Here is a 71,756-nt window from a genome sequence, read left to right on the forward strand (position 1 = left end):
AATCATTGAATAGTGTTTGGAAGATTCTTCTAAAGAAACACCTGGGGAAATTAAAAATATATTTTGGGGGGAGTGGGCTTGGCATTCAGCAGTTTAGTTTTTTTAAAGAGCGACTTTATTTTCAGTCATGTATATGAATTGTGGGAATTGAAGTATGTGCATGTAATTGCAGGGGCAGTCAGAGGGACTAGAAATCCCTGGAGCTAGAATTAGAGACAGTTGTGAGCCACTGACATGGTGCCAGTAACATGCTTGGTTCTTCTTTCAGAGCAGTACATGCTCTTAACCACTGAGCCATCCCTCCAGCACAGGCATATAAAGTTGAGAAAGCAGTTATTCCCCTATCCAAGTCAGAATTCTCCATAGAAGATTGATAGAGAGGTCAGTCTCTGCAAGTGTCTATATCTACTTTGGAAGGGGTCAGAATTCTCCATAGAAGATTGATAGAGAGGTCAGTCTCTGTAAGTGTCTATATCTACTTTGGAAGGGGCCTAAGATTTCTACTTTAGCATCTCACCATGTGTAAAATGTGACAGACCTGGACAATATATTATAATTAATTTACGATTCCCTCCTTGGCTTGGTATCTACATCAGAAACCACAGGTGCTTTCCCATTAAGCACTACATCTCCCCAGTGTATTTTTACAATATACAACACACACTAACACTGAACAGCTTTATACATCATAAATCTTAATGAGAAAGAAACAAAACCTGTGGAGAGACAATGAAAATAGAAAAAAACTACTAAACTGAATCAACCTGTATACTTAAGAGATGTGTTGACCTCAGAATTGAAACCAGAATATGTGGTAGTTGGGGAAGGGGTTCCACTATTATTTTTACAGGAGAGGAGAGAGACCTCTTAAGAAGGTGAAATGATACTTCATCAATAGATATGACAATTCTACATGTCAAAAGGAAAACTCACCAAATAAGGATCAGGGCAGAGTTCTGTTATTGTCTTTACGGGAAACTGGAAATATCCATCTTCAAGAAGTCAAAAGACCTTGAACATCTAGACGTCTAAAGAAGAATGGAAAACTCTCTGGAAACAAATTACCAAGCCAAGAAATATCTGGCCTAACTCTACAAATATTCTCTATAGGGTAAATTCTCAGTACCTAAAAATTAAATCTCTTTACTTCTCAAAAAAAGTGTAGTCTTCATTCAATTAAAAAGCAAAGGTGGCCTTGGAGTTGGAGTGTGGTTCTCTTCTTCTCTAAATCCAAGCATGCTGTTAAAAGAAAATTCTAGAGACTCTATCTCATTTGAGAAGAACCATCTGATATAAACAGAAGAAACTCAAAATCTAAAGACAATTGTTGTCACAAATCTCTTTCCCCTCATACTTATTTTTGACTCTTTAGAACCTGTCTTTAGATATATACAATCCTAAAATTTAAACTTTCCATTTTGATATTAATACTGTTTAAATTTTCCAAAGTGAACAAAAAATTTCCTTACAGTAATCTCTGAAGTCTTCAAAAGGATGATGGGGCTCCACACCAATGATTCTACTTGGTTCGTAATAATGCTATCTAGCCAATAAACAGTACTCAAGGACCGGTTTTAGGCTACAAACTGCTCAGGATGATTCCAAGGTGGCTAGCTGAAGTGGTCCATCTTCTTACACCACTCTAGCCAGGATTTCTGATGAGCTTTATGCAGTATAGAAACTGAGTACAAATGTTATAGCTAGTCCTCATGAGGCTTAACCGTTGTTTTAGCCTTTTATAGGATCCCATAGAAATATTGTCACCACCCCCCAGATTGGTGGAATTAATTCTAAGAACAACACCCACCTCTACCATCAGGTGTGGTGAATGTTTTTTTTGGTTTTTCTCAGGGTTATAGATAATTGTCATCTGTAAGGGGTTGGTTATAAGTTGTTAAAGGATTGGGGGCAGAGTAATAAAGATTAGACTGAGGAATCTCATTTGGAATAGAAAAGGGGATAGATAAGATAAGATAATAAAGTAAGTTATTATATCTACTTATAAACTAAGTAATCAACAATCAGTTTTAGGTAATTTTCATTGGTATGGATTCTTGTATATTGGTACAAATGTAAAATTATTTTTCATTCCCTATTTAAGATAATTTGTATATTGATATAAATTCAAAAATACTTTTTGTCATATTGTATATATTTTCCTACTTCTATTTAAAATATTTTTACATATTAATGCAACTGTAAAATTATTTTTGTCACACTGTATATATGTTTCTACTCCTCTTTAGAATATTTTGTATAATGATGCAAATTAAGGTTATTTTGTCATGGTTCACTATACATTTCTACCTCTGGTGAAAATATTTTTGTATATTGCAACAATTCCAAGGTCATTGTGCTTGCACTATGCATCTGTTTACAGGTTGTTTATTTTTATAACATTAAGCTTTAGTCTTTAAGCATATAGGTTATTGAGAATTACAGGTTAATATGCACCCATGTTTGTCAAGCTTATAGTCATGTTAATTCTGTTTTCTAGATGCACAGAGATGTATTCTACAAAGATGAGTAATCTTCAAACACTTAAAAGACCTACAGAATATGATATGGGATGTCCTTCTGTATATGTGTTGTTTTTATTGGTTAATAAATAAAGTTGTTCTGGCCAATGGCTTAGCAGAGCAAAGTCAGGCAGGAAATCTGAGCAGAGATAAACAGAGAGAGAAGGTATAGTCAATAAGATGCCATATAGCAGCCGAAGGAGGCAGATGCCACATAGCTGCCCAAGAAGCAAGATGTAACAAACCACGAGCCTTGGGGTAAAATATAATATAAATGAGTTAATTTATGAAAAGAGCTAGCTAGGAATATGCCTAAGTCATTGGTCAAATAGTGTTGTATTAATATAGTTTCTGTGTGATTATTCAAGTCAGGGCAGCCGGGAAATGTACAAGCAGGGTCTGCCAACTAGAATATGACATTTAAATATTTTAATAACTTAGAGTTCTGTTGACATGAGGCACAACTGCTCCTGGCAGCACCGAACCACTCCTGAGAGGCTGATGGGCACTGAAGACATTTCATATAGAGTTTGTTTTCTTCTTGGCAAAACTAGTCTATTGGGAAAAAATTGTCCTTGCTTTGCATGTTGTACAATCAGGACAAGCAAGACACGAGGAATAGCTTCAGCTGAACCTTGCCAAGACAGGGTAAAACAGTCCTTCAAATATTCCTGCTTCTAAAAATGGTCTATCAGATATTCTAGGCATATAACAAAAGTTGGGTGTCCCAACATTGCGGAGAAACATTGGGTAACTATCCAGGCAGCCAGCTGTTTCTATCATAACTTGTATTTTTCAGAAATCACTTGCTTCCATGTCCTGCTTACTCAGGTAATATTACTTTGCTTCTCAGGTTTTTGATGGGGTTGAAGACTAGAGAGTTACAGTTAGATCCTCTAAAATCTTAGCTAAGGGCATATTAAGTACAAGACTTAGACGCTTCAGGAAAGGACATCTAATGGAGTAATCTCTGTAATTTGCCAAATATCTATGGTAGGAACATCTAGAATTTGTTTCTTGTTTGATGTTGTTCTTGTTGGTTGTAACTTCATTTTTGTTTATTCTATTAACTTTTATTTCTTCTGGACAATACTTGATAACTGTTCTTACTGTGTGTGATTTTATGTTAAGATTTGAGGCTTCTTAATTAGCTCAAAGGGGGGATACTGTGAGAATTCAATCTGTTTAGCCAATGGTATTTGGGGTGACTAGCCTTATGGGCATGGTCCTCACTCGGTATGTGAGTAGATAAGAAGTGAGTTTGAGGGGCCGTGTACTCTCTCACGGACATGAAAGGCTCCTGACGCCACAGTTACGTCACGTGGTCCAGAGTTTTCACCGTATTCCCCTGGTGGACAAAAAAGCAAGCAACACTTCATTCTGTATTCATCAGTGTGTTGTTCCCATTTTTTCCTTTTATAAATAAGTCTTGATCCTAGACATCCATAGTTTTGTTTTGTTTTGTTTTGTTTTTTGTTTTTGTTTTTGTTTTTTTTGCTTTACACCTCAATCACTTAGGGCTAGAATCGGGTGAATCAGCATTGCCTCCTCCTGGCCAGTGCGGTGCAGCGCAGTATGTCTCTTCTGAAACTCTTTAAGGCCTTTCAATCTAACCCAAGGGATGCTAGCTGGTAGACCGCAATGGTCATTGCATTTCTCTGTATGCATGATTAGAATACACTGTCAAACAGTTAATAAACCTTTTGTGTGTCCTGAGATCAGATGCCTATTTTTATAATCAACTGATGACATTTAAATCCATCAAAAAGTTAATGAAGCAACTAAACAAGTATGCTTTACTGAAATGTAATTCCTAAGCCTAAGTAAGGCAATTCTCTTTTGAGTACACTACAGTCCTACAGAGGATGCCACTGGTTCTGTTCCAGCTGTTACTGATAAATATGAAACACCGAAGTCATCGTTAAGATGATCTCAAGTAGCTGACGTCTGTAGCAAACAATAAAATGAGATTTGTATAAAGAGCATATACATCATTATTTTCCATCAGTTCGGTGAGGCTTAAATTAGCCTCAGAAAATGGGAATCATTTTCTGTTCGTGTCATTGACTAGAAATGACTTTTTACTTTTTAATATATTTTACAAAAACTTCTTGGTATTTTTAAAAATTCAATTTGACATTTGTGTGAGTGGCGTATGTTCGTGTGAGTGTGTGTATCCATATATGTGCACTCAACCATACATGTACATGTGGAGGGTGCAGGGAGGTGGTCAAGGTATGGTGCCTTCCTCTGTCACTCTCCACCTTATTTTTCAATGTAAGGTCTCTCATTGATCCTAATAACCATTGATAGGAAGAAGACTGCACAGTGATCCCACCTCACCATGCTTGGCTTTAGTGGGTGTGGCAAACCTAAGCAAGGTCCTCACACATGCACAGCAAGTGCTTTACCGTCCCTCCATCCTTCAATATTTAACTTTAAGAGGTAATGGCCCTACAGTGATCGCATCTGCCTGCAACCCACCCCTCAGAGACCAAAACCAGGCAGATCTCTGTGAGTTACAGGTCAGTCTGGTCTACGTACTGAGTTCCAGGACAGTCAAGGTGACATAGTGAGGCACAGACTCAAGTAAATGAATAAATAAGTAAGATTGCGGATGTAGTTCAGTTGGTAGAGTTTAGAAAGCACTGAATCACCAAATATCACCTGTGTTGTTTGTTATTTCCCAGCACTGGGGAGCTAGAGATGAAGCAAACAAAAATTTACGCTCATCCACTGTTCCATTGCAATTCAAGAACAGTGTGGCTGAATAATAGCATGTTGAAAACTAGCAAACATGGTAGTGAATATGAAAGACTGGTGTGTTGGTGAGAAAGGGAAAGATGGGAGAAGGAACAATGAGGGATCTACGTGGAGCAGGGAGGCTCAACCAAAGCTTCCCCTCTGTTACATGTACACCTTCCCACACTGTGAATGTGCAGCGTTTATGACTAGCAAGCAGCATAGAGAAGCAGTTTCAGTTTCGCATTCCCGGCAATGACAGGAAATGCAGCTCTCCTTGTTATTTTGTCAAAAAAAAATTAATGAAGTGTCCTGCATTACTAACACTGTTAGAAAAATTCTCACTTTTCTCTCAGAACTGTGAGCAGACAGTGCCCCAGGACCTGACCCAACCTGAGGGAAAACACCAACACCAACAACAACAAAACCAACCTAAATTACAACCCTGGAAGGAGCTCCAGTGGCTCAGATGATGACATTGACCATAGCAGGTGATTTCATTCCTGTTGACTGATCTCTGCCACTTGTGAGCAGGTGCTACAGATCAACAGTACTCAGCCAGCAGAATTGCTTAGGATGAACTGGAGCTCCTGAAAGCAGTTGCCATAGGTGAACTGTGTATTATTTCTCAAAGGACTCAGAGAAATAGAAATTGCTTTGTTTGGGCACTTTACACCCTCTCAATCTCCATGCACAGGGGCTGTTTAATGTATACCCAATGTCCGTAAACTGTAGACTGGCTCACAAAATCAAGAAGGAGGTTCTGAGCCGGGGAAACACGGGGTTTCACAGCTGTAATCTCAGCAGTCAGGACACTAAGGTGGGAAAATCACCAGGAGATCAAGATCGGTCTGGATTACATAGACCTATGGGGATACCGGACCTACACTGTATACAAAGGAAGACACTTAACTCAAAATACTTTTAAAAGACACCATCACTTGAATGAAGAGGCAATTTACAATACTGAAAAAAACTATCAGCTATGTAGTAGACAGGGGATAAGTATCTAGAATCTGTAGAGAAATATTGAACTTCAAGAAAAGTAGAAACCCAATCTAAAAATGGAGCATAAGCTAAACAGAGTTCTCAAAGATGACCTGCAAATGTCTGAGAAATATTTTTTTGTAATTTTCAACATTCTTGTATGTCAGGAAAATACAAGCCAAAACTACTTTGAGATTTCACCTCAGCCCAGTCAGAGTGACTGGAAACACAAGTACAAATGGCAACTAATGCCATTGCGGAAGGTGGGGAAGGAGAACACTCAGTCCCCATTGGTGGGAGGGCAAACTGGAGGAGTTCCTACGGTACTGTGTATGGAAGCTCCACACAAAGAGAAAATAGCTTCGCTACATGATCCAGCTGTGCCACTCCTGCCAATATTCCCAAATGACTTCATCTCCTTCTGTTTACCTACTTGCTTATCCATCATCTACACTCTGTTCACAGGAACCAAGAAATGGAAACAGTCTAGATGTTCATCAGCTGATGGATGCATGCTGAACACGTGCAACTTTACAGATTGAAAGACTTTTCATCTGTTGACAATTTAGAAACTATGAAATTCCTGAGTAAATGGATGGTGCTGGAAACAACCATTCTGGGTGAGGCATCAGAGGCCCAGAGATACAAACATCATTTGATCCCTCTCCTGGGTAGCTCTTAGCTTCTACTCTTCAGATGTGTGTTTCATTTGGAACACCCACAGAGTTTCGAAATCACTATCGTGTCATGGAGTGGGAACTGACATCTGCACAAGAACTCAGACAATGTGTTGTGTTGTGTTGTGCGACTTTAGTTCAGGCTGCATTTGTAGAGTCGGGGATCAGGAAATGTATCTTTCAAGGGCTGTTTTCCAGCATCGTCAGTAAGACACTTCTCCATGTTTCTGTTCTTTTCCAAGCCTCGTTTCACGCTGTTATTTTAGGAATGTCCAGCCTTTTCTGCCAAGTAAAGAAGAGTTGATAGAATACAAAACAACTTTTGGTTTACTTCATTTCCTCTTCTTGGAAATGCGGGTGATTCCTACACTTGATAGCAAATAGATCCATGATCCTCCATGATTGGCCAAAGCACACTGAAAGGAGAGAGGCAGAACCTAGAAGAATCTGTATGTCTTGAAGACAAAGCACGGGTGGGTTTCATGTCAAGAGACTGCAGCACAGTGGACAGTGGCTCCTGCAGCTGAGCTACAGTGAGCGCACACACTGGACTCAGGGTTCTCTGGTAAGTGGACAGGGGCATTCAGATCTAACTTCTAACCCTCACCATCTCTCTTCTCTAAAGAGATGACAGGGAACGGGACATTTAGGAGCATACCCTGAGAGTAGGGATCCTCTGTTTGGAAACTGGGATGCGTTGGTGGGAGGTGAACAGGACTGCATCATGGATGGGCTTAGCCAGTTCTTCAAGTCAAGGTACTTCTTAGGGAAATGACCTGGATACTGATTTTGGTAAAATGTTCTAAATTGTTTTGGCTTATTTCTCTCTCTAACATGGATGGAAATGTCTGCTTCAAGTGATGGAATATCTCTGTAGTGTGAATGAGGTCGGTGTATCTCACCCTCATCTTGCTTCCTCGTTCAGGGTATGCTATTTAGTTCCTTACACCCCGATGCTCTTGCCCACTGAACCAGCCCTCTGGATAATGTTTTATATGAATGCAACGTTTCATTTTTCCATGAATTTTTTTACATATTTATATATTTATGTGACTGCATATTAGGCACATAGGTGGAGGTGAGAGGACAACCTGCCAAAATGAGTTCTCTCCTTACCGTGTGGTTCCCAGAGATTGAACTAGGTTTGTCTAGGTTTGGCTGCCGTCTCAGTGGCCCATTTTATTTTCCTTTGGTAAGTACCTACCTGTTGGGGCCAAGAAGTACAGGTCCATTTCCCACCTTATCTGAGGGTCAGAGCATTTGGGGAATAATAAGCATTTATCATTATCAGTCAGGGGGGTGGCTACCCGGCCTCTATTTGAAATTAAGATAGCTCAGCGCCATCCTGACAGGTGGTCAGGACTGCCAATGTACTTCTGTTCCTTCCACTGTAACTTATGAGATCACTGGGGAGGGGGTGTTTTCTGCCTACATGACCAGTGTCGGTGAGTCAACCCTGACTTGAGTCTTCCTGCTACCTAGGCAACAGAATGCTAATGATGGGAAGTCTCAGGCTGTCATGTTAATGAAGCCTTTGTTACCTTCTCCCCCAGTTTACCTTAAGTATAAAAACTGTGGAAAAATAAATGCAGGTGATTTCAGGATCTGAAAAATCCCTGAAACTCATTCCCAATAGTCTTATGGTTCCTTTCTCTATTTTCCCACTCCATTACCTTGATAAGAAGTGTTTTTGTTGAGGCCAGTCCTCGGGTCCTCAACATCAGGAATACTGGGTAAAGTGGAATTTATGTTGTTGAAGACTGGCAAACTGTTTCTCAACGGGAGCATTCCCAGCAGCATGAGACAAGGTTATACTTGCTAAGCATCTTAAATTAGATTTGAAATCCTTCTCCACCTACTGGGTATGTGAAGTTTTCATTAGAATTCCCCCAGTAGTGACTGTATAGTCAAGTGATTATTTGACATCGGTGTTTCTTTTTGCTAATGTGTCTATTTAAGTTTTAGCCCTGTTTAGAAAATCGAGTTCCTTGTTTTCTTACTATTGAGTTTTAGGAAATCTTTATATGTTGTGCATAAGGTCTGATTCTTAATTTGCAATTTTCCTCCAAATCAATAGTATGTCTTTTTCATTTATCAACTTTCTTTCAAAGAAAAATTTGATATTTCTATTAACTTACTTTTTTCTGCAAGATATTCTGATTGCCTTCCCTATGTCTTCGTGTGAATGACAGCTTTGAATGGTGTTCTGGAAGTTTTGATTATTATGCCCCTACGGAGAACACTAATTTCTTTTTGGCCTAGTTGTGTTTTGTTTCTTTGTTCGTTTGTTTGTTTGTTTGTTTGTTTTGATTTGGGGTTTTGGGTTTTTTCAAGACAGGGTTTCTCTGTAGCTTTGGAGCCTGTCCTGAAACTCACTCTGTAGACCAGGCAGACCTCAGACTCACAGAAATCCGCCTGCCTCTGCCTTCCAAGTGCCGGAATTAAAGGTGTGTGCCACCACCGCCCAGCTATTTATTTTTTATTTTTTATTTTCTGTCTGATGTCTGCTATTTGGTTCCAACAGAACCGCAATATCCCAAGCTTCACCAGTACTAGTTGAAGCTGTTTTGAACTTGCTCCATCTAGTGGACAGCTTTATACTAGTGCGGCCGGCCGCCTATGCCACACTTTTCAAAGCTTTTGGTTTGTACATCCTGTTTATGCAAAAAACCAGACTATCTTAACTTGGGGCTGAGTCCCTCTGGCCTTGGATAACGTTCTGGAATTGTTTCTTTCAACCCCCTTTTCATGACTGATTCCCAAACACCTTCTTTTGCCCGGTGCCCCTTTCCTGGTTCTGGAAATAGAAACAAAGGCTTAAGCATCTGGACTTACTGGGGACTGAAGACACAGAGGGGAAAAACTGGGGACTTGCTCCTACTTGGACACAGTTCTCAGGTCAGAGACAAATGCTGCTTGCTCCCTCAGCTTAGGTGCCTGGCGCTGTTTTTTGGAGCAAAATAAAGGGCTTCTGTTGGAACACTGCCAGCTGCAAAAAAAGCAGGAAGTGCCTCTACTTTAAACAGAGCAAGAAGCTTTTCTTCTTACTCTTCCCCTTGTGCCAAAGAGAGGCAAGGAAAGAGAAAAATTTGAGAAACAAAGTTAATTAAATAAAGGAACAAGGGAGAGAGTAGAGAAGGCATAGAGGGGAAGAGAGAATAGCAAGAGATTAAAAGAAAATTAAAAAGTTTTCTAACCATAGAAAAACTCATAACCAAATCAGTTACTATAAGTAGAATAAAAATAAAAATAAAAATAAACTCTTTATTTAAAAAAATTTATTTATCATTGTTATTTATTTAGGAAAATAAGCTGTTTATTTGAATAGTGGAGTAAAGGCCAAGAGATGGATCTTTCACCCTGTAGGACTGACTGGACTCCATGTCTGTTTATAGTTCCACATTCTGCTTTTTTGTTTGTTTCTTAGCATATATTTTAATTGATTTATTTCTTTAGAATTTCACAGCATGTACCCAAATCCTATTCATTTCCCAGTACTTTCATGTCTGCCCTCCACCTTGTAACACTAGCCAATCCACTATCAACATGGGAAAACCTAAGGGTAGGGTTCATGTGTGTTAATATGTCAGAACCTGACAATCCCCAACCTCAGCTCTCTACCTTTCTTCCTGATCTTCAACTCCACATGCAAAGTTGAAAACATATATGCACAAATACACACACATACACACACACTCATGAATGCACACATGCACACATGCAACACCCAAGCATGCACAAGCGCAGACACAAATGATTAAATAGTTGTATTATTGTTCTTTCCTCCTAATCATTCTAATGAAAACTCAGGAAGTGGAGGGAATCTATGATCAAGTGCATAAAGTACTTGCCATGCATGTATGAGGACAAGAGCTCAATTTTCAGAACCCACATAAATGCTGAGTGGGTGTCCAGCCACCTTGAACTCCCATGCTCAGAAGACAGAGAGAGAGAACAGAATCATAGAGCTAGCTGCCTACCTAGAGTGTGTACATCTGCAATCTCCATGTTCAATCAAGAGACCCTGCCTTGATGAAAAAAGTAGAAATTGAGGATCAGGCCCAACATAAGCCTGACATGCCCACACATGTGTGAACATGCACACTAAACAGAGAGACACATCTTAAATATAAAATAAAATAAAATGCAGGAAGTAAATGAAAATAGTATCTTAGATAGTGCAAACCTCAAAAGAGTCATGAAGCTCTCCTACAGGGTATAAAAGCAAAAATTGTTCTCCAGGACTGGGGATGTCAGGCCAGCGAAGATACCTGCAAATGATGCAGGGGCCTCCAGGGCTGTGACTCTGGTGAATCATTGCCACTCTAAGATGGGCTTTGCAATGACACAGCTGCCTGTGAGTGATCACACTGTGTTTGATAAATGTGCATGCACTTGTGAGGAAGAGAATATGATACAGACAGAGTCATAGATTAAAATAAATAAATTTAAGGGTAGTAAACTGAGGTACTTAAAAGATAAAGAGAGTAAAAAATTTATATTGGGTCATGTAATGATGGAAAATACACAGAGTCTAGATTATGTATATTATTGTGTTTTCTTTGAATTTTCGACTGTTAATGAGCTAACTGAAGAGAGACATTTAATTGTGGGATCTGCTAAGCTAAACCCATATAAAGGTATCTTAACTTCAAAATTCAGGTCTAAGGATATGTTGTTTTGAAAAAGAGGATCTTTTGTTTCCAAGGAAGATGAGAAGATGTGGATTTGTTCTATGTTAATATGGTTTGATCAAAAAAGACCTCCTGAAACAGCTTCAAGGCAACTGGCTGAGATTAAACAACCTCACTGACTACTGCAGCCATGATTTAACCATAATTCTTAATTTTCTCAAGGTCCCCATAAGACCACTGCACTCAACAATCAGCAGGGAGTAGTATAGAAAACTATACCAAAATTCCCAAATACTGTGTATAAATGTTTGTTTTCATTTAAAAGGGGTTGCTTATAAACAGCTGATGGTCACAGTCAATATCTTTCTAAAGAAAGATATGATGTAGAATATGAATAGGATATGATATAGAAATGATAATTTACATTGATATAAATTTCCATTTATTGCTACAAATTTAAGATAATTTCTTATATTGTATATTTCTTTCTATTCTTGTTTGAGGTATTATGTTTGTGTAACTCATTTAAAATAAAAGTATAATTAAAAATGCAAATTAATAGTCATCTATGTAGTCAAACTGTAGTCATATTATACTACCAAAGAATGAAAGTAATCATGAATCATACCAGTCTGTGAACTCTATGAACTACAATGACTGGACAGATAAGACATGCTCTCCAGTGTATTAGTGGCAAGAAAGTCATCCATGTAACTAATTGCTTCCTGATTAGATTCAATAGCGTCTCCACTAAATGAAACCCACACATGGACAAGAACTTAAGGCGAGACAGATTATTGACTCTAGGTAAACATAACTATTGTTATCCTGTTAAATGGGTATAATATTAAGCCATATCCTCTTGATTTATCATTATACCCATAGATTGAGGCATCTCCCAACCTTTATTATGGTTTTTCATATTTGCAGTAGATGAAAACCTATAGAGACCCACAACTGGCCAAAATGCAGAGAATAGGACACTTAACAATATCCAGCCCTGAATGGAATATATATAATTCTAGTTCCAAAGCGCAGGAATGGTTGTTGAAGAGGAGATTAAAGGACTATAACAGCCAGAGTCAGTAGAGTAGACAGCTACAGCGAAACTGTGTCTTCTGGACACAACAAGGCAGCTGGATGTATAAGCTCACAATGGTTGTGACAACATGTGTAAAACCTGTCACGCCCAAACCAGGCCAAATCCATACATTGACAGAAGAGTTGAGAATAAGAATTAAGGATCATGAATCCACAATTGTGAGGAAATAGGTTGTGTCGTGGGTGAGCCTTAACTTGGCATCTGCACACAACCCCAGACAATGTGCTGTGTGACTTCAGTTCAGGCTGTATTTGTGGAGTCAGGGATCCCAAAAGTTATCTTTCAAGGGCTGTGTTCCAGCCTGGTTAGTCAGCTGCTTCTCCGTGACCGCCCTCCATTTCCAAGCCCCACATTCTACACCTGTACTATTTTAGGACTGTCCAGACTCTTCTGCCAAGAAACAAAGGTTTAATGGGATGAAACACAACTGGTCACTTTAGTTTCACTTCCCTTTTCTTGGAAATGCAGCAGGTCTGAAAGCTACTGACCCGTGCTCCTCCGTGATTGGCCAGCACACACCGAGAAGGAGGGGCAGGGCCCTGGAGAGAGTGTGAGTCCTGCTGAACTGTCAGAAACCTGCTGCTTTCCACAGAGGAAGGAGGGGTTGGTTCATGGGAAGAGACTGCAGCACAGTGGACAGTGGCTCCTGCAGCTGAGCTACAGTGAGCGCACACACTGGACTCGGGGTTCTCTGGTAAGTGGACAGGGGCATTCAGATCTAACTTCTAACCCTCATGACCTCTCTTCTCTAAAGAGATGATAGGTAACAAGACATTTAGGAACATACCCTGAGAGTAGGGATCTTCTTAGAAACTGGGATGTTTTGGTGGGAGGTGAACAGGATTGCATCATGCATAGGCTTAGCCAGTTCTTCAAGTTGAGCTAGACCTAAAGGAAATGATATGGGTATTGATTTTGGTAAAAAGTTTAACATTGTTTGGCTTGTTTCTTATTCCTTTCTCTAACATGGCTGTTGCAGCTGATGGAATATCTACAGTGGACCTGAGGTTGCTGTCTGTCATTCTCATCTTCCTTCCTAGTTCAGGGTATAGTACTTAGTTCCTTACACGCTGAGGCCTCTGGCCTGTGGAGAATAGGTCTCTCTGCTCGCCCACTTCTGCCATAGCTGGCTGCAGAGATCTGTGCCTAGCAAATCTTGTTCACTGGGTGTCTTTTTATTGTAGAGAAGGAATGTTAAGGATCTTCACTCCATCTCTGAGAATTTGAGCTGTGTCAGGGTGCGGTGACAGCTGTCATTTAGGCAGGCTTCCCTTTGTAATGCCTGCTGTGTCACAGCCTTCTCGTTCCCTGTGGTCATATTCATGGAAAGACCTTGCAGACAACTGTCACACTGGAGTCTGCGTCACAGATCCAGGAGCTAGAGCTGAAAGAATAAGATGGGGAAAACCTGAAAGATGAGAACAGCCTGTGTGCTTCAGGGACTTTCTGTCTGTGCCCTGTGGGTGACTGTCCCCTTGAACAGGAAATCAGGCTATACTGTTTATTTAATCAGATTTTGCTTCCCTTTCAGGACATTCTCTTTACCCACCCCTTCCTGTCCTGTGCCTGCAGTCAGATTGAACAAAGTTCTACAGCTCTGCTTTCTTGCACAGCTGTCCCCATTTGTCCTGTAGATTGGACAGAGTGTCCTGTGCAGCGAGTCTGCATATGTTTGTGCTCATACACAGTAGGATTCTACTCTCTTGTATTAGACTGTCTTTAAGTTCTCCCAGAGCTCTCGGTACCCACTCTCTATGAATGTACTAGGTCTTCAATAACCTACTGGCCAGGGAAAACTACAGAATAGACACAAATGTTTACAATAGACATCTAGTGTTTCCCTCATAGTCCTCATTCATTGCCTGATGATAAACCACCTTTGCTGTGTGTTGGTCATGGAGAAGTGAACAAGGCAAAAGCACATTCTGATACCTGGGGCTCATTATACTGTGGGAGGCTGACAGCAAGTGAACCCAGATGAATGCACATCATCTGCCAGCAAGTGCTGGGTAGAGCTGGAAAGATAAAGGATGATGGGTGATAGAGGCAGGTACGATGTTATATCTCAATGGGGATGGCAATGCTAAAGCGTGCCTAATTGATGCACAACCTAGATGAGGGTGACTAAGTTAATAGACCTGTGGTTCTGGAGGGGAGACCAACAAGGAAAGGAAACAGTCATTCAGTACAAAGTCCTGAGATGAGAAAATAACAGCCAAGATACATGGCTGTTATTCAGACATGAAAAACCCCAGAAGCGTAATAAAAAGTTCAATTTATGTTGTATGTAGCATGTGCACTCTTTACCAAATTAACTTGCCCTGAGGGAAAGTAGTATCCTAATGGTACATCTCAGAATTGACGGGACATGATATGACTTCAGTGTCAATGGGACAACGCTGGCTGATCATCCATGCTGTTGCAAGAACAATCACAGGGAATACAGTAATGTCAATGACATTATCAAAGTTGGGATTGAGGAGGTCTTGAAGAAGATAACATAGGAGGGATGATCAGCTGTGAGTGGATTTGGAAATAGAACTTACATCTGCAAACTGATTTGATATGGATGAGACAGGAAAAGGCTCCAGGGTGAGAGTGGAGATTTGCTGCTTTCTTAACTGATAGTAACAGCCATTCTGCTGCCATGGGAGGTCTTGTAGACAGGTTTGTGGATAATACAGGACAGAAATATGGTATCTGAGCTAAAAAACAAAATACCCAGCAATCAAACTCAGTTCTTTAGCCCAGTATTTACCCCCTGAGTCATCTTGCAGAACTTGATATTCATTTTTTTGAGACAGGGTCTCAATTAACCCAGGCTAGCCCTTAACTCACAGTTTACCAAGGATGACCTAGAAGTACTGATACTCTTACCTCTACTTCCTGAGTACCAGAATTACAGAGATCCACAAGAACCTGCATTTGATGAGGTGCTGGGGATTGAACCCAAAGCCCTGTTCATTCTAGGACAGCAATTGACCTATAACTGCGGGGCACAGTTAGAGTGCTTTCAGAACATGAAAGGTTTAAAAAATATATTAAATCTATATGACTGAGGACCCTGTAATAGTGTATTGAAGAAATGGATGTTAACGTGGACTTTAAGGATAAGAAGTTTTATATTATTATAAGTTTATATTCCTAATGGAGGTGAGATAGCTCCAAGACTTTAAAAAGACAGAAGGAAAGTAAATCTAGAAAAATTAAGAAATATTTCAGCCAAATACAATAGTTGGACTTAATGAAATCTTCTGGAAAAATCAAGAAAAACAGAAACATTTATGTGATCATTAGAGATTTAGCACTGGTTAAACAATAATATCAAATATCACTCATTATTATTTATTTTTCAGTGTGCAAAATAGATGTCTGTTAAGTTTCCATTCATTTGAAGGCACACACTGTAGGAAGTATGCACAGGTGAATACGATATTTTGGATTTGTTATACAATACTGCAGTCAGGTCACATACAGCGCAATTGCTCATGTTTTTATACTTGTTGATGCTGGCTAAAGGACTCATCTGGAATTTTATATGATTTTGCCTTGCTTTACTTCAGTTATAATATTTTTGTAATTAAGGGTTGAATTGGGAGCTGGCAGAAATTTATTCTAGATTCCTTTTATTGCTTTTATAAACACCATGAACAAAAACATTTTGAAAAGCATATGACTTTGGGGGCTAACACATTCTGATCCCAGTCCATCACTCAGGGAAATCAGGGCAGAAACTCTGGAGGAGCAGAGGCAGGAACAATAGGAGAATGTTGTTTGCTGACTTGCTCCCCATAGTTTGATAATGCTTTCTTAATTTACCCAAGACTGCCAGTCCAAGGATGGTACCACCCACAGTGAACTGGCACTTCCCACATCAACATTGAATCAACAAAGTCAAATCTGATGGGAAAAATTCCTCAAATGAAGTTTTCTTCTCCAATAGGACTATAGCTTATATCTACTTGATCAAAAAAAATAGCACACTAGTCAATAACAGAATGTAACTAAGTTGGCAGCACAGTGAAGCAAAACAGTACTAAGAATGAAGGCATCTGAACCAAGATTAATAAAAGCTCAAGGTCAGAAATTGGGGTTCAACCTGAAGATCTGAAAAGCAAAACAACCAGCTCCTGGCTCTTACCTTGACCTCAGTCTGAAATGGCAATCCTGTCTCCTGGAATTTCAGAATGAGACTGTGTGTTAAGAGCTGTTTTCTCCTGTTTTATAATCCTCTCTAGATCTGGGATTAAAGGCTTGTACCATTATTATTAAAGGCATGCATCGCCTGGTTTCTATGGCAACTAGTGTGGCTGCTAAGATTAAAGGTGTGTATTACCATTTCCTGGTCTGTAAGGCTGACCAGTGGGACTGTTTTACTCTCAAATCTTCAGGAAGTATTTTTTTTTTTTTTTTTGGTTTTTTTCGAGACAGGGTTTCTCTGCAGCTTTTTAGAGCCTGTCCTGGAACTAGCTCTTGTAGACCAGGCTGGTCTCGAACTCACAGAGATCTGCCTGCCTCTGCCTCCCGAGTGCCACCACCGCCCGGCAATTTATTAAAGTACAATTAAAATGCCACCACAGGCATCTTTGATCTTTTGTAACTTACTCTTCCTTCCTTCTTTCAGTGACTTATTTCTTTAATCACGATCATGGGTCAGTCATTCTCTTCTACATCTGAGAATGAAGACCGTGGAGACTTGGAATCCAGTTTTACTGCATATTTTAATAATATTGAAATAGAAAATAAAATCATTCCTCCAGAAATCATCCGTTCTATAAAAAGGTCTCTGAAAAAAGGACATGTTCAGCAGGCACATTATAGAATCATTGGTGGATTAGGACATATTAATTATGCCCCAATAAACATTGCTGTGACAGGAGAGTCTGGAGCAGGGAAGTCCAGCTTCATCAATGCCCTGAGGGGAGTTGGACCTGAAGAGGAAGGTGCAACTCAAGTTGGGATAGCAGAGACTGCTATGAGGAGAACTCCATACAAGCACCCCAAAATTGAAACGTTGACTTTTTGGGAGCTGCCTGGCATTGGAACTATGAACATTCCACCAAAATATTATCTGGAGAAAGTGAAATTCCAAGAGTATGACTTCTTCGTGATTCTTTCTGCCACACGCTTTAAACTACTTGAACTAGACCTTGCCCAAGCAATCAGATTGAAGGGAAAGAATTGCTACTTTGTAAGAACCAAGGTGGACAGAGAAAAGACCTTGCAACTGATCAGAAGCTACTGTGTGAACACATTCATTCAGAATAACATGGATGTTCCACAGATTTTCTTGATTTCTAACCATGATCTATTAGACTATAATTTTCCAGTCCTGATTGACACCCTGATAAAAGATCTTCCTGCTCAAAAGCGCCACAACTTTATACTTTCCTTGCCTAATAATACTGAGGCTGTCGTTGACAGAAAGCATAAATCTATGCAGCAGTTTATCTTGTTGAAAGCCTGCCAGGCTGGAATTTTGGCTACTGTTCCTACAGTGGACATCCTTAGCCTTTCTGATGTGGATGAGTTGGAGGAGTTGAAGGTGAAGTTAAACCACTACCAAGTCCTCTTTGGACTGGATGATGAATCCCTGGAAGTCATGGCTAAGGATTCCCAAGTGCCTGTTGAACAACTGAAAAAAATCATTAAGTCTCCTTATTTGTTAGAAACTAAGAAAGAAGAAACATTGGGAGAAATGTTTTTGAAATATGTAGAGAAATTTGCTTCGGCTAATGGTGGGCCTCTTGCTACAGGGCTTTACTTTGAGAAAACCTTTTACTTAAAACTTTATTTCCTTGACACAGTGACTGAAGATGCCAAAGTTCTCCTTAGAGAGACATATTCAAAAAACTAGTTCAAACTCAGCTCATGCACAGCGACTGACCATAACAAAATCACAAGATCAATGGTTAATACCATGGAGTCATTAGATAAATACCCCCTCTTATATTTTTTCTTTCCACTAACCAATCCACTATCAACCATGAGAAACCTAAGGATAAGGGCCATGTGTGTTAATATGTCAGAATCTGGCAATCCCCAGCTTCAACTCTCTCCTTTCCTTTCTGTCTTTCAACTCTGGTGCGGAAGAGTTGTCTGTATTCTGTCAATCATGTTTTAAATAAACACTGATTGGCCAGTAGCCAGGCAGGGAGTATAGGCAAGACAACCAGACAGGAAGTAGAGGCATGGCAATGAGAACAGGAGTATTCTGGGAAGAAGGAAGTTCTTTCTGAGTCCTGTCCAGACACCGACGAAGCAGGATGTGACCTGTCCCACTGAAAAAGGTACTGAGCCATGTGGCTAACATAGATAAGAATGATGGGTTAACACCAGTTATAAGAGCTAATACGAAGCCTGAGCTAATGGGCCAATAAGTTTATAACTTATGGAGACCTCTGTGTGATTTTCTTTGGGGCTTACCAGCTGCGGGAACCAGGCAGGACAGGAACCAACAAGCAGGCCTTCATGTTACACAACTCCACATGTACACTTGAAAACACACATACACACAATCACACACAGACACACACAGTGCATAAAGCACTTGCCATTCCATACACATATAATGAGCAGAGCTCAATTTCCAGAACCTATATAGAAGTTGAGTGGGTGTGGTAGCCACTTTGGACTCCAAACTCAGAAGGCAGAGATGGTGGAACCATGGAGCAAGCTGGCTGTCAAGAGTGTGGATATCTGCAAGTTCTGGGTTCAACTGAGGGACCTTATCTCAGTGACAAAGACCAGAAAGCAACTGAGAATAGGACTTAACATAAGCCTGACATACATACTCTTACACACACATGAACATGCACACCACACAGAGAGAGACACATTTTATTTTTTAATATTTTTGTTTTACATACCAACCATAATCCTCCTATCCCCTCCTCCCCTGCCTCCCATAAGCACACCCCAATTCTCTCCTCAGAAATGCTAAGGCCTCCCATGGTGAGTCACCAAAGCCTGGCACATTCAGTTGAGTCAGAAGCAAGCCCCTCCCCTGCCAGAAGCAAAGACCTGTATTTTGAGGTCTGTATTTTGTTTACAGTCATCTTAAGTTCACAAGTTATTCCCCTCTGCAGGGTAAATTCTGGGCCTAGGAAATCAACCTGGTATCTTATCTCCTAATGAGACCTGCAGGCCCTAGGCTTTTAGAAACAATTAGCATTTCCTTTGTTAGTCAACAATCACAGACACTCAGTATTTCCTTATCAGCTAGGGATGTCTCTGGACCTGAATTCCAGCAGACCTGACACCTTCCCCTCCCACTTGCCTTTTTTTTTTTTTTTTTTTTTTTCTTTTTTTTTTTCTTTTTTTTTTTCTGCATAACAGCTTCTGAGAAATAATAAAACACAACTTGATCAGAAAGCCTGTCTTGCCGTCGTTTCTCCCATCTCTTGCCCTTCCATTCCTCTCCTCCATGTTTATCAGGGACCCCCCCCCCCCCCGTTCGTATCCCGCTGGCCGGGATAGAGTGCGCCCAATGCGGGGCTCGAACCCACAACCCTTAGATTAAGAGTCTCATTCTCTACCGACTGAGCTGGAGATGGATGTGAATCTATTATCAGTCTTCTACATGTTGACATCTAATGAGGCCAGCAGCATGAGTTAAAAACCTTTCTTTTCCATTCTTCTATCAGTTAGACAGACTTACACCTTAAGAGGAGCATAGCTTACAAACTTTTAATTATATATTCAATGGCTAAAGCCCTAGTTATAATATTCTTATGGGAGACCTTGAGCCACTAGGTAAAATTCTTGAAGGGAGCAATAAGCCAATTTCCAATAGAAAGCTTATAGAAGCTGCCAGACAGGTAAAATATAGATCAACAGGTTTGGTGTCTCAGAAGTAATCTGTACATTGTCTTAGTTTCTTTCTCTGTTGATGAGAAGAAACACTAACTGTGAGAACACCGTCCATGAAGGAAGCTGTGTGAGGAGATTGCTGAGAGCTTTGAGAAACTCCAAGTACACAGGACAAAGCCTCCCTGGCCACAGCCACCATCATATCGGCTAGATTAATACAGGTCCCCTTATATCTACCACATTGTTCTCTTCCCATTGTCAATCATTCCTCTGGGAATGAAAGCCTCAGTACAGCTGGGGAGGAACCTGCAACTAGAAAGGCTTTGCCTTTCATTTGGGATTTGTTTGTTTGTTTGTTTGTTTGCTTGCTTGCTGCTGGTAACAAAGAACATGGACAGTCCATTTCAGAAAAAAAGGGGAAATAAATTCTTATATAATATTTCCAGGAGTGGGGTGAGTACCAACTTTATATGCAATATAATTTGAAGACTCGGTGTAAGTCAGAGCTTCAGGTATACTGTGTCCCACAAGAAATACCAGCATCACTTGAGCCTGTTTGGAGGCAGATGTATTTGGAGCTGCAGTGAAGTGATGGTTATGGCCTCAGAGTCTGTGGCACCTGGGACTTAGTCTCATATTCACTCTTAAGGCTCTGGGGAGTAGAGAAAACAAATACACATACACCCACAAAAAAAGGAATGCACAACACACACAGGTCTGTGTCTCAGATATACGGCTCAGTAGCTCATTCAAGAAGGGATGTGACAATATCTCTGTCCCTGGGGAACAGAGACCAGCACTACCATGGCTCTAACAGAAAAGGGATGCTCCAGAGACTCACACTTGGTAGGACAGAACTCTATTCCAAAATGAGTTGTCGTTGCCAATAAGACAGTATTTCAGACCTACAGTGGTAAGGCATGCTGCAGTAGTGACTCTGGCCCCTGGGATAAAGGCAGAGGTCCATCACTAGGTTCTTTAAAGACATTTTAAAAGGAGAAGAAAATAAGCTGGGAATGCCTGGCCATAGCTGGACCTTGAGTCTTGGAGTCTTGAGTCATAGTGAACAGGTTTAGATGCCAAGATTTTTGCAGAAAAGAAAGGCAAGTGTTCTTCCCATGGAGACTGGTCTTTGACCAAATCCCCAGTCACATAAGACTGTTAATTACTGTTCTCCCTCAGCAGGCTGCATAGTACCCTCCAATACTGTGAACATTGGTCACAAAGCACGAAGCTTTCTGCTCAGTACCAATATTTCTCTATGTCCTGTGACCAAAATATATGGTGTCTTCAGCAACAGAATCTTACCATCAGGGTCTGGTGAGGAATAAAAAATAATACCAATAGCTGACTGCGTTATTTTGAGGTCCCTGGGACCTTACTAATCAACAACTCAGGGGCAGGTACCACAAACTGGCACTGAGCTTTAGTTTGATAAGTGTGATGCTGATTCTTGGTTGTCAACTTGACTATAACTGGAACAGTCTAGAGTCCATAAATGGAGGGTGCATCTGTAAGATGACTGGACAACATATCTGTATACAGTTCCACATTCTGCTTTTTTGTTTGTTTTTTAGCATATATTTTAATTGATTTTTTTTTCAAATTTCACAGCATGTACCCAAATCTTACTCATTTTCCAGTCCTTCCATGCCTGCCCTCCACCCTTGTAACACTAGCCAATCCACTATCAACATGGGAAAACCTAAGGGTAGGGTTCATGTGTGTTAATATGTCAGAACTTGACATTCTCCAACTTCAACTCTCTACCTTCCTTCCTGATCTTCACTCTACATGCACACTGGGATAGATATATGTGGACACGTGCACACGCACATACGAATGGACACTTGCATGCATACAACACAAACATGCACAAGCACAGACACAAATGATTAAATAATTGTATTATTGCTCTTTCCTCCTAATCATTCTAATGAAAACTCAGGAAGTTGAGGGAATCTATGGTCAACTACATAAAGTACTTGCCATGCATGTATGAGGACAAGAGCTCAATTTCCAGAACCCACATACATTCTGAGTGGGTGTCCAGACACCTTGAACTCCCATGCTCAGAAGACAGAGAGAAAGAACGGAATCATAGAGCAAGATGCCTACCTAGAGTGTGTACATCTGCAATCTCCATGTTCAATCAAGAGACCCTGCCTTGATGAAAAAAGTAGAAATTGAGGATCAGGCCCAATATAAGCCTGACATGCCCACACATGTGTGAACATGCACACTAAACAGAGAGACACATCTTAAATATAAAATAAAATGCAGGAAGTAAATAAAAATAATATTTTAGATAGTGCAAACCTTAAAAGAGTCATAAAGCTCTCCTACAGGTTGTAAAATGCAAAAATTGTTCTCCAGGACTGGGGATGTCAGGCCAGCGAAGATACCTGCAAATGATGCAGGGGCCTCCAGGGCTGTGACTCTGGTGAATCATTGCCACTCTAAGGTGGGCTTTGCAATGACACAGCTGCCTGTGAGTGATCACACTGTGTTTGATAAATGTGCATGCACTTGTGAGGAAGAGAATATGATACAGACAGAGTCATAGATTAAAATAAATAAATTTAAGGGTAGTAAACTGAGGTACTTAAAAGATAAAGAGAGTAAAAAATTTATATTGGGTCATGTAATGATGGAAAATACACAGAGTCTAGATTATGTATATTATTGTGTTTTCTTTGAATTTTCGACTGTTAATGAGCTAACCGAAGAGAGACATTTAATTGTGGGATCTGCTAAGCTAAACACATATAAAGGTATCTTAACTTCAAAATTCAGGTCTAAGGATATGTTGTTTTGAAAAAGAGGTTCTTTTGTTTCCAAGGAAGATGAGAAGATGTGGATTTGTTCTATGTTAATATGGTTTGATCAAAAAAGACCTCCTGAAACAGCTTCAAGGCAACTGGCTGAGATTAAGCAACCTCACTGACTACTGCAGCCATGATTTAACCATAATTCTTAATTTTCTCAAGGTCTCCATAAGACCACTGCACTCAACAATCAGCAGGAAGTAGTATAGAAAACTATACCAAAATTCCCAAATACTGTATGTATATAAATGTTTGTTTTCATTTAAAAGGGGTTGCTTATAAACAGCTGATGGTCACAGTCAATATCTTTCTAAAGAAAGATATGATGTAGAATATGAATAGGATATGATATAGAAATGATAATTTACATTGATATGAATTTCCATTTATTGCTACAAATTTAAGATAATTTCTTATATTGTATATTTCTTTCTATTCTTGTTTGAGGTATTATGTTTGTGTAACTCATTTAAAATAAAAGTATAATTAAAAATGCAAATTAATAGTCATCTATGTAGTCAAATTGTAGTCATATTATACTACCAAAGAATGAAAGTAATCATGAATCATACCAGTCTGTGAACTCTATGAACTACAATGACTGGACAGATAAGACATGCTCTCCAGTGTATTAGTGGCAAGAAAGTCATCCATGTAACTAATTGCTTCCTGATTAGATTCAATAGCGTCTCCACTAAATGAAACCCACACATGGACAAGAACTTAAGGCGAGACAGATTATTGACTCTAGGTAAACATTACTATTGTTATCCTGTTAAATGGGTATAATATTAAGCCATATCCTCTTGATTTATCATTATACCCATAGATTGAGGCATCTCCCAACCTTTATTATAGTTTTTCATATTTGCAGTAGATGAAAATCTATACAGAGACCCACAACTGGCCAAAATGCAGAGAATAAGACACTGGACAATATCCAGCCCTGAATGGAATATATATAATTCTAGTTCCAAAGCGCAGGAATGGTTGTTGAAGAGGAGATTAAAGGACTATAACAGCCAGAGTCAGTAGAGTAGACAGCTACAGCGAAACTGTGTCTTCTGGACACAACAAGGCAGCTGGATGTATAAGCTCACAATGGTTGTGACAACATGTGTAAAACCTGTCACGCCCAAACCAGGCCAAATCCATACATTGACAGAAGAGTTGAGAATAAGAATTAAGGATCATGAATCCACAATTGTGAGGAAATAGGTTGTGTCGTGGGTGAGCCTTAACTTGGCATCTGCACACAACCCCAGACAATGTGCTGTGTGACTTCAGTTCAGGCTGTATTTGTGGAGTCAGGGATCCCAAAAGTTATCTTTCAAGGGCTGTGTTCCAGCCTGGTTAGTCAGCTGCTTCTCCGTGACCGCCCTCCATTTCCAAGCCCCACATTCTACACCTGTACTATTTTAGGACTGTCCAGACTCTTCTGCCAAGAAACAAAGGTTTAATGGGATGAAACACAACTGGTCACTTTAGTTTCACTTCCCTTTTCTTGGAAATGCAGCAGGTCTGAAAGCTACTGACCCGTGCTCCTCCGTGATTGGCCAGCACACACCGAGAAGGAGGGGCAGGGCCCTGGAGAGAGTGTGAGTCCTGCTGAACTGTCAGAAACCTGCTGCTTTCCACAGAGGAAGGAGGGGTTGGTTCATGGGAAGAGACTGCAGCACAGTGGACAGTGGCTCCTGCAGCTGAGCTACAGTGAGCGCACACACTGGACTCAGGGTTCTCTGGTAAGTGGACAGGGGCATTCAGATCAAACTTCTAACCCTCACCATCTCTCTTCTCTAAAGAGCTGACAGGTGACAAGACATTTTGTAATATGCCCTGAGAGTGGGGATCCTCTGCTTGGAAACTGGGGTGCTTTGGTGGGAAATGGGCAGAACTGCCTTGTGGATAGTCTTTGCTAATCATACAAGTTGAGGGACCTTAAGGTAATGATCTGGATGCTGTTTCAGTAAATGTATGCAGTTGTTTTGGCTTGTTTCTTATTACTATCTTTAAAATGGTTGTAAATGGATGTTTCAGGTAACGGAAAATATCTGCAGTGTGCAGGAGGTTTATTGTATCTCACTGTCATCTTGTGTCCTAGAAAAGAGTCGACATTTAATTCCTATACCCTGAGGTCTTTGGCCTGTGGAGAAGGGGTCCCTCTGCACACTGCTTCTGCTGTGGAAATCTGAGCCTGAAGAATCTTCACCATGGTTTTCTTTACTGTAAAGCAGGAGTGCTAAGATCTTCTCTCCATCTGTGAGAACCTGAGCTGCGTCAGGGTGTGGTGACAGCTGTCATTTAGGCAGGCGTCCTTTGTAATGCTTGCTGTGTCACAGCCTTCTCGTTCTCTGTGTTCATATTCAGTGGAAAGCGTGTGTGTGTGTGTTTCTGTGTATGTGCGTGTGCGTCTGTGTGTGTATGTGTCTGTCTGTCTGTATATCTGTATGTGTGTGTCTGTCTGTTAGTCTATGTATGTGTGCCTCTACTTCTGTGATTTTTTTCCCTGAGCCCTGGGTGTAATGGTTACATTGTAGATGTACCCAGAGTCACCCCTTCTCTGTGTGGGAACCGGGCGTGGGCCTCTGTACCACTCCTTGACATACACTCAAAGGACTCTATGCCCTACTGAGGAGACACCATTTATTTATTCTCTTAGTTGTGGATTCTAACTGAGAACCTTTAGATTTGAGGATACAATCTGAGATAACTACAGAAGCAATGAAAGAAGACAAAGACCACAGGGAAGGAGAGAAAAGAAACTCTGTAAAAGAGGATAGCAGAATTCCCTTATGCTATAAAGATGGAAAAGGGGAAGTAGGAGGAGCTGTAACTGCGGGCAAGACAATATGGAGGAGAGGAAAGAGTGAAAGAGAAATAACAGTAAGGCCGTTTGAACGCCATGGGGAAACATTTTATTTTATAAACCTACTTTAGAATATATATATGAGATATATGTATAAATAAAGATGCATGTATTTAATGGAATCATGCAGCATTAAGTAATAAGTCTCCCCCACAAGAACTAAAGACCATCTAATGAAAATCCCAGTCTTGGGCATGGGAAACCTTTCTTTGACTTATAAATCAGAGGGTCCAGAAATCCACCAGAACAACAAAGGCCATTTCCATTGCTCTTGGGGGCCTCCCAGAACTTGAAGATAAGGCCCTATTACTGAATACACCTTGGACACAGGACTTGGAGGAATCCACCTGGAATTGGTCTGGAAGCCTCCTCACTGAAACTAGCTCTCCCAGTCGCAGCTGCTATGCAAACTGCCAAGGGAGAAAAGCAAACAATAGGCCTAACTCCACTGCAGCATGATGAAATTGAAACGAAACTGACCTTTGGTGTCATTTAGCCAAGAGAGAGCTGGTTTGTCAGGAGAGATCTGCTCTCTCCTCTGACCTGGTCCATTGAACAAGGGATATCACCTTTATTCATCAGCACAGCAAATATGGTACCAAGGAGGAATGAGGGACAATCAATCTTTTACAGAGCCTCACAAGGGGAGAGATTGTTCTTTGGCCCTATTAACTCAGAACAGCACACAGTTTCATAATCAGATGCTATCAGTCTGTACCCACATGTGGCTTTCAACATCTTTTCAGTAACCTCACTGTTTTCAGTAAAAGTGCTTAGGTCTAGCCACTGCCCCTTATGCATACATACATTGTCCTGAATCAGGGGTGTGAATGGATCACAAAGGAAAAACAAGGAACATGGTCCATCAGGGAGTCCAAAACATAGTAATACTGATTACATTGTTTTTCTTAAAGGGCAGCTGTTTCTGACTCAGTATGTAAGAAGAATGAGTGCATAGTTTTAAATGATTTCAAAGCACATTATTAACTTGGTTAAAGGTTGGGTGAAAGTTTGATTTGTAAAGACAAGCTTCAAACAGCATTGAAAATCCATCCCCACACAGCTATAAAGCCTATGAACCACAATGACCAGCCCAGCAAACACCTCTAATGGTACAATGGTGACAATTCATATTGTGGGTAATCAAAGATGTATAGCTGAACTAAGGCCCATCCTATAGAAAGGAATTTATGCCTACTGTAAACATAGACAACTATCCATAATTGGAGAGGTCGTAGACATTAGAGAAGCACCTGTTACTGTGTCTTTCTAAATCATTTTTTGCTTTGATTGTGTTGGAAATTCTTATCTTTATAACCACAGATAAATGTAGCTCTCACTCCTCTTCAAAGAAACTTCTTTCACATATAAATCTATTTAGAACTTCATACATGAGTAATTTATACACGAGTATTTATATCAATTCTATTTCTCCCTTTTTCCTTTTCACCCTGTGTCCTCCCCAATTCATGACTTCCTTAATTATTGTTGTTGCGTATACAGACCAAAGTATATATACATAGACAACTGACTGAGTCTACCTAATGTTGTTTGTATATAGATGTATTCAAGGGTGACCTCTTTTGGATTCATCCCATGAGGGTTAAGCTCCTAGAATGTATACAGGACATACTGTTTTCAAAACAAATATATCAAATCCCATCCATAATGAGAGAATGAACAAAACAGACAGTCCTCAAAAGAAAAAAAAATGCCCAAAGAATACATGACAATAATCTTCAGAATCTTTAGCCCAGGAAAATGCAAATCAAAAACAACAGTGAGGGACTGGAGAGACAGCTCAGTGGTTAAGAGAGCTTGCTCCATAATTATGATGACCAGCATTCACATCCTAGCAAGCATGGAACGAGCTGGGCAGATCAGCAAATGCCTGTAACACTAGCACTGAGAGGATTCAGAGACAGAAGGATTTCTCAGGCTTAATTACTTCCTCACTAGGAGAGAAGTAAGCCCCAGATTCAGGGAAGCCCTGTTTCAGAGTAATAGGCACCAAGTGGTCCAGAGAAGAAATTTTTTTTCTGGCTTCTGCACACATAGTCACCCAGCAACACACACGTGCTACCCCCCTTCAAATCACAAATCAATACAGAAAACTCTTAAAACAAACTCCAATGAAATTCTGTTTCATCCCCAGGAAAAATAGCTATCAATCAAATCAATAAGGGTAAAAAATAACACAAATCTTGGAGAGAAGGGAGGTGAGAGGGGAAGGAACATCTAAATATTGTTATTTGCTGGGAGTACAGGAATGTAAATATTAGTTCCTCTACAATGAACAATTATAATAGTAGTTTTCCAACAAAGTAAAAAGAGAAATGTTTACACACTTTTGTATGGGAATATCTAGCTTTCCTAGACCATTTGCTGAAGATACTGCCTTTTCACCTGTGTATATTTTTGATGCCTCTGTCAAAGAGTCCATGGTTGGGTTTGTTTCTGGCACCTCTGTCCAGTTACCTGACATGAATTTCTGTGAGTGAGTGGGTTGCTTGATTACGTGCTTTACCAATACCAGGCTGCTGCTTGTCAATGTGATTGCAATCTAGGCTGTCCACAATCACTCTTGATTTGTGATTGCTGTGGGTCTTCTGTCCATCGGTGTGGACTTTAAGATTGGTTTTTCTATCCTGTGAAGAATGGGACTGTAATTTTTATGTGTTGCTCTGTATCCAAAGATCAGTTTTAGTGATACAGCAGTTTCCACCGTACTAATTCTCCTACTTCATGAGCACAGAAGGGCTTTCCATATTCTAATGTCGTCTTCAATTCCTTTTTTCAACGTTTCAAGTATTGATTGTAAAGGTCTTCGGCCTCCTTGGTTATGCTTATCCCCTGGTGTTTGTATTTTAGTTACTTTGGTGGGATTTCTCACCCCTGCCGCCCAATTTATTTCTTAGGAAGCTTGTTACTAGCATATAGAATAGCTACTGATTTTTGTGTTGATTTAGTATTCTGCTACTTTGCTGAAATTGTTCTTTTCTATGTTCTATGTAAGTCTGCTCTTTGTTGATGTACTAGAACACTGGCTAAAAGTAAATTGGGAGGAAAAGGCTTATTTGGCTAACATATCTAGGTCACAGTCCATTGAGAGAAGTCAAATCTGAGGCAGGAGCCTGGTTGTCCTATTAGCTCTGGTTTATTTATTATTATTAACTCTTACAACTTAAATTAACCCCTAATTCTTACCTATGTTTAGCCATTTGGCTTGGCACCTTACTCAGTGCAGCATTCTCATCTTGCTTCTTCTCTGTCCGGCTGGCAACTGTACACTGACCCCTTCCTCTTCCCAGAATTCTCCTAGTCTGGTTGCCTTGCCTAAACTTCCTGCATGACTACTGGCCAATCAATGTTTTATTAAATCAATACAAGTGGCAAATCTTTACAGGGTACAAGACCATTATCCCACAGCACTTCCCCTTTTTCTTTTCAAAACAAGATTATATCTGTAAGAGTAGAACAGTCAGCCACCAGCTCTTACCTCTACCTCAGTCTGAAATGGTGATCCTACCTCCAAGAATCTCAGAATGAGACTGAGCCTGATAGCTGTCTCCTCCCATTTTATAATACTCTCCAGGGCTGGGATTAAAGGTGTGCACCACTAAGATTAAAGGCATGCACTGCCTGGTTTCTATAGCAACTAATATGGCTTCTGGGAATTAAGGTGTGTGTTACCACTGCCTGGTCTGTAAGGCAGACCATTGAGGCTATTTTACTCTCTGATCTTCAGGCAAGCTTTATTTATTAAAATGCAAATAAAATGTCTTAACACAGATGATTATATGAATACTCATACTTTCATTGAGTTTTAAATTTTCCATCATAAAAGACTTAACTGAGAGCAAATAGAAATACATAAGAAAGAACTAGCCCATATCAGAATGCAATAGGCATCTGTCTGGAGGACACAGTGTTTGAAGAGGGCAAAGCACAAAGTCATCCATCTGGCATCAGCCTATCCCATCTTACTCTCCCTTCTTCCTTTCAGTGCCTTTATTTGCTTACTGCCATGAGTCAGCTGCTCTCTGACGCGTCTAAGGATGACGACGTGTGCAAATACTTTAAGATGATTAAGGAACAAAACAGAATCATTTCTCAGAAAACCATCACTTCAGTTGAGTTACACCTGGCACAAGGAAACATTCAGAAGACAAATAATGTAATTACTGATTCATTAAGAGAAATTAGCAGTACCTCACTCAATATCGCTGTAATAGGAGAGTCTGGAACTGGGAAGTCCAGTTTCATCAATGCCTTCAGGGGGATTGGACATGAAGAGGAAAATTCAGCTCCAATTGGTGTGATAGAGACAACCATGAGTAGAACTCCATACACACACCCTAATATTCCCAATGTGGTTATTTGGGACCTGCCTGGGATTGGAACCACAAATTTCCCACCCAAAGATTATCTAGAGAAAATGAAATTCAACGAGTATGATTTCTTCATCATTGTGTCTGCCACACGCTTTAAGAAAAATGATATAGACCTCGCCAAAGCAGTCAGCATGATGAAGAAGGATTTCTACTTCGTGAGAACCAAGGTGGATATAGATTTAGAAACTGGAAAAGGATGCAAACATGCCTTTGGCAGAGAAAACTTACTGCGGCAGATCCAACGTCATTGTGTGAATACCTTTAAGGAAAATAACCTGAATGTACCACCAATCTTCTTGATCTCTAACAAAAATGTATCTGACTATGATTTCCCAATCCTGAAGGACATGCTGAGAAACAAACTTTGTACTCCCACACTTCCAAACTTTATGTTTTCTTCACTGAGTAAGGCTGAGGCAGTCATTGAAAGAAAGCGTGAGTTGATGCAGCGGTTTATCTGGCTAGAAACCATAAAGAATGAAGCTTGGACCAGTCTTTCTGTAAAGGGCATCCTCAAGGACAGTGATATGGAGAAGTTGAAGGTGATTTTAAGCCACTATAGAAAGCTCTTTGGAATTGACGATGGAACCTTGAAACTCATGGCGAAGGATTCCCAAGTGCCTGTTGAAAAACTGAAAAAAGTCATTAAATCTCCTTATTTGTTGGACACTAAGAAAAGGGAAACATTAGAAGGAAAACTTTTGAAATATTTGGAGAAATTTGCCTCAGCCAATGGTGGGCTCTTGGCTACAGGTCTCTACTTTAGGAAAACCTTTTACTTACAACTTCTGTTCCTTGACACAGTGGCTGAAGATGCCAAAGTTGTCCTTAGAGAGACATACTCAAAAATTAGTTCAAACTCATGTCATCCACAGCTATTGACCATGGATAAGTGTTACTCTTTCCTCATGTCCTTGACAGGATTTGTGGTTGTATGTTTTGTTTTGTCTTATCTTAGGCTTTAGGCATGGAATGAGTTGTAATATCCAAATAATTTTTTTAATATTCATATTATTTTAATCTTACTATATAATAACACAAATATGTAATTTTTAAACATATTAACATGAGTTAATTATACAATGGCCTGTTTATTCAATTACTTGGAAGCCTAGGTCTCCAACCCAGGCCTTGTAGATGCTAGACAAGCATTTTATCACTAAACTATGCACCTCAACTTGTGGTAGCCTTTAGATTTAAGTAAGACAAATGTCTGACTATTCTGAAATTCTGAGCTTATACTATTTAATTGCCATATCTGCCCATCTAACAAAAAATGATAGGATGTAGATTACATATTGCCATAATTCTGACAAATAATGTAAATGAAATAGGTTCTTCAATGTTCAACATAATCGTATGTAGCAAACCAATAGTCACATATTTTTTAAGTTGTTAATAGTAAGTCAGAATTAATTTGAATCCCTCAAGGACATTTGAAACTCTTTTTTCTGAATCATTTATCTTACTTAACTTACAGGTGCATGTGGAGGCCAGAGGGTAACTTGCTTAGTCAGTTTTATCCTTCTACCATGAGGGTTCAGAGCATCTAACTCAGTAACTCAGGCTTGTTGCTCAGGACCTTTACCTGCTGCAGCATCTCACAGCACTAGCCTGAGTGAGCCTGGACCAGACAGTTAGCACAGTGGAGATGCTCTGGCTCCTCAGAGGATGCTGAGCTGACTGTGGACTGCACAGGACCAGCAGGACTGGGGATACTTTTGTCTCAAGCTCATACAAGGTAGGCAGGATAGAAAGCAGCCCCACAATGGGAGACAGACATTATTAGGTCTGCACCAGTGATGTTGCACACTTTTTCAAATGCTAATTGGCCATTTTTATTTCTTTTTTGAGAATTCTCTGTTCAGTTCCATGGCCCATTTTTTTTATTGGGTTGTTTGTTTTCCTAGTGTTTACTTTTTAAATTCTTTATACATTGTGGCTAATTCTCTATCAGATTTATAACTGGCAAAGGTTTTCTCCCATTCTGTGAGGTGTTTCTTCTTTGTCTGACAATTTTCTTTCTTATACAAAATATTTTTATTTTATGAGTTCCAAATTATTGATTATTGTCAATATTTGCTGAGCTATAAGAGTCTGATCCAGAAAGTCCTTGCCTATGCCTCTGTCTTAAGTGGACTCCATGTTTTCCCCTATAAATTTGCAGTGTCTGGTCTTACGGTGAGGTCCTTGGTCTATTTGGGGTAGATTTTTGTGCAGGGTGAGAGACAAGAATCTAATTTTGTTGTCCTACATGTAGCTGTCCAGTTTGTTTGTTGAAGATTCCCTTTTCTCCAATTGATTTTTCTTTTGTGATTTTGTTGAAAATCAGATGGTTGTAGTTTATGGTCTTGTTGTGGATATTTCAGCACAGTTGTGTGGTGTTACACGGGTCCGGGTCCCGAGAAATGAAGACTCAGAAACACACGAGAATGAATGTAGCCTCTGCGGCTGCAGGGGGCGCTGTCTCCGTGAACTGAAGCCTTGCCTCACCTCCCAGCATCTTTATTTTTTCCTATATTTACACTTTAGCTAGAAGATTTCCATATTTCAACACAAACTGATAGAAGCTTCTGAAAACACAGTGCCAGGTGCGAATACCTGATTCATGAGGTACCGCGGTTTTTCTCTAAACCAAGTTTTGCATAGGATATGTATCCATGGGAGACTCTCAGTCAAGATTTACATGGGGCAACAGAAGGTATTTGTAACACAAAGGAAGACCTAGAGCCTGAACTAGCCATCTTTTTAACCAGATAAAACTTTCAGTGGAAAGATTGGGACACAAACGCAGCCACAAAACCGTCAACCTACGGTTTGACCTTCCTATAAGATGTGCTGGGATTCAAGTGGTGCAGAAATTATAGGAGTGGCCAAGGAATGAATGTTCCAGCTTAAGACCCATGCCATGAAAAATAGCCCACTTTGACACAGCCTATTGGGCCAGGACCCAGAGGCTAGATAGCAAAGGGAACTAGAATAGAAGCAAATATGACTGGGAAAGAAAAAAAATTAATGAAATAATATGAATAATAGGACATGTTACCCCTATTTTACTCAAGAAATCTTAACAATCAGTTAATAGAATTACAAGAGCTCTTCCTGAAAATTGCAATGATTCCTCACATTTATTAGATCCCACTATAGTTTTTGCTACTATGGCCTTATTGTTACCTGTCCCAGGACTTGGTGTATTACAACAAGAATTTCTAAAATACCCTGTCTAATTTCAAAAGCTGTTAATATTACAGCAGAAATATTCACTAACATTATTAAGAAATAGAAGGCTTGAGAACAACTGTTCTATAAAATAGAGATATTATAGACTTCCTGTCACTTAAACATAATGTTACTTGTCAGCAATTTACTGGAGTGTGATATTTAATATCTCTGATATTTTTCTGTTGTAGAAGAAGCGGGCTGCATCCCACTGCCTGGCTAGCTTAACCCCCGAAATCACCACACAGAAATTGTATTAATTAAATTACTGCCTGGCCCATTATATCTAGCCTCTTATTAGCCAACTCTCACATCCTGATCTAACCCATTCCCACCAATCTGTGTAACACCATGAGGTCGTGGTTTATCTGGAAAGAATCTAACCTACATCAGTCTCAGGCGGGAGATTCATGGTGTCTGCCTGACTGTTCTTCTTCCCAGCATACAGTTCTGTCTTTTCTGTCTACCTAAGTTTCTGCCCTATCAAAAGGCCAAGGCAGTCTCTTTATTCAACCAATGAAAGCAACACATCCTACACCATTTTTCTCATACTATTGGCATCCAAATTGATGATCACATAAAATAGACAAAAATCTCCCAAACAAATTTTCATTGGCCAATATGGCTTAGATGGTTCCCCCTTCATCTGCCCTCTAATGTTACATCTACTGGTCATTGTAATCAGGACCTGTGCTCCACAATGTGTCACTCACTCAGTCACCTGTCAGACAAACAACTCAAGCACCATTGCTACTTAAAAACATAATTTAAGTCAGTCCCCTCTCAAGCCATTGACAGAGACACATAAATCCAGGGGTGAATTAAGAACCTGCCTGACTCCATTTGGAAGGCAGGAGCGAGCCATTACAGTGTATTGTTAATATGAGTTTTTATCTCTGCTTCCTGAAACTGACCCTTCCCCAACCCATGACCTTGACTTGTATTGGGGAACACTCAAATGCTTTGTTTCCCTCTCTGATTACCCAGACCCCCCCCCCCAATCATGTGACAACAACATGGTGGCGGCCTGGCTTTGTTGCTGCTGTTTTTTTGTTTTGTTTTGTTTTCATAAGATTTTTCTGTAATTCCTTACTGCTCCATTGATTTCTATAAACCTGCTTTGCAAGTACTCCTGATTTAACCCTTAAGAGAGCCCTAAGAAATTAACTCAGAGTTGCTCTCTTTAACTGGACCAGAGAGGCAGTCTCTGGCCAGCTCTCAGGTGCACTGCAATAAAAATCAAGTTTGTTTCAAATTTGGCTCAAAATGGTGAGAGTGATCTTATTCTCACCCAGTGTGGTTCACAGACTTGGTCTGCCACAAAAAAAGGGGGAATTTTTTTGTAATGAAGCCACACAAACAGAAGAAAGTAAAACTAAATGCAAATCAACTGTATTAAAATCTGTAAAAAGAATCATCAACTCAAAAAGGAAACATATCAAAATAACATCCAATCTCTAACCAGCAACCCTAAGTGACAGGGAAATGTGGGGTGGTGAATCTCAAGCCCTAAATGTAAATCATTTCAGTTAATATCACTATATCCACAAAGCTATCTTTTAATATTGACAGAAAAATAAGAACGTTTTAAGACAAGCACAAATTCCGACAGTTATGACTATTAATCTAGTACTCCAGAACATACCTAAATGAATACTATAAGCAGAAGAAGGAAAGGACAGTCTCAGTTGTGACATCACAGGAAAGAAAGCAATCCATGAGAGAATAATGAACAGGGAGGAATCAGAAAAAGTGCATCTTGTCCAGCGCAGTGAACCCGCAAACAATGGGGTGTGGGAGGGGACATCTAATCAACCAGAAGAATAACCAAGATTACAGAATTTAGCAAAGCTCTCTCAATAGTTATCTTCAATGTAAATGACATCAAAAATAAAAGAATGAAGAAGAGCTGACTGGATTAAAAACAAACATTAAAAAAAAAACTTTTAAGGGTCCTTGTTCTCTCAAGTAATATGAGATATGAATATTCACACCACCTCACACTGAACACAACCAAAAGCCCTAAACAGAATGCAGAGAACCTCCCTGAGGCTCTGAAAGAAGGGAACACTGGAGTGTCCAACCCTAAGTAGGACATCTCTACCATATCCCCTGGTCTTAGTTAGGGCTTCTCTTGCTGTGAAGAGACACCATAGCCATGGTAACTCTTATAAAGGAAAGCATTTAATTGGGGTGGCTTATAGTTTCAGGGTTTTAGTCCACTATCATCATGGTGGGACATAAAGATGAGAAGGTGGACATGGTGCTGGAGAAGGAGTTGAGAGTTCTACATCTTGATCTCAGACAACAAGAAGCGGTATGTGTGTGTCCCTAGAACTGGAGTTACAAGCTACTGGGACTCAATTGTTTTTCTTAATCATTAACCTAATGTCACAGTCTATACTGCTCCTCAATAAAACTCATGTGTTCTAGCCATGTGACACTTCTTTGTTTCATTTTCATTCCACAAAACTCTTGATAAACTAACTAACTAATAATAAATAATTATTATTATCAATCAGACAGTACAGCTTAGGAAGGAATCATCTTCATAATAATCCACAGATAAAAATGCCCAGTATGATGTGATATTTACAAGAGATAAACACACTACATACTAGGCAGTGGGGATCTCACCACGCCATATCAGATGAAGATAGCAGCACAAATAGACAAAGGCACAGCAAAAGCAAAAGACCTCCCTGGGTCTGTCTATCCCATCTGAGATTCACCTCCTAGTAGGCTGACACTTTGAACTTTAATTGCCACCTGCTGCTCCAATGACATGGCCAGCATCAGCCTGACAGGAAACAGAACCCATATTAGGTAACTACCCAAAGCCCTAGAGTTCCAGAAGTTTCCAAAGTCATTGACTTTACCAGGCCTCTCAGGTGTGATTCAGTTATTGTGAATATTTCAAAGTAAGCTAATCTTATGAATTACATGCATAAATATTAACAAAAAGAAGGAAAGAAAGGAAAGGCAAACAAAACTCTGGCCGGAGTGGCAGGTAGGTGAGTTGCAGATCTTCATGTCTCTATCTTCTCCTGAAAATCTAGTCTTCCATTCCCCTGCCTGGTCTTCAGCTGACCACCTGCTTCAGCCTCTCCTCACTCTGCCCCCATTCCCACAAACCAAAGCAGATCCCCGTGCAACACTCTGCTTTCCTACCTCCTGTGGGCCTCCTAAACCTCATATGGCAGCCCAGCCCTGTTCCTAAGTGTCAGCTGCCAATACCTAGAAACACATTGTACCTGTAATCCTCATCGGCTACAACTATTAGAATCCCAGAAGAATTTGCCACCATGCAATACACAATTACCATACTGTCCTAGAAAACACTGAGGGTAATGAAGTCTAAGGAATAAAATATTCACCCAGCAAAGACAAAACAACTACAAATACAATCTTGCCAAATCCTAATGGCTAGACAAGAGTGTAAAAACACAGTCAGTAATAAACAATACCATATTGTTGCAGGAGTTCCTTCCACTCCTTCAGCCAATAACCGCTGAGATACCAGCCCATTGGGGCGTGGTCTCTCTTTTTAAAAATGTGGCCACTTCCCTCCACTCACTCTCTGGCTTCCGGCTCTGCTTCCAGCGACTAGGCTCCCTTCCTGATTGTGCAGAGGGCTGTTGGCTGGGACAGTGATCTGTAAGTTTTTTCCCCTTTAAATAAATAACCATTCTGTTAATCATAACTCCAAACTGGTGTGGGATTGTTTGTGATTTACGCCTTCACCATATGTCTCTGCTAGGGCACATCAGCCCTACCACAACAGGTTTTCATATTGCAACACAGCTGAAGCACAAGGAAGTGAACTTAAAGTGGCCTTTATAAACATGATTGATGTCAATTTTAAGGGGAAATGAATTAATGCCTTAAAGAAATATATAATAAAGAAACCAAACAAAGAGTGAAAGGAAAGTAATAAAACAGTTCAATACCTGAAAGTGGAAATGAAAGTAATCAAGAGAAGAAAACAGGGGGCTGGCGAGATGGCTCAGAGGTTAAGAACATTGCCTGCTCTTCCAGAGGTCCTGAGTTCAATTCCCAGCAACCACATGATGGCTCACAACCCTCTGTAATGGGGTCTGGTGCCCTCTTCTGGCCTGCAGGCATACATGGAGGCTGGTGTGTACATAATAAATAAATAAATCTTTGAGAGAGAGAGAGAGAGAGAAGAAAACATAAACTGAGGGATCTGGAAATAAAAAATTTGGGAACTTGAGCAGGCACCTCAGAGGAAAGCCTCACCAACAGAACACAAGAGAGGGAAGAAAGAATCTCAGGCACTGAAGAGATAAAAAAAAAATCAATAACTTAGTCAAACACAATATTTAATAAAAAAAAAAAGAAAGAAAAAATACTAACACAAAATGTTCAGGAAATCTGGGACACTATGAAAAAACCAACTCTAAGAATGATAGGAATAAAGGAAGGATAAGAAAAGCAGGTCAATAGCACAGAAAATATTTTCAACAAAATCATAGAAACTTGCCCTAATCTAATGAAGGGATTGCTTATTAAGGTACAAGAAACAGAACACCAAGCAGACTTGAGCAGAAAAGAATGTTCCCTTGGTGGATAATAATTAAACTACTGCAGACTAAAGAAAAATATTAAATGTGGCAAGAAAAATTAACCAAATGACATATAAAGGCAGACCTATTAGAATAACAATAGACTGCTCAGTTGAGACCCTAAAAGTCAGAAGGACCTGCAGAGATGTTGTTCAGACTGTGAGAAAGCACAGATGCCAACCCAGTCTAATACACCCAGCAAAACTGTCCAATCACAATAGATGGAGGTAATTCATGGAAATCCCTGCTCCACATTCCCCTTTCACAGCAATGCTTAATGGGATATTATCATCAATATTTCCCTAATGCATCACTCATTACAGATTTAGCAGTCCGAATGTTTCCTTTTGTCAGGTATAACTCAGTTGAACTGATGGTTTCCTGAGAAGTGATTTTGTTCTCTGCCCTAAACTTGTTTAAATATGCAGTGAAGCCGGAGTCCATATCTTCTTGGTCTTCATCCTTAGATGCACCAGAGAAGATCAAGTGAATCTTAATAGAGGGTATTAAAGTTGACTTTACTGTCAACTGGCCACAGATTAGATTCACTTGATAGGGAGCCTCACCTGAAGAAGTGTCCCTCTTGCTTTGGGTGAGGGAAGAATAACACCCAGAGGCCAACAGCAAGGCAGGGTGACAATCACTTGTCTTGTGATGGCTTGGCCTTCCTGTTTACTATGGCTTGATTTACCCTGTCTCTTCTGCTCATTCCTTCACTGATACTAAAACAAATCTTTCCAGGCTTCCAACGTGACCTCAGGATCAGTGGATTTCCAGGAAGCTTCCAGAATTTCAGTACCAGATTGGGATTGTGGAGGTACCCAACCTTGTGTCCTGAACAACTATGGGGTTGTTAGCCTGCCAAAGGAGAGAAAATCATTGTGGGACTACGCTAACTGCTAAGGCATGCTCCAAGTATGGAACAACCAGCAGGTTCTCAGCCTCTCAGTTGTGATTCCTTTGTTGATACTATCCCAATGTAATCTGCCTTAATATATTATTCTATATATTATGCATGTATTACATTTATTCATTCCATTGATTCTCTTCTTCTAGGGAGCTCTGAATAATACAGAGGAGATTAGTAGAACACAAGAGGTATGAAGAGGGAAACGTGAATAATGGGGAGGAGGTTGGAGGGCAGGGCAGAGGAGGAGGGAGTGAGAGAAGGAATCACTGACTGAGGATGTCTGACAGCACTGAACTGGATCCTACCTTTTATGTGTGCTTAAGGAGTTTAACTGGAGTTATTGTTCACAGCAATGAGAGAGTAATGCTCATCCAAGAAGATAGAGCTTATTGTATCAGTCGGGTTTCTCTAGAGTCACAGAACTGAGAATTAATCTCTCTCTCTCGTTATGCATAAAATAGGATTTATTGGAATGACTACAGTCTATAGTCCAGCTGATCCAACAATGACTATATGTGAAAGGAAACCCAAGAATCTAGAAGTTCATCAGTCCTACAAAGCTAGAGGTCTCAGGTGGTCTTCTCTATACTCTGGAATCCCAACAAAACAGACTCCAATGCCAGTGAGGGAGTGGATGTGCTAGCAAGCTGAGGGCAAGCAGGGAAACAGCAAAAGCTGCCTCCTTCTGTGTCCTTATATATGCTGTCAGCATAAAGCATGGACAGATTAAAAGCTCTTGTCTTCCTACCTCAAAGGTCCAGACTAGAAGTGAATTCACCTCTTTTAACCCTAGCAGAAAATCTCTCACAAATGTGCCCTCAATTTCTGGATTATACTTTATTCCAGATAAAGTCTGGAACTTATTTCTGGAAATAAGTTGACAACAAGAAGAGCTATTGGGGGTTTCAAACAGAAACTCAGTGTCAGCTGTGTAGTACCTGTCCCTCAGTTGTTGATTGGGAGGTCCCAAACACAATGCAGGCTACTGATTTTATTCTTGAATTCCCACCAGAATCTGATGGCAAGAACCTATTGATAAAAACATCATATATGTCACAAGACATATAAATATGTTGGTACCACCCAGAAAGCTTCCTGCTTTGTGGCTAACATTCACAGTATTGGTGAGTGCTACTCAGGCTGCTGAGGAAGTCTTATGTGACTGAGGATTTGATCAAAGAACAGTCCCAATAGGAAGAACACTTGCCCTGCTCTTCTGCAGAAATCTTGTTATCTAAACCTTGATCACTTCCCCATGACCTCAAGACCCAGGGCCCAGCGATGTCCTGCCATTTTCTTACTTTATCCACTGGCTTTAAAGAGTCTAGTGACTGCTGTGTCCCTTTATCCAAAGGTCTAGAGTAACTACTGCAGCAGGGCTCATCACTGTGGATCTGAAATGCTGTCCTTTGGACAGCTATGACTCATGTTGGAATAGCGTCCTGTTCTACCAAGTGTGAGTCTCTGGAGAATCCCTTTTCTGTTAGAGCCATGCCAGTGCTGTGCTCTGTTCCATAGGGACAGAGTTATTGCCACATCTGTTCTCATGGAAATGAGATATTGAGCCTTATGCCTGAGTCGCAGACCGTGGATATGTGATCTGTTTTCTCCTGAGCCATAAGAATGAATGTAGGCTTATGTCCTAGGTGCCACAGACCCTGGGGATCTTCATTTCACTACTGCTCCAAAAAGAACTGCCTTCAAACAGCCTAAAGTGATGCTGTGGTTTACTCTGGGTCACAATGGACCTGAACCCTTTCAAAACAGCCCTTCCTTACACTGAGACTTCTAAAGCTCAATTGTATTGCACATAAAATTCACACTAACCACACACCCAGAAAAGTTTTTTTAAGAATTTAGCTTTTCGTTTCTCCTAAAATGTATTGTTCATGTTCTTTGTTATAAGCAAACGCAAACAGTCCCAAATGAAGGGCAAAGCCTGTCTAGTGCAGGTTCCTCCCTAGCTGTACTGAGGCTTTCATTCCTAGAAGAATGATTGACAATGGGAAGAGAAGAATGTGGCAGATATATGGGCACCTGTATTAATCTACCCGATATAATGGTGGCTTTGGCCAGGAAGACTTCACCATGAACAATCATACCTGTAAATAGAGACTCGCCAGAGTGCTGGGATTAGAGGCCTGAACCCCTTTGCCTCACTTGCAAGAGGGATTCTCAATTGAGGAATTCCTTTAATCAGATTGGCTTGTGGGAATATCTCTGGGGCATTTTCTTGATTGATAAATAATGTAGGAGGACACAGCCCACTGTGGCAAGTGCCATCCCTAGGAATGTGGTCCTGGGATGTGTGAGAAAATAGGGTGAACAAGCCATGGAGATCAAGTCAGTAAGCAGTGTTCCCTCCCAGTCTCTACTTCAGTTCCTTGGCTTCTTTTCATCATGGACTGTAACCTGCCAGTCAACTAAATACTTTCCTCCCTCAGGGTGACTTAGTCAGTGTTTCTGCCGTATTTGGCAGCATGAAATCGGAGAGTGGAACCTAAAAATGAGGTGGTCTAAAGTCTCATGCAAAAACCAACTTTATTCAGGGAATCACACATTTTATTCTATTCTTTTTTTTTTTTTTTTTTTTTTTTTTTTTTTTTTTTTTTTTTTTTTTTTTTGGTTTTTCAAGACAGGGTTTCCCTGTAGTTTCTAGACCCTGTCCTGGATCTAGCTGTTGTAGACCAGGCTGGCCTCAAACTCAGAGATCCCCCTGCCTCTGCCTCCCGAGTGCTGGGATTAAAGGCGTGCACCACCACTGCCCAGCACACAATTTATATTCTGAGGGCATTTTGGGAGTCAAGCAAGATCATGTGAGCAAAGCTCACTTGAGTTTAAGTTATGATCAATCACAAAGGCAAGGTCACCTGGGTTTATGCAGTATAGAGTCAGGAGGACAACTTCTGTTTGGAAACATCATCCTGAATACTAGTGGTAAGAAGACAGGAAATCTACAGTAAGACCCACTCCTGTTTATTCCACCTCAGAGGGGCACGACAGCACATTCCACAAAAAAAAAAAAAAATGCTGTGGAGGAACAGAAGTTACAAAAAACTTGTATGTAAATATGGAATTTTATGATGGCTTTAGCCAGGCGGTTTTGTCTTTTTGTCTTTGTCCTGGAGTTTTCTCACAAGCTCTCAGGAATCTCCTCACACAGCTTCCTTCACTGACTGTGTACCAACAGCTTGTGTTTAATCCCATTAACAGAGATACAAACTAAGACAATGTACAGACTCCTTGTAAACCTTGAGGAGAGCTTCATGAAACTTTTATGTTTCCATACTTTATAAGACTTGAGGTTTTATTTCATTCCTGAATCTTATTTTTATTTTATATTTAAAATGTGTCCCTGTGTGGGTGTACATGTTTACATGTGTGTGGACATGTCAGGCTTATGTTTGGTCTCCTGCTCAGTTACTTTCTATCTTTTCTACTAAGACAGGTTCTATCAGTTGAATCCCGAGCCTATAGATCTACACAGTCCAGCAAGCCAACCTGCCCCATGGTTCCACTGTTTCTGCTTTCTGAGTGTGGAAGTACAAGGTAGCTGCCACACTCACTGAACTTCTACATCGGTTCTGGCAATTGTGCTCTGGTTCTCAAACATGCATGGCAAGTGCCTCCAGCTTCCTGAGATTCCACTAGAATGTTTGATTAGCTGATTAGGAGGAATTAGCTACAATGTACTTATTCATATCTTTTGTGTGTGTTTGTGCACTTTGGGTGTTGTATGTGTACATTCGTGGATATGTGCATGTGTGTGTGTGTGTGTGTGTGTGTGTGTGTGTGTGTGTGTGTGTGTATTCAAGTGTGCAGGTGAATGTACCAGGGTTTGTTTTGGGCCACCAATCAGCTCCCAAATAATGACACAGAGAGCTATTAGCATTGAATTCTGGGCCTAGCTCTGGCTGGTTTTACTAAACTGTGGCTTCTTTTTTTTTTTCAGCTTTATTAGGACCTACATGAAAATACAGGCCCCACATTGGAATGCCAAATGTACCATGCTTTTTACACAGTTAAGGCCATATTCTGCAGCATAAACAAATGTAACACATCTTTGCCCACTTAAAAGAATTTTCCTCAACAGATGGAGTTGAAGACAGGAAGGAGGGTAGAGAGGGGAAGAGGGACTGGGGTTGTCAGACTATGACATAGTAAGAAGCAGGGTCCATCTTTAGGTGTCTCCATGGTGATAGTCGTTTGGTTAGAGTAAAGAAAATATGTCAGAAGGGGGAATTCATCTAATGACTTCTTGATAGTAATCATTTGATCTTGTCACGGTCAGTAGCTGTGGATGAGGTGAGTTTAAACTACTTTCTTAAATTTGTCTAAGGAGAACTTTGGCGTCTTCAGTCACTGTATCAAGGAAAAGATATTCCAAGTAATAGGTTTTCCTAAAGTAGAGACCTGTAGCCAAGGGCCCACCAGTAGCTGATGTAAATTTCTCCAAATACTTCAAAAACATTTCTCCTAATGTTGTTTCTCCCTCAGTTTCCAACAAATAAGGGGATTTAATTTTTTTTTTCAATTGTTCAACAGGCACTTGAGAATCCTTAGCCATGGCTTCCAGGGATTCATCATCTACTCCAAAGAGGACTCGGTAGTGGTTTAACTTCTCCTTCACCTTCTCCACATCATCCCTGAGGATGCCCACTACAGGAACAGTAGCTAAGAGTCCAGCCTTGCAGGCTTCCAACCAGACAGCCTGCTGCATAGAGTTGCGCTTTCTGTCAATGGCTGGTTCTGTAATATTAGCCAAGGAAAGCATAAAATTGTAGCGCTTTTGATCAGGAAGATCCTTTACCAGTGTGTCCATTAGGAAAGGAAAATCATAGTCAGATAAATTGTTGTTAGAAATCAAGAAAATCTTTAGAGCATCCATGTTATTCTGACTGAAGGCATTCACATATATGCTTCTGATCTGCTGCAGGGTCTTTTCTCTGTCAAAGGTGCGTGGATTGCATTTTTTCTCATTGTCTAAATCCAGGTCCACCTTGGTTCTCACAAAGTAATAATTCTTTTTCATGAATTTGATTGCTTTGGCAAGGTCTAGGTCAAGTTTTGTAAAACGTGTGGCAGAAACAATAATGAAGAAATCATATTCTTGGAATTTCATTTTCTCCAGATAATCTTTCAGTGGAAAGTTCACAGTTTCAGTGCCAGGCAGGTCCCATAAAGTCAAAGTTTGAATTTTGGGGTGTTTGTATGCAGTTCTCCTCATAGTTGTCGCTATCACCCCAACTTCAGCTGCATCTTCGTCTTCAGGTCCTACCCCCCTCAGGGCATTGATCAAACTGGACTTCCCTGCTCCAGACTCTCCAGTGACAGCAACGTTTATTGGGATGTTATCAATATTTTTTAATGCAGCACTGATTACAGAGTTTGCCCCCTGAATGTTTCCTTTTGTCAGGTGTAACTCAATTGAATCGATGGTTTCCTGAGGAATGATTTTGCTTTCTGTGTTAGTCTTAAAACATGCAGTAAAGCTAGACTCCAGCTCTCCACAGTCTTCATCCTTAGATGTATCAGAGAATAGCTGACCCATGAGTGTTGATGAAAAGGCCCTGAAAGAAAGAAGGGAGAGTAAGTTGCAAGAGATTCAAGGCGCCTTTATGCTTCGCATTGAGTTCTCTATGTGGCGGCCTCACTTATGTTCGGATGCTGACCAGTTCCCGTATATATTATGATAATTATTTTCACCCAACAGGATATAAGCTGTAGTCCTTTTGGAGGAGAAAATCTCATTTGAGAAATAACCTCCATCTGATTGGACCGGAAGCACACTTAAATGATATTTTCTTGATTGAGTATTGGTGTGGAGCTACCAGTTCACTGTTGGTGGGACCACCCCTGAGCTGGTGGTCCCGGGTAAATTAAGGAAGCATTATCAAAGTATGGGGAGCAAGACAGTAAACAATATTATTCTTGAAGCACAACTAATAAAAACTCAGAGAGAGAAAAATGGGTTTCAACATGAAGGCCAGAAGAGCAAAGCAGCCATCCACTGGCTCTTACCTCTACCTCAGTTTGAAATGGCGATCCTGCCTCCAGGAGTCTCAGAATGAGACTGTGTCGAAGAGATATCCTTCCATTGTATCATCCTCTCTAGGGCTGGGATTAATGGCATGCACCGCCTGGTTTCTATGGCAACTAGTGTGGCTACTGGGATTTAAGGTGTGTGTTACCACTGCCTGGTCTGTAAGGCTGACCACTGAAGTTGTTATACTCTCTGATCTTCGGGTAAGCTTTATTTATTAAACTACAAATGAAATGCCACATCATCTCCCACTGATCCTACCTCTGCTCCTGCCGAGCTTCTGCCCAGACTTCCCCCAGTGATGGACTGTTAGCAGAGTATGTAAGTCCAAAAAACCATTTTCTTTTAGAAATTCTTTTGGTCACTGTGTTTATATCATAAATAGAAAGGAAACCAGAACAAATTTATACTAACTCTCAATTAAACCCTTCATTATAGAAAAAATATTATTTGCCGGGCAGTGGTGGCGCACGCCTTTAATCCCAGCACTCGGGAGGCAGAGGCAGGCGGATCTCTGAGTTTGAGGCCAGCCTGGTCTACAAGAGCTAGTTCCAGGACAGGCTCTAGAAACTACAGGGAAACCCTGTCTCGAAAAAAAAAAAAACCAAAAAAAAAGAAAAGAAAAAATATTATTTAAGTAAAGAAAAATAATATAAAATCTGCATGTGTCTTTTCGCCAGCATCATCAAATTATCAAGTATATGTAATCAACCATGTTATCAACCATGAGTAAATGTGTCACATCTAACTAGAACTGGAATATTTTGTATGAAATATGAGATTTATTCTACATCTGTGCACACTTCCCTTAGTGTGTGCTTTCAAATGAAAAGAAATTAACACACATCTAGTTTTACACACTGAAAAATAAATAATAACGCATGACAATTGACATCAGTGTTTACTCAATGCCAAATCTCTCTACTGACCACACAAATCTGTTTTTGTCTGTATTATTTTGTTTTCAAAACATTTCAGTGAGTTCAGCTACTGTGTTTTAATGAAATAATTTTATTTTGTCTAGATTTACTTGCCTTCTTTTTCATGACAAGGAACTCATCTCCATGAATATAAACTTACAATACTATAAAAATTCTTTACCCTTAAACTCTGTGTTAAAATTAATTTATCCAAAACAATATTTCTGTGTCATCACGTCATCATTTAGATTCACTATTTTTTTTCTAAATCTTTTATTTTATGAAAGCAGTCTAACTGTGCCCTGGAGTTGTAGCTCAGTTGGTAGAGAGTTTTCCCAGCATGAATAAGGCCTTGAGTTCAATCCCCAGCATCTCATCAAAAGCAGGTGATTGTGGATCCCTATAATTCTGGAACTCAGGGAGTAGGTTAAGAGGTTCATCTTTGGTAGTGAGTTAGACGCTAACCTGAGCTACTTGAGACCTTGTCTCAAAAGGAAAAAAAAATAGTATCAAGTATATTAAGAAGGCTCAGCAGGTAAATACACTTGCTGCCAGGTCTAAGGACCCAAGTTTAATTATTGGGTATTTAACTAGCTCAGATCTCATATTTCCACCCTTTATTTTCCACAAACCTGCCTACAAGACCTCCCATGACAGCATGGTGGACCTCACAGTCAGTTAAGGAAACAGCAAATCCCCATTGTCACCCTGGAGCCTCCTTTTTCTGCCTCTCCCATATCAAATCAGTTCACAGACTCAGGCTCTATTTCCTAATCCACTTACAAATGATCATTCCTCCTCCTTTACTCTCTGCAAGACCTCCTCAGTTCCAGCTTTGATGATGTCATTGATATTGCTATATTTCCTGGGATTGTTTTTGCAATAACATGCATGATCAAGCAGCCAGAGTTATCCTGGTGACACTGAAGTCATACCATGTCAAGTCATTCTGAGAGACGCCACAAGGATGCCCATTTCAGCCAGGGAACATTCATTGGGTACACAGTGCACATGCTCCATACATTATACCTTTGAATACTTGTTGCATTTCTGGAGCCTCTGGTGTCTGGATTCCAGCCCCCTGGTGTCTTGGGCTGTCTTCTCATCTCATCACTTTGAACCTCGAGACTGCTTCTATGTCTTTTTGTTCTCTCCCCGTAACCACAGGGCTGTTAATCACCTTTCTCTAGGTCCTGCTTCAGTTAGGCAGGATGCAGGATTTAGATTCACATCGGGATGTGCACATATGTCTTCTTCTTAGCATTTGTCATCCTTTTGTAATGTTTCAGTTTCTCCACAGCCCTTGCTGCCACTTAGTGTGTATTTGTCGTTCATTTGCTGTTACCCTCCCACAATATAATGAACCTCATGCAGCAGAAAGTGCTTTTGTCTTGCTCACTTCTTCACCATCAACACACAGATATATGATCAGGCAAAGAATGGAGACTATGAAGAAAGCACTTAGAATTTACTATGAACACTTGTGCCTGTTCTGTAGTTCTAACTGCTCAGTGGGAACCTGAAGTCTTAATACATTATAGACAGTGGGTGACAGCAGTCTGGGGAGAGCATAAAAACAGTCTAATACAAAACAGAGGTGTCCTTAGAATCACACCGTGTATGAGCACAAACACATACAGACTCAGTGCACATACAGCCCCCGTGCAATCTACAAGACAAATGGGTACAGCTGTGCAGGAAACCAGAGCTGCAGAACTTTGTTCAGTCTGACTGCAGGCACAGGAAGGGAGGAGGCCAGTAAAGAAATTGTCCTGAAAAGGAAGCTAAACCTGATTAAATAAACACCAAAGCCTGATTTACTTTTGACGGGGGAGGAGGGATCACAGACAGAATGTCCCTGAAGCACACAAGCTGTTCTCATTGTTTCAGTTTTTCCCTCTCATTTTTTCAGCTCTAGCTCCTGGATCTGTGACGCAGACTCCAGTGTGACAGGTGTCTGCAAGGTCTTTCCATGAATATGACCACAGGGAACGAGAAGGCTGTGACACAGCAGGCATTAGAAAAGGAAACCTGCCTACATGACAGCTGTCACCACATCCTGACACAGGTCAGGTTCTCACAGATGGAGAGAAGATCTTAGCACTCCTGCTTGACAGTAAAGAAAACCACAGTGAAGAAGATTCTTCAGACACAGATTTCCACAGCCAGCTTCAGCAGAAGCAGCGTGCAGAGAGACCTCTTCTCCACAGGTTGGAGGCCTCGGGATATAAGGAATTAAATAGTTGACAATGAACTAGGAAGCAATTTGAGATGGGATACAATAAGCCTAATACACATGGCAGAGATATTCCATTACCTATTACAACCATTTTAGGGAGAGGAATGCGAGACCAAGCCAAAACAATTTAATGAGTTTTTACCAAAACCAATATTGAGATCATTTCCTTCAGGTCTACTTCAACTTGAATGATTGGCTAAGAACATATACATACTTGTCCTGCCTGACTCGTACAAAGTTCCTTAGCTTCCAAACTGTGCCTCCCTCCCCACTTTCAGGGCATGTTTCTAAATGTCCTGTTACCCATCATCTCTTTAGAGATGGTGAGGGTCCAAAGGTAGATCTGAATACTGCTGTCCACTTACCAGATTATCCTGTGACCAGTGGATTTCCTCAACAGGTTCAGCTGCAGGAACCACGCTCCGCTGTGCTACAGTCTTTTCTCTTGTAGCCCCTCTCTGCTTCCTCTATGAAAAAGCAGCAGGTACAAGGCAGCAGGACAAGACTTATACACTCTTCTGACTTCTGCCCCTTCCCTCTCAGTGGGTTTTGACCAATCATCATGGGTCTTGTTTTTTCTGAATCCCCTGCACTTCCGAGAAGAAGAAAGAGAAAGTGAAACTATTGACTGTTTATCATTCTATTAGCTCTCCATTTCTTGCCAGCAAATTTTGGAAAGTCTTAAAAGAATAACGGAGTAGAATGTGGCCTTTGGAAGCAGGGACAACATGGACAAGCAGCTGGCTAGATAGGCAGGAAAACAACCTTTGAAAGGTAATTTTTATGATCTCTAACTTCACAAATGTAACCTGAGCTGGTCACACAACACATTGTGCTGAGTCCTGTGCAGATGCCATTTTTTGTCTCATTCAATAAAATATTCATTTCCCCCCCTCATGGTTGTAAATTCACATTCCTTAATTCTTGTTTTTCTCTATTCCCCTGTCTATGCTGCTGTTCAGTTCAGCATGGGCTTGGCAGGTCTTACACATGCTGGCACAACCATAGTGAGTTCGTATGTGGAGCTGCTGTGCTGTGTGCAGAAGACCCTGTTTCCCTGTCACCATCCACCAACTCTGGCTCTTTCGGTCTTGTCATCCTCTCTCCCACAACCATTCCTGTGCCTCTGGAAGAAGCATTAATATATTCCATTTAGGGCCGGATAGTCTTTCATGTTTTAGTCTCTGTGTCTTGGCTCTTTGCTGATCTCCGGGTTGATGATCATCTGCTGCAAACACAAGCTTCCACAATGAGGGCTGAGAGATGCCTTGTATCATTATGCCCATGGCTTATGTCATTATACCCATACCTATTCTATGGGTATAATGATAACTCATTGGGAGGTGGCTTGATATTATGTCCATTTAGCAGAATAACAATAATAATTCTCACCCAGGTTCTATGATCTCTCTAGCCTTAGGTTCATGCTCAGATACATGTTTCTTCTTGTGGAGAAGCTATTAAATCTAACCAGGAAGTATCTGATTACTCCCAAGACATTTCCACCACAATTATAAGTGAAATGAATATGTCTTGTCTGGTCAGTTATTATTGTAGCTCACAGAGATCACAACTGGTTTTAATTAATGATTCCTTTTCCCCCTTGGTATTATGGCTAGAACCTTCCAGCACCATGAAAGCTAGCCAGTAGGGATGAAGCTTCTGGTCAGTATCAGCTTGACTTCTCCATGTTTTCTAACTTAAGTGTTTGGGGTCCTCACTAATAGGGTTTTACCTCCAAGTTCTGGGAGGTAGACAAGAGCACCTACAAAGACCTGTAATGCTGAGGGAACTCACTGGAAAACACCTTAAAAAATCAAACTACATTCTGGATCTTATTTGTTACCCTGTGGTGTCTAGCAGGCACATTGTTGTCCTAGGAGAGGACAACTCCATCTTAATTCTTCTGTGTATGTGCACAGATTATTTTAGGAAATTTCTGTAGTAGCAGATTTCCATATGACTTGTGGGAAATCCTTCAGTGTTCTTTATCCCTCCCACTTTCCTTCCTCTACCTTCATCCTCTACCCTTTCACTCCCCATTTTACCTTTTCTTAGAAACATAATTTTCCTTATCTCTTTATATCAGTGTGTATTATCTTTCCTCTATTGATGATTCCACCCCATGGCCACATAGTAATATAAAACCACTGTGGGTATTACCAATGGAACACTCATATATATATAGACTGACTCCCAAAAATATAAAAGAGGTTTTTGAGTGAAGCAGGCACAGCGGCTCACAGCCATACTCTTAACACTCAGGAGCCTGAGGCAAGAGGATCACCAAGAGCTCAAGACCAGCCCAGACGATATAGTCAGTACCAGACCACTCTGGGATACAGAGTAAGACATTGTCTCAAAAATGTCTTTTGTAAAAGACACCATCGCCCAAGTGAAGAGGCAGCCTACAAAACAAGAGAAATCCTTACCAGTTCTATTCTTAGTATCTCAAATCTATGAAGAATTGTTACACATTAAGAAAACAAGCCACCCAACATGAAATTGGAGCATGAACCAAAATACAGGGCTCTCAAAAGGTAAAATACAATTGACTGAGAAATGTCTTTTAAAGGTGTAACCTTCCTATCCTTAAGGAAAATAAAAATCACAACCACTTTGAAATTTTATTTTATCATGAGATTTTACCCCAGCCAGTGTAGCTGGAAACAAAATTACACATGTCAAAAATGCTGTTGTGCCTGTGGAGAAAAGAAAACCCTCAGTGCCTGCTGGTGGGTGTGCAAACACATACAGTCACTAAGGTAATTTGTGTGGAAGTTCCCCAAAAAGTAAAACTATATTTATCACACAATCCAGCTTTATCACTCCTGAGAATACTCCCAAAGGACTCTCTATGCTGATACAGTGATACTTTCTCATCCATGTTCATTCCTCCTCTGTAGGCCCATATTTCTATATGTTATGGCAGCCAGGCTCAAAAGCCATAGGCCATATCTGAGATGGTTGTACCTAGTCTATAGATAAGGAAAGCAATGACCTAAAACTAACCTTGTATTAAAAGATTCCCAATCCCTCACTTTACGATTGCAACATTTCACTGATGACTTTAGTTTTAGGAGATTTACTATTTGTGTCTTACTTTCAGGAAAAAATAACTAACTAACCATCTACACACAGCCTGGAGGAAGACAAACCTCCACTGGTGACGCTGATAGCCATCAAGCAAACACACATGCACACCTGATCTTAGCGCAAAGATATAAACTTGAGATCTAAAAAATCTTTTAGAGGTTGCTAACATTTGGCAAAAGTGATAATGGAGCAGGGACCATAAACTTCCCTTGTCTGTTTACTAGGTTGCTTGGTTATCTATGCCTGCAAGTTTTTGTGGGTCTATGGCTGAGTAATGACAAAGAGAATTAACAGAAGTAGGAACGGGAGCTAGAGAGAAGTTAGAGAAGAAGCCTCCCAGAAATTAGCAGATTTAGGAAAACGAAGAAAGAAAAAAGAAAAGAAAGTGTATAGCAGAGAATTGGAATTGGAATTAGGATTGAGATAGAGAATAGAGCTAAGAAATTATAGATGGAACAGATGAATTAGAATAAAATGCAATGAAGAGAGAACAATTAAGAGACTTGTTGAGGAAATTGCTTTCCCTCAGATCCCTTAGTTATTGTCCTTCGCCAGCTGTACCACCTTAGTTAGATCTTGAAGCTCAGTTCCCACTGAGCTTCCCAGTCCCACATTCTACATACTTTATTATTTTAGAATGGCCCAGCTTTTTTTTTCTGCTAAGAAATAAAAGGTTAAAAGAATGAAAGACAGCTGATAGTTTGGTTTCACTTTCCACTTCTTTGAAATCCAAGTGATTCTGAAAACAACCTTGTCCATTCTCATCTATGATAAGCCAACACACGCCTGGAGGAAGGCACAGAAGTCAGAGGAGTGTATAAGCCCTGCCCACCAGCCTTGTACCCGCTGCTTTCCACAGAGGAGGCAGGACTGAGTTGCAAGTGGCGAGCCTGGAGTAGAGTGGAGTGGTTCCTGCAGCTGAATCCAGTGCCTGAAGGATTTTCTAGAAAGGGGACAGGGACATCCAAATCTAATTTCAAGCCCTTATCATCTCTTTTCTCTCAAGAGCTGATAGGTAACAAGACATTTAGGAATATCCCCTGAGAATGGAGATCCTCAATTTGGAAGCTATGATGCTTTGGTTGGAGGTGAACAGGACTGCATTATGGATGGGTTGAGCCAACCTTTCGAGTTGAGGTGATTCTGAAGGAAAAGATCTGGGTGTTGTTTTGGGTAAAGTATATCAAGTTGATTTTCTTGTCTATTATTCCTTTCCCTAAAAATGATTTGTAAATAGATGTTTCGGGTAATGGAATATCTCTGCAGTGTGTGTGTTGTCTCTCGTGCTCATGGATTTCCCGCCTGGCTTAAATCATGAATTTAACATCTGCTCCACAAAAGGTCAATGCATGCCATATGAGACTACACTTCCTTGAATCTCCGTAAATCTAACATTTTCGCAGGAGTTCATTCAGCCCTTGCGCAGCCTTGGGGAAATCTATCATTTAGCAGTTGATCCTGTAAAGTTACTGGATAAATTAAAGTTTGAAAACCTTAGGCTGTTCCTCTCTAACCTTAAAGTGCAATGCTGAGATTGGTTCCCCTTTAAATATCTCTATCTGGTTCTCAATATTTCTAAGAACTGTTTTAATAAGAATTTATGAAACTTGTATCTTAGCACTCAGATTAAACAACTTCTTTAGTAATAAGAGAAAAAGCAATAAAACTGAAAAAGTTTATAGTTGGCAGTACATAAATTCCATCTAAATCAGTTATTCTTTCATTTAATTGTTCCATTTTGAACCATCCAGTATATTATTATACAGAGACCTAACCAACATTGTTAAAGTGTTGTTTTTTTGTTTTTTTTTTTTTTTTTAGGTTTTTTGAGACAGGGTTTCTCTTTGTAATAGCCCTGGCTGTCCTGCAAATCAAATTGTAGACCAGACTGGCATCAAACTCACCAGAGATCTGCCTGCCTCTGCCTCAAAGTGCTTACTCTCTCCTTTTTCAAAAAAACAAATTCCCCCACCTTTAAAAATTCCCAATTGTCACAGCAAATCTGCCACCAATAATGATTCACAATACAATGGAGTGCAAAGCTGACTGCTGCTGAGTAGAGCAGTAGAAGCCTGAGTGGATTTCAAGGCAGCAACCCCAGGAGCGGATGTGGGGAAAACTCACACCTACCTGGAGAGGGAACCCACTGTCTAAAAAACGCACACCAGGATCATGGGGGAAGAAACGTATGCTGCAGGAGCTGCCTAAAGGGAGAACCAGCTGGTGGTGAGGGGCTAACTCTGGCAGTGTTTGGAGCTCAAGCTTCTGAGGTGTTCGCTGCATGTAGGCCGCAACAGAAATATCCCAGACCTGCTCAGAGGCTTAGGGAAAAGGGGAGGAGAACCTGACTGTCAGGGCTGTGACTCCAGCCATGAATAGCTCCAGTCTATGAGGGTGAATACAAGGCCACAGGCAAGCAAGCGGCTTTTTCATGAATTTGTGCCCTGAAGTTAGAGCACCAGATGCAGTGGGAAATCTAATTGGCCTTAATAAATAAAAAACCAGAGTCAGATATAGGGGCAAATGCTGAAAGATCAGAGAATAAAGCAGCCAGCTGCTAGAGATATTCTACACCTGTTAACCAAAATGAAAGGGAACTCCTGTCTCCACCTTGCTTTATCACCTCCTCTCTCTGCCCAGCCATATGATTGCCTGTCTATACAGACCTCCAGACCTCTATGGTTAACTAGTGGCAAGCCTCTCCCTCTCATCTTCAAGCAAGCTTTATTTGTTAGAGCACAAACAAAATATCAGCACACAGTGGGTAAGAATGCAGTGTGCCAAGTCTGAAGATTTGAAATCCGTCCCCAGAATTCACATGATAGAAGCTGAGAATAAGCTCCCACAAGGTATCGTCTGGTCTCTACGCAAAAAACAAAAACCATGACAAATGTACACTCCTATACATACACACAGAAAGACAAACAAACAAATATAAAAACAAATTTTTATATTTGACTAAATAAAATTTTTTAAATGAGAAAGTATTATGATTCCTTCCAGAAATAACGCAAATCAAAAGGACCAAGAAAGAAGGAAGAAATAAGATGAGTTACATTAAACTGTGTCACATTTTAAGAATTTGTAGGTTCTCTGAAGGTGCTGGTGATTAATAGCAATAATTAAGGCATGAGTAGTTGATGCTTGAAGAAATGGATCAATGGATCAAAGATAACTGTTTTCTGCACAAGCATGAAGACTTCAGCTCAGACCCACAGCTCCCATGAAGAAAGATAGAGTGGCATGTACCTCTAATGCCAGCATTGGGAGGTAGAGGCAGTAGGATCTCAAGAAATCACAGGCCACTAGTCTGGAAACTGAACTCAAAACTCAATGAAAAACTCTTGTCAAAAAAAAAAAAAAAAAAAAAAAGATGAGCTGCAGCGGCTCCGGCGCGGACCCCGAGGCGGCGCCGGCCTGTGCCGCCTCGGTCGCGGGTCCGGCGCCTCCGGTGTCGGCTCCCGCCACGCTGCCCACGAGCACAGCCGCGGAGAGCAAGGCCAGCCCCGCGGGGACGGCAGGGGGACCCGGGGCTGGAGCCGCTACTACGGGCACGGGCCCCGTAGCGGCGCGAGCCGGGGAGCCGGCGGAGCGGCGCGGGCCGGCCTCGGTGGCAGCAGGCGGCGCGGCTCCCCCTGAAGGGGCAATGTCTAACGGGGTTTACGCCCTGCCGAGTGCGGCCAACGGAGAAGTGAAGCCCGTAGTGTCCAGCACGCCACTGGTGGACTTCTTGATGCAGCTGGAGGATTACACCCCTACGATTCCAGATGCAGTGACTGGTTATTACCTGAACCGTGCTGGCTTTGAAGCTTCAGATCCACGCATAATCCGGCTCATCTCACTAGCTGCCCAGAAATTCATCTCAGATATTGCTAATGATGCCCTACAGCACTGCAAAATGAAAGGCACAGCCTCTGGAAGCTCCCGGAGCAAGAGCAAGGACCGCAAGTACACCCTAACCATGGAGGACTTGACCCCTGCCCTCAGTGAATATGGCATCAATGTGAAGAAGCCACACTACTTCACCTGAGCCACCTAACCCAGATGTATTTGTCTTTTTCTCTGTCCCCACAACAGCCTGTTTTCATAATAAACTTTATTGTGACAAAAAAAAAAAAAAACAAGTTGGTGGATGATCAAGGAAGACAGGCAATGTCAATCCCTGTACTCTACACATGCAAAAAGGAGTCTAAGCACCCTCACATACACATCATCACACACACACACACACACACACACACACATATGAGAGAGAGACAGAGAAATGTGCTGAGCTGTTGTATAGCTGTGTCTCAGTTGAATTTGTCTCATTCTCAAGAAGAAGGGACTGGGGACATGTTTCCGTGGATGAAGGGCCTGGAGTGTAGGAATGAACCCAGCAGGTCAGATCCCTATAACCCATGTATTAGCTGAGTGGATGTAGGTAACTCCAGCTCTCTCAAACATAGACCAGGGATTTGAAGTGCAAACTAGATAAAGTAGCTAACTAATCTAGCTTTATAGGCAAGCTCTGGGTTCAGTTGTGAGCACTGGCCTCAATGAACAAGGTCGAAGATAACAAAGAAAGAGTCTCAGCATCAGCCTTGGACATGCAGATGCTGTCTTTCACACAAGCACTGAAAGTAGAGAAAAGGAAGATGAAGTGGAGATATTGTCTTGCTAGTTCACTGGTGGCAGAATGCAGGAAGCACAAATTACATTAGATCTGTACTAAAGAGGTCTTCATGGGATCCTAAAACTTGGAACCCATGGGAAGAACTGAAGAACAAGGAAGAAGAAATCTGGGTAAAAATGATAAAAAAAAAAAAAAGAGAGAGAGAGCCCTGAAGCCCCACCTTTTTATACAGAGAAAGGGAAATTCCATGATTCAACAAGCAGCTGGGGACCTAAAGAATAACCTATGAGAGGACACTAAGAGAATCAAGGAGCATAACAAACTGAATTGCTCTAATTGGAATTTTTAAAACAAACAATAACAGAGACTCCCACCCCTAGTTCATGGGGCTGTGGGATGTGAGGATAACTGAATGAACCTGAGGACGCTGGGAGTGCACAGAGTAATAGAACTGCCTGTTCTCCTTGAGCTAGAGGTTACATAATCCAAGGCAACACAAGGTCATCATTCATTGGTGGACAGTACCACAGGAACCATCAGGAACCCTTGGTCACCACATGAAAAGGTCCCATGATATAAAGAAGAAAGGACAGACATTACAGAGAGAATTGGGCATGAGAGAGCCAGTATTCAATGGCCACCTTATTAGGCCAGATAGAACTGCATTCATGAGAGAGCTAGGAGGACACTGTCAGGCATGTGCTTGCTGTGCAAACAAGGGGACATTTATTGGAATCTCCAGCGTCCACATGGAACTTCAGAGGTTGAGAAACATGTTCAAAACCTAGTCCTGGGAGCATGGGAAGAAGAACATCCCTGGAGCTTGCTGGAGAACCCATTTAGCTGAGTCAGTGAGCTCCAAGTTCAGGGAGAGACCCTGTCTGAAGAAATAAGATGGAGGAGCAACTGAAGAAGACAGCAAATGTTTTCCCTTTTGTCCCTTAACTTTTATGCCTATACATTTGATGGTATATTTCCTTGGTGGTATTTTAATTTTCTGTCTCCTCATTTGTTATTTTAAGATGTATTTTATTTTATTAATTGTGTGCATGTGTGTTTATCTATGTGATATTTGCTATTTGGAGGATTACATAAGCCAGAGGCATGAGAACTCCAGGAGCCAGCTTGGCAGGTGGTGTGAATCACCTGATGTAGGTGCTGGGAAGCAGCACGTGCTCTTAAACCCAGAGCCATCTCTCCAGCACCACCCCTTAAATGTTTATCTGATTTTTTTTTGTCTTTATTGTGCAACCATTTTTTACTCTCATATTCACCCTTTCTCTTTCTGCTTCAGTTTAGTAGTATTTAACTTTATCTTGTCCCTTTTCCTTTAAAATAATGTTATAAAGCTGATGAAGTATTGGAAGTGTCCAGGTGAGACATGGATAGGAAATTGCTTAGTGTGAACTTCAGAAAATAATTCCTCAAACGAGAGGTCTGGAGGCCTTGTGTAAGCTCTATATTATTCCCAGAGTTTTATATCAACTCTGAGAACAACTGGAACTGTATGAAACTACCACTATGTAATTGTCACCCAGATAGTCAGAACTGTGGCTCTTAGAATTCAGAAACTGTTGAGAGTAAACTAAAGATAAATACTGTATATTGGGCTTATAGTCAATAAGATTGGGAGAAGGAAGGAAGGAGGAAAGACAGAACATAAATTACGTATTAAATGAACTTTGAACAGATGGGTTGGATAAAGGTGGACTTTGAAAAGAGACTGGGTAAAGATGGATTTTGAAATGATAGGGCGGATGGAGATGGACTTTGGAAAGATAGGGTGGGTAAAGGTTGACTTTGAAAATTTAGGGTGCCTAAGTGACCTAGTTTGCTATCTGTTTATGTGATAATCATTGTGACTATGGTGGTTTGAAGTCAATACCCCACATAGATAGGCTCGTTTGAGTAATTGGTCCCCAGTTGGTGGAACTGTTTGGGAAAGATTAGGAGATGTGGCTTTGTTGGAGGTGGTGTGTTAGTGAGGGTAGGGTTTGAAACATCATTCATTGCCAGGTATCTCTCTCTGCCTCATGCTCATAGATCAAGATGTAAACTCTCAGCTACTGCTTCAGCAACATGCCTCCCAGCTGCCATGCTCCCCACTAGGGTAGTAATGGATACACCCTCTTAAACTGTAAGTTTCAAATAAATTCTTTTTTTCCATAAGTTGCTTTGATCATGCTATCTTATCACAGATAAAGAAAAGTAAAGCAATGACCAAAAGCAACTTGAGAAGGGAAGGATTTATCTTATCTTAAAACTTTCAGATCACAATCCATCATTAAGAGAAGGTAGGGAAGAAACTCAAGGCTATCACTTAGGACAGAAATCATGAAGAAAGGCTGCTTACTGATTTGTTCTGAGTCCAATTTAGTCAAATTTTTTATGCAGTCCAGGGCCACCTGTTCAGAGATGGTGTTACTGGCAGAGGACTGAGCCCTCTCACATCAAACACCAACCAAGAAAATTTTTCATGGCTATAAAGATAGACCCAGCAGTTTAGAGAATTGGCTGCTCTTCCAGAGGACAAGAGTTTGATTTCCAAGCACCCGCATGGAGGCTCAGAGCTGTCTATAACTCTAGTCTTAGGGATCCAACATCTTTTTCTGGCATCTAAAAACACAAGGGACACAAGTGGTTTATAGGTATACATACAGACAGAACGCCCATACACATTGAATTAATTAATTAAATTTTTTTAACTCTCTCACAGACATGGCTAAGTGTGTTTCTTGAATATTGACAGTTCGTCAAAGGAGGAGGAGACAAGGAGGGTGTTTGGATCACTCACTTGGGCCCTCCATCCACTTCTCCCAGTCAGCTGTATGCAATTCTGCCCGGGTTATATATGACCTCAGGGTCTTAGGGAGAGTCTAGAGTACATAGGCTGGAAGAAACTAGAGGGAGGGGCTCCATCTCTGCAGCCATGGGCAAGCCGTCACCCATGCTGGTTACAGACCGTCTAGGGCAGCTTCTTTAGGGTTACCATGACTCTTCTTATAGCCCTTCCCCTATGCTCCTTAAGTCATTATAATGAACTCATTTATTAATAAACTTTCTCTCAGGGTAAACTTTGCTGGAATTGAATTTAAGTTTTCATTGAAGCCTTATAAATAGGGAGGTGGACATTGTTTGGTCCTCCCAAGGTGAGAAAATACGTTTAACAAAATAAAGGTGTATACCTAAAAAAATAAAATAAAATAATTGCATAAAACCAAATTAAAAGCTGAAAAGAAAAGCTCCAACTCACAGCCACAACTGCTTTAGGGTCACCATTTCAGTGCCTATAGCTCCTTACCCATGCTCTATAAGTCAGTCTAATAAACTCATTGTTTCTCTCAGGACGAACTTTGGTGGACTCAAGCCACAATTTGTCTGGAGATTTTATGAGGAGCTGAGGAACTGCCTGACTCCATTTTGAAGGCAGGAGCTATTATGCTGTATTTAAAAAAAAAAATAAGCTTCTGTCTCTGGTGGTAACTGGGTTGGCCTCTTGCCTACACTCTTCTTAGGGCCTACAGTACTCCCTGCTAAGAAAGTTCACCCTATGAAATAATCTATTGATGATCACCTACCTTGATCCTTGGGCATATGCTGGACTATTATATGACTGCTCCGCTTCAATCTCTGAGTCCTTAAAAAGATTACAACTAACCTTGGATAAGATTTCCCTCAGGTTCAGACTGCTCAATCAGTTGGCTACCACCTGCCTGATCATCATTTCCATCCTGGGGATCCTACATTGTTCTGCTGCTTCAAAACTGACCAGCTTGAACTTGGGAAGGCGCTTACATTGGGATTCTCCTGATGCCAATGTCTGTTAAGGTTGCTGGTATTCTTGCCTGGGTTCATCACTCATACCTCAAGAATGCACCCTGGGAGCACACAGAAGAGAAGCCCAACCTCTAGAAGTAGAAAGTGACTGAAAAAGAACCATTAAATAGCCAACTTTCTAAGGTTTGAGTGTCTAACATGACTGGACATTGTGTTCTTGCTATTGGAATCTGCACCATGATTGAACTATGGCCAGAAGTTTTATTGTGTTATTTTCAAACAAGGTAAACAGAATCTAAACGCTTCTTGACAGGGGAAATAAAAGGCATCCCTGTCATAGGAAACACTGTGATGTTGTCTTGCCTTGCAAAAAGTTTGCATTTATCCACCAGGGCCCATAGTTTCAAAAAAAGAAGAAAATAAATATTCTTCAGCAAGATGAATCTAGGATACTTGGGATAGACTAACTTAACTGACCAATCCTAAAGTAATAATAAAGACTTCACATAATCAAATATTTTTTACAAGATTCTGATAATGAAAATTGCAGGTGTGTGAACAAAAGGCGGGAAGGGAAGACTCACTAATCACTTTATTGAACTTAACATACCCAGAGTAACCTTGTCTGTAACTCAGGAGTATAGGGTACAATCTCTGGGTCCAACTAGCACTAAAACCCCAATGAGAAAACCCCTTTTGTGTCAAAGGAGATCCCTCTCTTTCTAGGCTCTTAAAAAGACATTTGTAAATAATAAGGGTTTCATATGCTGATTATATAAGGATAACAGGGGACAAAATGAAATATGCCCCCACTAATGTTTTTTTCTTTTCTTTTTATTACTTAAAAAAATAATACCAATCAAAATTCCCACTTCCTCCCCACCTCCCACTTTGCTCCCGCTCCCCCCATACACTCTTCCCCCACCCCTCTCTAGTCCTAAGAGAGGGCAAGGCACCCTGCCCTGTGGGAAGTCCAAGACCCTCCCCACTATATCCAGGCTGAGCAAGGTATGTATCCAAAGAGAATAGGATCCAAAAAAGCCAGTACAGGCAGTAGAGACAACTCCCAGTGCCATTGTCATTGGCCCCTCTGTCTGCCCCAACTGTCAACCACATTCAGAGGGACCAGTTTGATCCCATGCTTATTCATTCCCAGTCCAGCTGGAGTTGGTGAGCTCCCATTAGCTCAGGCACACTGTTTCAGTGGGTGAACCTCTCATGGTCCTGACTTCCTTGCTCATATTCTCCCTCCTTCTGCTCTTCAACTGGACCTTGGGAGCTCAGTTCAGTGCTCCGATGTGGGCCTCTGTCTCTATCTCCATCCGTCGCCCGACGAAGGTTCTATGGTGATATTCAAGATAGTCAGCAGTCTGACTACTGGACAAGGCCAGTTCAGGCACCCTCTCCTCCACTACCTAAGGTCATCCTTGTGGACTCCTGGGAAACCTTCCAGAGCTAAACTCTTGCCAACCCCAAAATGGCTCCCTCAATTAAGATATCTCCTTCCCTGCTCCCATATCCATCCTTCCTCCATCTCAACCATCCCACTTCCCCAAGCTCTTTCCAACCCTCCCCTTCTCCCCTCTCCCTATCCCTCTTCCCTCCACCCCTTCTCCACCCCCATGCTCCCAACTTTTGCCAGGTGATCTTATCTGCTTCCAATTTCCAGGTGGATCTATATATGTTTTCTTTGGGTTCACCTTATTACTTAGCTTCTCAAGGATCATGAACTATAAATTCAATGTCCTTTGTTTATGGCTAGAATCCACTAATGAGTGAGTACATACCATATTCATATTTTTGGGTCTGGATTATCTCACTCAGGATTTGCATGCAAAACTCAAGATGTCATTGTTTTTTACCACTGAGTAGTATTCTAATGTGTAGATGTGCTACACTTTCTTCATCCATCCTTCCATTGAGGGACATCTAGGTTGTTTCCAGGTTCTGACTATTACAAATGTGCTGCTATGAACATAGTCGAACAAATGCTTTTGTAGTATAATTGGGCATCTTTTGGGTATATTCCCAAGAGTGGAATTGCTGGTTCCTAGGGTAGGTTGACTCCAGATTTCCTGAGAAACGGCTAGACTGATTTCCAAAATGGGTTGCACAAGTTTGCATTCCCACCAGCAATGGATGAGTGTTCCCCTTACTCCACATCCTCTCCAGCATAAGCTATCATTGGTGTTTTTTATTTTTTTTTACATCTTTGCATATTGTTTACAGTAATTCTCTAACTGATTCAATGCTGATGAAGATTTTCTCCCATTCTGAAGACTGCTACAGTAGAATAATGTTTCCTTGCATGGTGTGTAACTGTTGAAATTTATAAAGTTGCACTTCTTGAATGATGGCTGCATTTCTTGTGTGAAGAGGTTGTATACAGAAAGATCATAATTTAACCTATATTGTGAAATGTACATCTTATAGAAGGCTCAGAATGGCAGGTGTAACCTTGAAGTCTTTGATTAATTTGAAACTGATTTTTGGACAAGGTGAGTGTAATAATCAAATTTAATCTTCTTCATATTAAATATCAACTTTTCTCAACACGGTATCTTGTTGGGCATTGTACACTCCTCTCAACATCCATCCACAGAGGGCTGTTTAATATGCACATATCATCAATAAGCTGTAGACTGACTTCCAAGATTATAAAGAAGGTTTCTGAGCCCTGTGGATATGTGGAAAGGAGAGCACCCAGTCACTGCTGGTGGGAGGGCAAACTGGTACAGACACTGAGGTTATTTGTGAGGAAGCTCCACAGACAGTGAAAACAGATTTAACACAAGATGCAGCTGTGTCACTCCAGGGCAGAGTCACGAAGTCTCTATCCAACTACAGAGCTACTTGCACATTCGTGTTCATAAATGCTCTATCCACAATATCCAGGAAATGGGAACAGCCTAGACAGCATCAACTGAGGAAAGGATAATAACAATGTGACACCACTACAGAATGAAGTGTTACTCATCTGTTATGAAAAATGAGACTACAAAATTCCTAGGAAAATGGACAGAGCTGGAATCGCCATTCGGAGTGAGGTAAAACAGGCCCAGAAAGATAAACATCTCATTCCTCTCATTCGTGGATGTTAGCTCTCACCGTTTAAATATGAATGTTTCATTGGGAACACCCACAGAGGTTTTGTATTACTATGTGGCCATGGGGTGGGACCAGCAAGAGAGGAAAGATGAAACACACTGATATAAAGGGCTAAAGAAAACTATGGCTCAAGAAAGGTTAAAATGGGAAATGAGGGGGTAGAGGATAAAATAGAGGAAGGAAAGGGGCAGGGATAAAGAACACTGAAGGATTTTCTAATAGTCATGGAAATCTGCCGCTGCAGACATTTCCTAAAATGAGCTATGCACATACATAGAAGAGTTAAGATGGAGCTGCCCTCCACTAGGACAACAATGTCCCTGCTAGACACCACAGGATAACAAAGAAAAAGCCCGGTGCCAGGATGTAGTTTGATTTTCTTTAAGGTGTTTTCCCAGTTAGTTCCCTCATCATTTCAGGTCATTTTAGGTGCTCTTGTCTGCCTCCCAGAACTTGGAGGTAAAACCCTATTAGTGAAGACACTATACTCTTGAGTTAGAGAACATGAAGAAGTCAAACTGACCAGAAGCTTCATCCCTACTGGCTAGATTTCATGGTGCTGGAAGGTTCTAGCCACAACACCAGGGGGAAATAAGGAATCATTAATTAAAGCCAGCTGTGAGCTCTGTGCACTACATTAATAACTGACCAGACAGGGCTGGAGAAATGGCTCAGTGGTTAAGAGCATTGCCTGTTCTTCCAAAGGTCATGAGTTCAATTCCCGGCAACCACATGGTGGCTCACAACCATTTGTAATAAGGTCTGCTGCCCTCTTCTGGTCTGCAGACACACACAGACAGAATATTGTATATATAATCAATAAATAAATATTTAAAATATAACTGACCAGACAAGACATATTCATTTCACTGTAATTGTGGCAAAGATGTCTTGGGAGTAACCAACTGCTTCCTGGTTAGATTTAATAGCTTCTCCACAAGAAGAAACATGTATCTGAGCATGAAACTAAGGCTAGAGAGATCATAGACCCTAGGTGAGAAATATTATTATTCTGCTAAATGAACATAATATTAAGCTACCTCCAAATGAGTTATCATTATACCCATAGGATGGGTATGGGTATAATGACATAAGCCATGGGTATAATGATACAAGGTATCTCTCAACTCTCATTCTGGAAGCTTGTGTTTGCAGCAGATGATCATCAACACAGAGATCAGCAAAGAGCCAAGACACAGAGACTAAGACACAAAAGACTATCCGGCCCTAAATGGAATATATTAATGCTTCTTCTAAAGGCACAGGAATGGTTGTGGGAGAGAGGATGATAAGACCGAAAGAGCCAGAGTTGGTGGATGGTGACAGGGAAACAGGGTCTTCTGCACACAGCACAGCAGCTCCACATACGAACTCACTATGGTTGTGCCAGCATGTGTAAGACCTGCTAAGCCCATGCTGGACTGAACAGCAGCATAGACAGGGGAATAGAGAAAAACAAGAATTAAGGAATGTGAATTTACAACCATGAGAAATTAGAATTGTAGTCAGAGGAGGGGTAAAATGAGTATTTTCTTGAATGAGACAAAAATTGGCATCTGCACAGGACTCACTACAATGTTTTGTGTGACCAGTTCAAGCTGCAATCGTGAAGTCAGGGATCATAAAAATTACCTTTCGCCGGGCGGTGGTGGCGCACGCCTTTAATCCCAGCACTCGGGAGGCAGAGGCAGGCGGATCTCTGTGAGTTCGAGGCCAGCCTGGTCTACAAGAGCTAGTTCCAGGCCAAGCTCTAAAAAAAAGCTGCAGAGAAACCCTGTCTCGAAAAACCAAAAAAAATAAAAAATAAAAATTACCTTTCAAGGGTTGTTTTCCTGCCTATCTAAGTCAGCTGCTTCAGCTGCTTGTTGTCCCTGCTTCCAAAGGCCACATTCCACTCTGTTATTTTATGACTGGCCATCATTTGCTGCCAAGAAATGAAGAGATAACAGAATGAAAAACAGCCGATAGTTTCATTTTCTCTTTCTTCTTCTTGGAAGGCAATATAGAAAAACAGCAAGATCCATACGCTTAGATGATTGGTCAAAACCCACTGAGAGGGAAAGGGCAAAAGTCAGAAGAGTGTATAAGTCCCGCCCTGCTGCCTTGAACCTGTCGCTTTTCCACAGAGGAAGCAGAGAGGGGATTCAAGAGAAAAGACTGTAGCACAGCAGAGCGTGGTTCCTGCAGCTGAACCTGGTGAGGAAATCCACTGGTCACAGGATAATCTGGTAAGTGGACAGCAGCATTCAGATCTACCTTTGAACAACCCTCACCATCTCTGAAGAGATGATAGATAACAAGACATTTAGAAACATGTCCTGAGAGTGAGGGGCCTCAGTTTGGAAGCTAAGGAATTAAATAGTTGATCATGAACTAGGAAGCAATTTTAGATGAGAGTTAATAAACCTCCTACACAATGCAGACATATTCCATTACTTATTAACAACCATTTTTTTTTTGGAGAGGAATAAGAGACAAGCCAAAACAACTTAGGAAGCAGGCAGGATTGGTTTGTGGATGGTCTTAGCCAATCATTCAGGTTGAGGCAGACATAAAGGAAATGATCTCAATATTGATTTTGGTAAAAACTCAAGTTGTTTTGGCTTGTCTCTTATTCCTCTCCAAAAAAAAATGGTTGTTAATAAGTAATGGAATATGTCTGCATTGTGTAGGAGGTTTATTAACTCTCATCTAAAATTGCTTCCTAGTTCATGATCAACTATTTAATTCCTTACATCCCAAAGCCTCCTATCTGTGGAGAAGAGGTCTCTCTGCACACAGCTTCTGCTGAAGCTGGCTGTGGAAATCTGTGTCTGAAGAATCTTCACCATGGTTTTCTTTACTGTCAAGCAGGAGTGCTAAGATCTTCTCTCCATCCGTGAGAACCTGAGCTGTGTCAGGATGTGGTGACAGCTGACATTTAGGCAGGCATCATTTTTTATTTTTTATTTACTTAATTTTTTATTAATTAAAAGAAATACCAATCCAAATTTCCACTTCCTCCCCTCCTCCCAGTCCCCCTCCCTCTCCCTCCACAGACCCTCCCACCTCACCCCTCCAGCCCTAAGGGAGTGCCATGCACTCTGCCCTGTGAAAAGTCCAAGGCCCTCCCTACTGAGTCTAGGTTGAGCAAGGTTGACATCAAAAGAGAATAGAATCCCATGAAGCCGGTGTCTGCAGTAGAGACACATCCCAGTGTCACTATCAGTGGTCCCCCAGTCTGCCCCAGCTGTCAACCCCCTTCAGGGGGGCTTGGTTGATCCCATGCTTGTTCACTCTCAGTCCAGTTAGAGTTGGTGAGCTCCCATTAGCTCAAGCAAACTGTCTCAGTGGATGAAAGTGTGGCACATCTACACATTAGAGTACTACTCAGCAGTAAAAAAAAAAAATAGCGACATCTTGAATTTTGCATGCAAATGGACGGAATGAGAAAACATTATCCTGAGTGAGGAAACCCAGACCCCAAAAAAACGGATATGGTATGTACTCACTCATAAGTGGATACTAGTCATAAACAAAGGGCAATGAGCCTATAGTTCAGGATCCTAGAGAAACTAAGTAATTAGGTGAACCCCCCAAAGAAACATATATAGACCCACCTGCAAACTGGAAGAAGACAAAATTTGGGAACAGGGAGGCAGGGGAAGAAGGAAGGGGAGAAGGGGGGTTGAGGAGAACTTGAGGGAATTGGGATAGTCGAGATGGAGAAAGGACAAATATAAGAGCAAGGAAAGAGATACCTTGATTGGGGGAGCCATTATGGAGTTAGCAAGAAATCTGGATCTAGAAAAGATGCCCAGGAATCCACAAGGATGACCCCAGCTAAGACCCTAAGCAATAGCGGAGAGGGTGCCTGAACTGGCCTTACCCTGTAGTCAGACTGATGACGATCTTAAATATCACCATAGAACCTTCATCCAACAACAGATGGGAACAGAGGCAATGACTCACATCGGAGCACTGGACTGAGCTCCCAAGGTCCAGTTGAAGAGTGGAAGGAGTGAGAACATAGGCAGGCATCATATTGTAATGCCTGCTGTGTCACACCACGGCCTTCTTGTTCCCTGTGTTCATAGTCAGTGGGAAGACCTTGCAGACAACTGTCACACTGCAGTCTGCATCACAGATCCAGGAGCTAGAACTGAAAGAATGAGAGAGAAAAACTGAAAAGATAATAACAGCTTGTGTGCTTCATGGACATGCTGTCTGTGTCCTGTGGGTGACTGTCACCTTCAATAGTAAATGAGGCTATGTAGTTTATCTAATCTGGTTTAGCTTCCCTTTCAGGACAATCTCTTAACCACCTCTTCCCATCCCGTGCCTGCAGTCAGACTGAACAAAGTTCTGCAGCTCTGGTTACCTGCACAGCTGTACCATTTGTCTTGTAGATTGCACAGGGGCTATATGTGCACTGAGTCTGTATGCGCTTGTACTCATATACAGTGTGATTCTAAGGACACCTCTGTTTTGTATTAAACTGTTTTTATGCTCTCTCCAGACTGCTGTCACTCACTGTCTATAATGTACTAAGACTTCAGGTTCCCACTGTGCAGTTAGAACTTCAGAACAGGCACAAGTGTTCACGGTAAAGCTCAAGTGTTTTCCTCACAGCCCCCTTTAATTGCCTGATGATATATCTGTGTGTTGATGGTCAAGAAGTGAGCAAGACAAAAGCACTTTCTGCTGCATGAGGTTCACTATTCTGTGGGAGGGTAACAGCAAATGAACGACAAATACACACTATGCAGCAGCAAGGGCTGTGGAGAAACTGAAACATTACAAAAGGATGACAAATGATAAGAAGAAGACATATGTGTACATCCCGATGTGACTATAAATCCTGCATCCTGCCTAACTGAAGCAGGACCTAGAGAAAGGTGATTAACAGCCCTGTGGTTACGGGGAGAGAACAAAAAGACATAGAAGCAGTCGCGAGGTTCAAAGTGATGAGATGAGAAGACAGCCCAAGACACCAGGGGGCTGGAATCCAGACACCAGAGGCTCCAGAAATGCAACAAGTATTCAAAGGTATAATGTATGGAGCATGTGCACTGTGTACCCAATGAATGTTCCCTGATGGAAACGGAAATCCTTGTGGTGCCTGTCAGAATTGCCTTGACATGGTATGATGTCAGTGTCACCAGGATAACTCTGGCTGATTGATCATCCATGTTACTGCAGAAACAATCCCAGGAAATATAGCAATATCGATGACATCATCAAAGCTGGAACTGAGGGCTGGAGAGATGGCTCAGAGGTTAAGAGCATTGCCTGCTCTTCCAAAGGTCCTGAGTTCAATTCCCAGCAACCACATGGTGGCTCACAACCATCTGTAATTGGGTCTGGTGCCCTCCTCTGGACTGCAGGCATACACACAGACAGAATATTGTATACATAATAAATAAATTTAAAAAAAAAAAAGCTGGAACTGAGGAGGTCTTGCAGAGAGTAAAGGAGGAGGAATGATCATTTGTAAGTGGATTAGGAAATAGAGCCTGAGTATGTGAACTACTTTGATATGGGAGAGGCAGAAAAAGGAGGCTCCAGGGTGACAATGGAGCATTTGCTGTTTCCATAACTGACTGTGAGGTCCATCGTGCTGTCATGGGAGGTCTTGTAAGCAGGTTTGTGGAAAATAAAGGGTAGAAATATGAGATCTGAGCCAGCTAAATGCCCAACAATTATACTCAGGTCCTTAGGCCTGGCAGCAAGTGTATTTACCTGCTGAGCCCTTACTGGACTTGAGCACAAGTTAGCCTCTCACTCACTACCAAAGATGACCCTCTTACTCTACTCCCTGCGTTCCAGAACTACAGGGATCCATGAGCACCTGCATTTGATGAGGTGCTGGAGATTGAACCCAAGGCCTTATTCATGCTGGGAAAGTTCTCTACCAATAGAACTACATCTCCAGGGCACAGTTAGACTGCTTTCATAAAATAAAAGGTTTAAAAAAATAGTGAATCTAAATGATGACTTGAAGACAAAAAAATATTGTATTAAATTCATCTTAATGCAGAATTTAAGGTATAAGATGTTTTGTATTATTTTAAGTTTATATTCTTCATGGAGATGAGCTCCATGTCATGAAAATGATAGAAGGAAAGTAAATCTAGGCAAAATTAGAATTATTTCAGCAAAACACAATCGCTGAACTTGTTAAATATTTTGAAAACAAAATAACACAGACAAAACCGGATTTGTGTGATCATTAGAGAGATTTGGCATTGATTAAACACTGATGTCAATTACCATTCATTGTTATTTATTTTTCCTTTTTTTTTTTTTTTTGGTTTTTCGAGACAGGGTTTCTCTGCAGCTTTTTTAGAGCCTGTCCTGGAACTAGCTCTTGTAGACCAGGCTGGCCTCGAACTCACAGAGATCCGCCTGCCTCTGCCTCCCGAGTGCTGGGATTAAAGGCATGCGCCACCACCGCCCGGCTCATTGTTATTTATTTTTCAGTGTGCAAAATTAGATGTATGTTAAATTTCTATTCATTTGAAAGCACACACTGAGGGAAGTGTGCACAGATGGAAAAGACATCTCGGATTTCATACAAAATATTCCAGTTCTAGTTAGATGCGACGCAGTTACTCATGATTTTATACTTGATTACTTGATGAAGCTGGCGAAAGGATATCTGTACATTTTATAATATTTTTATTTACTTAAGTATTATTTTTTTCTATAATGAAGGGTTTAATCGAGAGGTAGTAGAAATTTGTTTTGGTTTTCTTTCTAATTATAATTTAAACACTATGACCAAAAGAATTTCTAAAAGGGTTTTTGGACTTACACATTCTGCTAACAGTCCATCACTGGGGGAAGTCCGGGCAGAAACTCTGCAGGAGTAGAGGCAGGATCAGTGGGAGATGATGTGGCATTTCATTTGTTTTTTTTTTAATAAATAAAGCTTCCCTGAAGATCAGAGAGTAAAACAGCCTCAATGATCAGCCTTACAGACCAGGCAGAGGTAACAAACACCTTAAATCCAAGTAACCAAACTAGATGCCATAGAAACCAGGCAATATATGTCTTTAATCCCAGTGGTATGTGCCTTTAATCCCAGCCCTAGAGAGGATTATAAAATGGGAAGAAACAGCTCTCAGACATAATCACATTCTAAGATTCCTGGAAGCAGGGTCACCATTTCAGACTGACGTAGACATAGGAGCCAAATGGATGGCTGGTTTGTTCTTCTGGCCTTCAGGTTGTGGTGCAAGACAATTCTGTATTCTGTCAATTGTGTTTTAAATAAATTCTTATTGGCCAGTAGTCAGGCAGAAAGTATAGGTGGGACAACCAGACAGAAAGTAGAGGTGGGGCAAGGAGAACAGGAGAATTCTGGGAAGGAGGAAGCCCATTCCTCCATAGTCCTGTCCAGACACCGAACAAGCAGGATGTGACCTGCCCTGTTGAAAAAGATACTGACACATGTGGCTAACATATACTAGAATAATGGGCTAATATAAGTTATAAGAGCTAATATGAAGCCTGAGCTAATGGGCCAATCAGTTTATATCTAATGTAGACTCTCTGTGTGATTTTCTTTGAGGCATAACGGCTGTGGGAACTGGGCAGGATAGAAACCCCAACAAGCAGGCCCTCATGTTACAAGGTTGAACCCCAATTTCTTTCTCTGAGTTTTTAATTAATCGTGCTTCAAAGAGAATATTGTTTACTCTTCCTGCTCCCCATAGTTTGATAATGCTTTCTTAAATTACCCAGCCCAGAGGTGGTACCACCAAGAGTGGACTGGAAGCTCCCACATCAATATTTAATCAAGAAAATACCACATAAGGATGCACCTGGGCCAATCTGAAAGAGGTACTTTTCCAAATGAAATTTTTCTCCTTCAAAAGGACTGCAGCTTATATCTTGTTGATTAAAAATAATCAGCAAATGAACTTGCCTAAAGGTGAGATGGTCCTTCGGGGTTCCTGCTTCATGAAAGAGTCTGCCAGACATTCTGCAAGACAAAGAAAAAAGTGACTGACAAACTGCCAATATAGGTGGAACAGTCTGAAATTTCCTGCTTCATAGAAAAGTCTGCTGGGTATTATGGGCTTGTAGGCTAAAGATGGATGCCCCAACAATACAGAAGAACTTTGAGTAGTTGTCCAGGCAGCGAAAAGTCTCTGTCATCTTGATAGATTTGGAAGTTGCTTACAATGTACTTCCTCCTTACTTAGGTAATAGTATATCTTTCTGGAGTCTTTGATGGAGTTGAAGAATATGATAAACAATTAACATAAACAATTAAGTAGATATAAATACTGTAACTGTATTTCTTCTTTGATACCTATCTTGCTGTATGTAATTTTACTATGTTAAACTTAAAATCTTCCTTTTATTTAAACAGAAAGGGGGAAATGGTGTGGGAAGTCCTTCTATATATGTGTTGCTTTTATTGGTTAATGAATAAAGAATCTGCCTTGGCCTGTGGGGAAAAAAAGAAAAGAATCAGCATAATATATATGGTCAACATCAGAACACATCTGAGACTGCAACATAGAGAACTCAATGTTAAGCATAAAGGCTTCTTGAATATCTTGCAACTTACTCTCCCTTCTTTCTTTTAGGGCCCTTTTATCAACAGTCATGGATCAATTATTCTCTGATACATCTAAGAATGAAGACAGTGGAGATTTGGAGTCCAGCTTTACTGCATATTTTAAGAAG

General features: G+C 40.9%; 5 protein-coding genes across 9 annotated transcripts in view; 4 read left to right on the plus strand and 1 right to left on the minus strand.

The window, feature by feature from the left end:
• The first annotated feature begins 7,412 nt into the window (after positions 1-7,412).
• LOC119814171 (interferon-inducible GTPase 1-like) lies at positions 7,413-18,833 on the plus strand. Of its 3 annotated transcripts, none has more exons than XR_005285370.1 (3): positions 7,413-7,490; positions 13,130-13,355; positions 13,846-14,940. XR_005285370.1 is itself a non-coding variant. In XM_038329583.1 (3 exons), exon 3 carries the CDS (start codon positions 17,310-17,312, stop codon positions 18,516-18,518), a length of 1,209 nt encoding a protein of 402 aa, XP_038185511.1. In that variant the 5' UTR covers positions 7,413-7,490; positions 13,130-13,355; positions 17,286-17,309; the 3' UTR covers positions 18,519-18,833. The 3 variants fall into 3 exon arrangements, 2 of the variants coding, with proteins under 2 accessions (XP_038185511.1, XP_038185512.1); XM_038329583.1 differs by lacking the exon at positions 13,846-14,940 and adding an exon at positions 17,286-18,833; XM_038329584.1 differs by lacking the exons at positions 13,130-13,355; positions 13,846-14,940 and adding an exon at positions 17,286-18,833 and having other exon boundaries at positions 7,414-7,490.
• Positions 18,834-24,836: 6,003 nt separating this feature from the next.
• Positions 24,837-36,221, plus strand: Irgm (immunity related GTPase M). Its single transcript, XM_038329586.2, has 2 exons — positions 24,837-25,043; positions 30,174-36,221. The coding sequence occupies exon 2, from the start codon at positions 30,195-30,197 to the stop codon at positions 31,524-31,526; it is 1,332 nt and encodes a 443-aa protein (XP_038185514.1). The 5' UTR covers positions 24,837-25,043; positions 30,174-30,194; the 3' UTR covers positions 31,527-36,221.
• A 6,509-nt stretch (positions 36,222-42,730) lies between these two features.
• On the minus strand, positions 42,731-49,014 carry LOC119815629 (interferon-inducible GTPase 1-like). The gene is made up of 2 exons (XM_038331858.1): positions 48,844-49,014; positions 42,731-44,846 (listed from the first exon to the last, which is right to left on the minus strand). Exon 2 carries the CDS (start codon positions 44,825-44,827, stop codon positions 43,601-43,603), a length of 1,227 nt encoding a protein of 408 aa, XP_038187786.1. The 5' UTR covers positions 44,828-44,846; positions 48,844-49,014; the 3' UTR covers positions 42,731-43,600.
• A 5,933-nt stretch (positions 49,015-54,947) lies between these two features.
• Positions 54,948-55,682, plus strand: LOC119815514 (transcription initiation factor TFIID subunit 10). Its single transcript, XM_038331665.1, has one exon. It carries the CDS (start codon positions 54,948-54,950, stop codon positions 55,602-55,604), a length of 657 nt encoding a protein of 218 aa, XP_038187593.1. The 3' UTR covers positions 55,605-55,682.
• A 9,337-nt stretch (positions 55,683-65,019) lies between these two features.
• The window catches only part of LOC119814468 (interferon-inducible GTPase 1-like), a 9,455-nt gene continuing 2,718 nt past the window's right edge, over positions 65,020-71,756 (plus strand). The window contains exons 1-3 of one of the 3 annotated variants that reach the window (XM_038330222.1): positions 65,020-65,302; positions 70,803-70,992; positions 71,657-71,756. The exon at positions 71,657-71,756 is cut by the window's right edge and continues 2,718 nt beyond it. In XM_038330222.1, coding sequence (XP_038186150.1) covers positions 71,676-71,756 — 81 coding nt within the window. In that variant the 5' untranslated portion in view covers positions 65,020-65,302; positions 70,803-70,992; positions 71,657-71,675. Of the gene's footprint in view, positions 65,303-70,802; positions 70,993-71,122; positions 71,267-71,656 lie in introns of those variants that run through there. The other 2 variants (XM_038330221.1, XM_038330223.1) reach the window with 2 other exon arrangements.

The sequence above is a fragment of the Arvicola amphibius genome, chromosome 5 (genome assembly GCF_903992535.2).
Source record: "Arvicola amphibius chromosome 5, mArvAmp1.2, whole genome shotgun sequence".
NCBI lineage: Eukaryota > Metazoa > Chordata > Mammalia > Rodentia > Cricetidae > Arvicola > Arvicola amphibius.

Bases quoted from the DNA above. Each gene is read 5' to 3' on its own strand.
- LOC119814171 (XM_038329583.1), top strand. From the start codon at position 17,310: ATGGGTCAGTCATTCTCTTCTACATCTGAGAATGAAGACCGTGGAGAC.
- LOC119815629 (XM_038331858.1), bottom strand. From the start codon at position 44,827: ATGGGTCAGCTATTCTCTGATACATCTAAGGATGAAGACTGTGGAGAG.
- Irgm (XM_038329586.2), top strand. From the start codon at position 30,195: ATGAGTCAGCTGCTCTCTGACGCGTCTAAGGATGACGACGTGTGCAAA.
- LOC119815514 (XM_038331665.1), top strand. From the start codon at position 54,948: ATGAGCTGCAGCGGCTCCGGCGCGGACCCCGAGGCGGCGCCGGCCTGT.